Genomic DNA, 72,089 nt, shown 5'->3' on the forward strand with positions numbered 1-72,089 from the left:
ATGCAAGGATTCCGGGGCTCCCGTCCACCCCAGGGTGTTTCAGGGGACCAGTGGGAAACGTACTGTGTTGGGAATGCAGCCCTAGTGTCAGGCGCTGCCCTCCCGGGGTAGAGTATTGGACAGGATGCCATCTGCCTCTGTGTACTCGTGTGTAAAAGGGCATGTCCTCAGGCTGTCCTAAGGGTCAAAAGGAAGGTTGTTTGAAAATTGTAAAACACTGTGCAAATGTAAGGCATTAGTAGTCCAGAGGGCTCTTAAGTCCCAGTCCCAGGGATTAAAGAGATTTTCCAAATTTTGGAACACACTGTACCTTTCTCTGCATAGCCTGCATTTTGTTTTCATAATATTTAATTTTCCTCCTTTATCTATTATTTTTATTTTGATCTTCTTTCCTCCCTTCCTCCTCTGTCTTTCTCTTTCAGTCCTTATCGTCCCTTCTTTTCCCCCTAATAATATAATAGAATTAGAGTATTTTGAGTTCATTCCCTTGTTTAAAAATATCAGTATCCCTTTCCGTTATTTGCTCAACCTTCTGTTATTTGCTCCTCCAGTTCAGTACCTTTTACTGCTGTGGGACCTCGACGATTGCTTGACTCCATGGCCCTAATGCTCCTCGGTCTGGGAGTGGGTTGTGGGAATAGCTGGGGGAATTCTTGTAGGGCGGCCAGGTTGATGCTTACAAAAACAGTGCAGCTGAGGCTCAGAAGCCTAGTTTTCCTTGAAAGAAGGACAGCAATTAACCTTGGCAGTGAAGCAGAACTCACTTGAATTTGTACTTGTAAATCTGCATCTCTCCTTAAACAAATACGAGGGGAAGAATCCAGATTTTCATCAAAAATAAATTAAAAAGAGAGTCCTCACATTATGAAAGAATTCACAGGGAGATTTCTTTAGTGGACAACTCTCGTGCAGTGTTCTGAAGCTCTGTTTTGATTCACGTGAATTCAGCACGGACAGGGCTTTTCCTAGCCGCTCACGGACTGAGGACATGAGACGCCACTGGGATAAACCACAGAGGCAGTTCACATTTTCAGTACGTTTATTAACCAGCGTTAATCCTTATTTCTTAGGGCATTTTGCTGCTTTTTAAGTTTCCTTCTGTTATGGGTGGGCGGGGTGGGGAGTCAAGTCCAGGTGAGCCTGGTTGTTTTCCTTCCGCCCACTGGGGCTTAAGACGCAACTCCTTTCTTGGGCTTCTTGGCTCCATTGTCTTCTCACTTTAGGCAGGGATTTGGGTTTCTGTAACGTGTGGAGTGAGAAAGTAGGTCACTGATGAAATGCTTCCTGCCATGGATAAATGATCTGCTATCTGAATGGCACACAAAGACTGTCTACCAAAGGGGCAGTCCAGACAGAAAACAAGAGGCTGAGCCAGCCAAGGAAGGTTTTCCAGGAACTGTCCAGGATGTCACTTGAGTATGACTGTCCTGGCCAGCCCCTGTGTCTGAACCGGCAACTCTGGACTGGGGGCAGAGTCACACTAATGTCCCAAGGGCACTACTGATGGTGGTGGATGGCCATCACCTTCTTTGGGGCGGAGTTTCCCAGAGGTTACCTGGGGCGGGGAGGGGTGGGGGAGGGGATAGGAACTGTCCAAGCTGGTTTTACAACTTTGTGTTCACCAGCCTTCATCTCTCAGGAGATCATGTCCTCTTCTGATGATCTGGAATGTTGGGCCCCAGGGAGAAGGTGTACAAAGTCCTAGAGACCAAAATTCCCCTTTGAAGATGTTCTCCATCGGTTGCAGTTACCTTTCCCCTCCCTGCCTGAGTTAGCTTCCCATGGCTACTGTAACACAATAATTGCAAACTTGGTAGTTTGAAACAACAGAAATTTATCCTCTCACCTTTCTGGGAGGCTGAAAATCGGAGGTCAGTTTCCCTGGGCTGAAATCCAGGCGTCGGGCAGGGCTGTGTTTCCTCTGGAGGCTTAGGGGGAAATCTGTTACTTACAGCTTCTAGATTCATTGAGCAGCCGCCACATTGCCTTGTTTTCTGTCCGTATCAAATCTCCCTTTGCCTCTTCGTTTAATGAGAACACTTATGATGCATGTAGGGCCCGTTGAGATAATCCAGGATAATTTCTCTACCCCAAGATCCTTAACTTCATCACATCTGCAAAGGCTTTTGCCAAGGAAAGTAACACTGACCGGTTCCACACATGAAGACCTGCTCTCTCTGGGGCCATCCTGCAGCCCACAGCGCTCACATTTCCCGCAGCGTTATGTTTCAGTGTTAGTGTAGCGCTAACCGTTCCTAATTACTGGGTGCATTGGAAAGCTCTTCCATGGACCTCCTGCCAACTAAGGGCTCTCTGTCCTCAAAGCAAACAGGGGTGTGTGTGTGTGTGTGTGTGTGTGTAATAAAATGCGCTGACAAAGAGCATTTTAGCACAGACATTGCTTCCGATTGCCTTCTCAGGGTGATAATAAAAAGCAGAGTGACTGAGCCAGTTTTATTACTGTATTAAAATTCTCTCATGACAACGCATCCCTCTGCTCCTGCACTCAGGGCCAAACATTCCCACATCTGCCACCTTAGGACCCCTGGCTCTGGCCAACGTTGTAGTAAAGAAGTCAATTCCTACTTTAGGAGTCCCAGAGAGGTAGGGCAGACTTGCCCACGGAGTCAAGACCAGCACTCACGCTTCTCACTCACTGTTTGGGGCTGAGTTTTTGCCATGTGTGTCCCTCCTCAAGCCCTACCACTGGCTTCTCACTTATGGAGCTGTGAAGGTTCCAGAGGTTCAGCCTGACTCTCATGCTCCTCTTCTGCCTTTTTTGGGGGACTTTTCCTCTTTCCCAGTCCAAGTGCGGGGGTAGAGGAGGAAGTTCTTTCTCTAACTTTCCTGTTTCCTACAGCAAGTTGAGCTGTCTGGTCCAAGAGCTTTAGGGCTGCTCACCCACAGAGAGTTAGAACAAGGGAAAAGAAACAGCCCCAGAGAGGCAGACAAGATTCTAGGCACCTTGTAACATTCTTACAGCAGAGAGTCGTACCTGTAATTCTGTGCTCCCCCTCTTGAATTGTGTGGGAAGTCCCACTGAGATGTTCTTGGATGCCCTTCTTATGCTGTGCTGTCAGTTTTAGCTACCCAGGTCTGATCAGGCTGGATGCTGCCTAAGCTGCTCAGACTGATGGAGCTATGGACCTTCCCAGTCCTCCTTCCTACTCTTTTTGAGGTTTGGGAGCTTTCTTTTGGCCTCAGGTTTCCTGAGACGGCTCTTGGGAATTGCTTTGCACAATTGCTTTGTGCAGGCTGCCTGTCCCTCTCTTGTGACTTGCACTTCCTTGGACCTTCCTGAAAGCATATGCACAGAGTACAGAGCCAGGTGGAGGTCATTCCTCCTTGCTGTTTGGACTCTAGCCCAAGCCCCAAGGTAGTTGCTGGCAAGCTCAGGTAAAATACTTACAGACTCATTTTACTAGGCTAGAAATAGCCTTCCACAGCCTTGGACAATAGCGGAAGGCCAGGTGACGGTCGTGACCCATTCGGCCTACTTCCATGTACTCTCCTCTCCCACCCCTAGACTGTTCTCAGGCGAGGGGCAGGTCTCAGGAAAGCACACCCTCAGGCTTTCTTTCCTCTAAGATTCATTCTGGGTGAATCCAGAAAGAAAGTAGCCATGTTTATTGCCTACCTGAATGCTCCAAGCCTTTGCTCCCAAGGCCCAATTTATATTTTATTTTATTCATCTTATTTCATTTCACTTTATTTTAAGATTTTATTAACTTATTTGAGAGGGAGAGAGCATGAGCAGGGGGAGCAGCAGGCAGAGGGAGAAGCAGACTCCCTGCTGAGCAAGGAGCCTGATGTGGAACTTGATCCCAGGACCCTGGGAACATGACCTGAGCCCAAGGCAGATGCTTAACCGACTGAGCCTCCCAGGTGCCCCAGTTCATATTTTAAACATGGATTCATCCGTGTGGACATTGCTGTTTGGGATGGGTGGAGAGGAGCATACTCTATATTGCCAGCCACCTCTCTGTCCTGTTTCCAGATGCCTGCCTGTCTTCCTCCCTCCCGTGATGATCTTGTTTGTTCTAATCCAGGTAACTACCATTTTTCTCTCTCCTCTGGAGAAGTTTGACTTTCCTAAATTGAAACTATAAAGCTCTTTTAGATTTCTTCTTTAGCCTTTGGGGGAGACTCTCACCCCTGGAAGTGCTACTTCTGTGGCCATGTTCTCTGCTCTGTTTGGTCTGCCCGTCACTCCCCGCTGGCCAGTCCTTGGGCAGGTTCTCTGTGGGTCAATTGTCAGCATCTTTTCCTACCACTTGAGGCCTGTGGGCCTACCCTCTTGACACAGCTCCCAGGAGTTTCTCCTCACATCCAGTTCCTGTTCTTTCCAGACAGGTGTCTGGTTCCCTGAGCTCCGCATGGGCAGCTGTGGACTGCTTGAGCTCCCCCAGCTCAGGTTCCTGTGGGCGGGGTCCCCCTCTGTTGTTTCCCTTCTGTGTTCTTCTCTCCCAGCTCCCCCTTCCCCATGCCCTCGATGGAGCAGTCTTTTAAAATTGCATCTTTAAAAAAGAAAATACTTCCAAATACAGAGACAATAAAAGACATAATACCCACCGAGGGACTAAGAGATAATTTCCTCACATGCGTTTTTGCACAATTTTGGCAAAGCTGTTTCCCAGACAGATGCACTAAATATTCCCCACCACAGGTGTGTACTTAATGTGGTTGGCGAGTAAATAACACTCAGAATTGTAATTGCTGGGCGTCCTGGGACTAGCCAGGCCATCTACCTGGATTTCCTTCTTGTGAATCTGGGGTGAGGGAGGTGTGGGGCGGGGGCTGCAGGACAGCAAGGGTGGCTTTGCTTTTGCTCAGCAGCATGAAGAAGGCAGCCCACAGCGCTCACATTTCCCGCAGGGTTGGGGGCTTCTGGAAGCAGCACGTGCTCTTCGACCGCATGGTCCTGAATATCAGCTTGTGGTTAATTTCGCCACTGCGCGATCATTCTCCTGCTTCACAGATGAGAAGAACGAGGCCCTGAGTAGTTGAAGATTAGATCCTAAGTACCTCAGTCCCCTCATCTCCGAGATGAAGAGGATGGACTAATGTTTCTCCTCATTCTAAAATGGTCTGATTCTATAAAATCACTCCTTCCAAATTTATACACTATTGCTGATGAGTGCGGCTGCCTCTCTAATTTCTGAGGGATGTGAAGGGTTTTCTAGCAATCTGCAGGCTGAGCTGAATGCCTCTTTGTGCTTTCCATCGCAGTCTAAAAGAAAATCTTTGGAATCGTAGCAGAAAAAAAAAAAAAAACCCATCTGAAAAAGTCTCAGAAAAAGAAAAGTGCCTTCACTGTAGCCTCTGTTCCACAAAAGGAAAAAAGATCTTGACATTTTCCCAGGAGTGAATAAGCAGGTGCAGCAATTGTAAGAGTTAATGGCAAGGTTTCCCGAGAGCTCTGGGATAAGGACAGGATCATGACCGAACTTCTCAATGAGCTTTTTAAAAGATGATGTACAGGCTGGAATCTAGGATGCCATTGTGTTTCTGGGGTGAGGAACAAAAAGGCTGTGGAGCGTGTCTCTCATTGTACCTTTCTCCTTAGTGGAGATGTCCGAGTATCTGGACATCTCTCTCTCTTGCTCTCATTCCGTGTATGTACGTATGCACACACGTGTGTATCCATCAGTCATTCTAGGTATGTATGTGTATATGTATGTATCTGTCCATCTGTCCGTCAGTTCATCCACCCATCCGTCTGCCTGTCTGTCTCATTTTCTCACTTGCTTGCTCTGTCTGCCTCTTCTCATTTTTGTCTCGTCAGGCTGAAATTACTTGTCTTCCCAGTAAGGATGAATAATGAAGCAGTTTTCCCCACCCGTGGTATGTCAATCTTTCTCCTGAGTGGACTGTTCGGATAGTTTCATTGAATTAAAATTCTAAGTCTGCCCTGAAAGTTGAAGCATACATCTATAATGCTTCCTAAGGGTTTTCAGAAATTCTAAGACAGGTGATCACAGCTGCTGATGGTGGGGCCCTCTCCTCTGAAGGGTCCCGGCGGCTGTTTCGTGTGACCATCAAGGAGGCATCCCAAGGCGCCTGTGGGCAGTAGCGGAGTCCACACCTTCCCATTCAAATTCTCCAGGTCTCCTGAGGTGTGGATGGAATTGGGAAGCTACAGAATCCCATGGGACATCTCTTGATGGTTCCTCCTCCTTAAGGAGCTTGAGGTCCTGGAAGGAAGACACGCATTTCCTAAAAATGTAGTCGTGCAACCTACAAAAAGAATTTTCAAAGAGCGAATAATCTGCCTTAGCCCCTTGACCCTGCTCATTTGGAGTGCTGGATTAAGTAACTGTAGCTGACATTTACTGAGAGTACAGGTATGGTTACAAGTCTTGTACATGTATTAACACACTTAATTCTCACAGGAACCCAATGGGGCAGATACTATTAATAGCTCCGTTTTACAGGATGGGGGTTAATGAGGTAACTAATATCTTTTTGATGGTGAGACACACATTTTTTACTTGGGAATTAAATAGACAAGGGAGTCTAAGAAGTGAATTTCTGTCCTACTACATTTTACTTTGAAATTCCCTGCTGACAGGCAACAATAATTTAAAAATAATTTAAAAAATAGGGCAATAAAGATAAATAGGGCAGGGGAAAAAGTAGAGCAATGATTACTAGATTCATGATGAGCCAGGGTTGACATGAGAAGGGAGCTGGTCGTCCCCTCAGGGCCATCCTTGGCCACCAGTCTGTCCTCGAGAACTTCTGTAAGGCCGACAGGGTGCTGAAGCTTTTTGCCACAGGCCTTTTGAGTCCTGCAGTGCTGAGGACGCCCCCTCTTCATCTCCACCACCCTCTCCTTCCAGAGTACAGACTTGTTGGAGAAAAAGAGGATCTGGGTGTCCACCTAAGACCAACTTCTGTTGACATTTACTCTTAAAATTGATTGGCTAAGTAGTGGTGCCTGAGGGGTGGGGTGAGGAGAAGGAAAAGGGACCGACAAGGACCAGTTAGTTCTTTGTGCCTCTGACCATTTGCCTTTGTGTCCCCTGCAGGAAGGGAGGGGGCTGGCTCCAGGTCACCGCTTCCGTGAGGCTGGCGGCTTCTCCATTGCACTCAGTCAATAGCGTAAGCCGCGATTTGACATCCTTCTGGACAGCACCATTAACTGCCAGCGCTTTCAAATGGGCTAAACTTGGCTTCTGTTTCTAAGCCTTTAAACCACAGCAAGGAGAAAGAGGGCCCCTCTAGTACAGGATATTGACAGCTTATCTAAATTTAGAGGCCATGTGGAGTGTGATTTCGCATATGTCCTTTCCTGATGCCAGTTGGCACCGCGAAGCTCAGCCCAAGCCCTGAGCATTTTCAGGCTGCTTCCCTACAACACACACACACACACACACACACCCCACACAAGTGCGCACGCACACACACATGCACACTCACACACACGTGCACGCGCACACGCACCCCCTCCCCGCCCCCGCCCATGTGTTCCAGACAGTGTGCTTCAAGCAGGCGACTAAGCAGACACAGCAAAAGCACTTTACAGATGGGTTTGGGAAAATGGCTCCTTTCAAGATGCCATGAGATCCGGCTGCAGCTCTCTCTCTGGGAATCTGTGAGGAAATGCCACGTACCCAGCACAGTGTTCTGAGGCACAACAGTCCCCGCGCCGGCCAACGCTGTCCTCTGCCAAAACTGTTTAGAAGAGGAGCTGGTGAGCTTTCACTGCCACAGACAGCCTCCTCAAAAATCCTCCTCAAAAATCCTCCTCAAAATCTGAGGAAAACAACCGTGAGACCTAACAGTGAATGGCCACTAGATGGGGCCAAAGGTCTGTGAAAGATTTGCTTCTGTGTGCGTGTGTGCGTGTGTGTGTGTGTGTGTGTGTCCACCTAAATCTGTAATTCTGCCCTTAGCTGAAGAATCCTTGTAGGAGAGAGAGAGACCTTGATCATAAATCCCACATGCAATAACAGGTTCATAATGCATCCCAGTGACTGCATGTTGTATTTTTTTTCTCCCTGAGAAATAAAATTTCTCTTTCAGTGGAGAAGGATGTTTCTTAACATCTAACATGTGCTAATGTTTAAATCTCTTTCCTAAGAAGCCAGCAAACTAAGCCTTTAATGTGCACTGACCAAGACATCTGGGCAACGTCTACAGTGAAATGCGGATTGATAGCTTGAGGGACGGAGGACACCTAAGCCACAATCTTGGCAGCTTGGATAGAGAGGGTTATTTTTCCCCTAAAAAAAAAAAAATGAACATTTGACTTGTCAAAAACATTTTCTCATTGATCCACTGAGACAGAATCTGCAGGTTAGAGAGACAAGTTTACAGAAAACCTCCTTCACTTTGGAAGGGGAGTTAAGGGAAAAGCAGAGACTAATTTTCTTCCATTTAAAAATTATTTACCTATTTGAGAGTGAGTTGAAGTACGAAATATTGGTGGACAGAAATACATTTCTTTGTTGCCCTGAGTTTTATGTTCCCACAGTCTCCCATGTTCCCTGGGTAAAAGGAATCATAGAACATTGGACAACAATTGCCAGGTGAGAACCAACAACAGAATCTACACGGAACCACCTCTATACGTTTACCTACATTCTTGATTTATTCTTAATATCAATTATTTTCTTAGCAGGGCCATGTAACAAAAAGGGCTGGAATTTCCTACTTATGAGGCACCTTTTGGTCCCTTATTGATGAATGCTTTGTATGCTGATTGTTTATTATGTGCAAAAATGTATGGGTAGCTAAAACAAAACAAAACAAAACAAAAAACAAAACAAAATCCCAAACCCCCAAAACCCGCATCCCTAAACTTAACTTGAAGTTGAGTTACAATTCCTTTGAAATCTCTTACTTGTCGTAGATCTCCAGCTAATTCTCCAAATTAATTTTCTGGAACTGCACGAGGAGGGCAGATGACTTGCATGTCTTTTTTGCTCTTTCATGCCCAGCTCCTGGCACCATGTTTGGCACATGGTGAGTTCTCAATCTACGTGTTCAATGAAAGAATGACATGAAGGCCCTGCTGTGGGCTCGGCGTGGAGAGGGCATGTTAGTTTCCGTGTTTGTGGGGGTCACATTCTGAGATCTGCCGATATCAGATCGACACTCCCCGAGGCGGAGATTTATCTAGAGACCTTGCAAGCTTATGATTGGAAAAAGTAAGATAAAAATCAGTGCGTTCTTATTACAAAAATGGGGACTAACCCTGCTGGGTTTCAAAGAAATCAAACTGAGATTCCCAAAGTTGAATGTGGCATAGTTATTTTTAACAGGTTTGTTGTTTTTATTACTGTGTATCGTAAGGAAGAGAATTTAGTCTGACGATATTCCCCCTCCTCCCATTCCTAGTTTAATGGTGTCCTACTAGTTTCTATCGTGCTAAATAGTCATCCCACATTCAGTCCAGGCCCATGTGGCCCTTTGCAAAAGTGATGTTGGTGTATAGTAAGGCACACATTCATATTTATTTATTTTTAAAGATTTATTGTTTATTTGGGGGGAAGGGGCAGAAGATGAGACAGTGTTGAGCACACTCCACGCTGAGTGCAAAGACCTATCTCACACCCTGAGATCACGACCTGCGCTGAAACCAAGAGTTGGACACTTAACCACCTACCACCCAGGTGCCCTGCACGCATTCAACTTTAGACCCTCCAATAAATAATGCAGAAACACTCACTGAGGTGAATGCTTTCACTGACACACTTTTTTTGGGTCAAACTTCATCTCCAGAAATAGAATAATATAGGAAGCAGATGGCTTTGCCTTTATCTTTGATACTTCCAAAGTCTTTTTACCAGCAACGCCTCTCCTCCCCCTCCCCTCCTCCCCCTGCCCTCTCCTCCCCTCTTCCTCTAGGCAGGGAGATAGGTATCAGTCTGTCTGTCTGTCTTTCTTTCTTTTCTTTTTTATTTACATATAATGTATTATTTGTTTCAGGGGTACAAGTCTGTGATTCATCAGTCTTACACAATTCAGAGGATCAATGGGGAAAGGAGAACAAAATGAAGCAAGAGGAAACCAGAGAGGGAGACAAACCATAAGAGGTATCAGTCTTTCTATTCAAGATGAGGTAACATGGCCTGGTCTTCAAATGGGGAACGGTTCTCCTCCTTGGGCTGCATCCCCATTCAGCGATATGGAACCACACGTAGGTCAAGGCTGGGGAATGTACTACTTGGTGCCCAACACTCAGACCACAGAAGTTGGGATGTAACCATAGCAGGACCAGAAATGTCTACCTTCTCCCCAGCTTCCTAAGCCCTTGACCCAACAGGGAGGGAGCCAGAGCTGCCCTGCAGCTCCTTCTCCAGCCAAATTCTTTTCCTTTTCACCTTCATTTGGCTGTCAGACCCATGAAGCAAACTGAATACAGGGCAGTTTGGGTTTTCACCTTTCAACCACTCCTTCTTCTGAGAGTCACTCACTCTGCTCAGAACATAAGGGGTTGGCTACCTAGAACCCTTGCTCAATGTGCTTCCTTGAAGTCTTCCTACCGCTCTGGGTAGTGCACACATATTCCATACAGCGTCTTGTAGGGTGCTCAGGGCACCACAGCTCTGTCTGCAGATATCTTTATGGGGATTCTCATCAAAACACCTCCGAAAAGTTCTTGTTCCTATCTGCCCTCTTTTCATACCCATATCAATACAGGGACCAAGAGTTGTGGAAAGGGTTCTGGGACCATCTTTATGTACATGTTGGGAGTGGTGTGTGTCAATCATCTTGAGAGATATTATTTTTATTTATTCTTAAAATTTTAAAAAAGATTTTATTTATTTGTCAGAGAGAGAGAGGACACAGCAGGGGAAGTGGCAGACAAAGGGAGAAGCAGGCTTCCGGCTGAGCAGGGAGCCTGATGCGGAACTCAATTCCAGGACCCTGGGATCATGACCTCAGCTGAAGGCAGACACTTAACTGGCTGAGCCACTCAGGCACCCCACAGATAGCATATTTTTGGCACCTCAGTTGAGAAGGAGGCAGAGTCACATTCTGCTATCCCATTCCTAGAGGACTGACAGAGATTCTGTAAGAAAACCAAATGTGAACAGATCTCGGTCAACTCTAAACTTCTGTGCACATGTCACTCATTAGCCTCACCACTGTCTGTTAATCTGTTAATGGAGTCTTATTACAACTATGACCAGGAAGTATTAAAAATCCATTCCAGGGCTCCTGGGTGGCTCAGTGGGTTAAGCTGCTGCCTTGGGCTCAGGTCATGATCTCAGGGTCCTGGGATCGAGTCCCGCATCGGGCTCTCTGCTCAGCAGGGAGCCTGCTTCCCTCTCTCTCTCTGCCTGCCTCTCTGTCTACTTGTGATCTCTGTCTGTCAAATAAATAAATAAAAATCTTAAAAAAACAACAACAACCCATTCCAGTCTAAAAATGTCCTTTCTGGAAACAGTGTTTAGATTCTAGTTTATTAGTGAGTGATCATATTTGGTAAAGGAGCAGTTAACCTCCAATCCTATGTCGGAGGTGGTGGACAGTGCTGAATGGGGTGTTACGACAGTGCAGTGAAAACCAACCATGGCTGCGGAGGAGACCTCCCCGGGTCAGGTTGTGTGAAGACAAACAATGGCAAATCAAGTAACTGTGAAGCAATGCGGTTGTTTTCAAAAGCCATGGAGAAATTCGGTCAGCATTTAGTAACTAAAGGGATGAGAGTGACGGAAGGAAGAGGGTATCCAGACAGAGAGCCTGGGCATGCAATGGAAAGACGGGATCACGTGCGGCACACTCACGCACACATGTGCCTGTGTACCTGTGAATGGGGAAAAAGGCATCATCGGGGCATGAATTAGACACTGGATTGGTCTGATAGGAAGTTGACAGAAGGAAGGTCTCAACCAATGTTGAGTTTAGACTTGATAAATAGTGAATGGTGAATCATACTGGATCATACTGGATCATACTGGATCCTTCAGAACATGTTTCTTTTTGGGGCACCTGGGTGGCTCTGTCGGTTCAGTGTTGGGCTCTTGGTTTTGGCTCAGGTCATGATCTCATGGGTCATGAGATGAGCCCCAGGTTGGGCTCCGCACTTAGTGCTTGAGATTCTCTCTCTCCCTCTCTCTCTCCTCCTTCCCCCATGCATATGCACACATATGTTCTCTCTCCGTCCCTCTCTAAATAAATATTTTTAAAAAGTCTCTCTTTTTCAAAAGATTGTACTTTATTTTACTTATTTTTTTTTCTTTTTTCTGAGAGAGAGAGAATGAACACGAAGCGGGGATTGAGGGAAGGAGAACATCTTAAACAGACTCCACACAGAGCACAGAACCGGACATGGGGCTTGATCCCTTGACCCTGAGATCATGATCTGGGCCAAAATCAAGAGTCGGCACTTAACTGGCTGAGCCACCTAGGTGCCCCTAAAGATTTTAGTTTTAAGTAATCTCTATACCTAATGTGGTGCTTGAACTCACGGCCCTGAGATCAAGAGTTGTACATTCTTCCAACTGAGCCATCCAGGTGTCCCTAAAACACGTTTCTCATCACCAAGTGGTACATGCATGCAGCAAAAAAGGAAAACTCGATGAAACGTTCATGTATCAGGACTGATATGTTCCCGCTGCCATCCTGGCAGTAACTACAAATTTGTTCATCTAGTCCATAGCAAGGCGTTATTTTCCCCTGTAATCACTGGCTGTTGCTCTTGGTTCATCCGATTTGGGGTAAGGTGATAGGTCATGAGTATTTAGTTTTGTTGAACTAGATACTGGGAGTTTTCCACTGGAGGTGGGTAGGAAGCAGGCATGGGACAGTGCTGGGTACACGTGGGGCAGTAGATCAGTATAATTCTAAGATGAACATCAACAGGGGACAAACTACCCTTGGCCATGGATCATCCTCACCAAGGAACCTGGTCACTCTCAGCTCCTTGGAGCTCCCGGGAGCCGGCCAGACTTTCCTCCATGGAGCTCACAATTTCTCCTTGTCACTTTCTCCTGTCCCTGGTGGTGACCCCTGTGTGTCTTCTTGGCAGCCCATGGGATATTTTCTTCCAGTCTTGCTCAGTCTTAAACCTTTGCTCTGTCAGTATACAGCAGAAATCTCCCTGCCCTAGATTTAGGGCAGAAAAAAAAGCATTTTTTTTTTCCTTAAAAGTTGAGTATTGGTAACATTTTTCTTATTCAGTTGTATGTGACTCAAGCTAGGCCACCCATTTAGGGTTTTGGTGAGTCTAGTTCAGGGGTTAAACACACTGATGGATAATTTGAAATAATCCCATTTTGTACTTCAAGACAGAAAAACCTTCATAACACCATCCCTTAGAGAAAACCACTCTTTACATTTACTGTATGTTCTTCCATACCATTCTAGGCATGTAATGATATGTAATGATATGGGCAAATGGGACTTGTCATTACGGCTATATTATTTACAGAAATGGAATCTTACTAATGGATTCTTCTGCATCTCATGTTTTTTCCTTAACATATCTTGGACATCTTTCCAGATTGTCAGTTGTAGCTCAACCTCAGAATCTTTAGAGGGAGGAGGAGAATGATAGTCTGGCAAAGCTGCTCAGGCAATTCTCTCCCCTTCCCTGGGTGCTGCTGTGGGACCCCCTCTATGATTAATACCCTCCCGTCTGTGTGGTTCCCAGGAGAACCCTGTGCTTGATGCTAGGGCAGCATGCTCACTGGCACTTTTTTGGATTTTGAAAGTGTTCTCTAGCATCCCTCCCTCCCTCCCTCCCTCCTTCCTTCCCTCCCCCCTTCCCTCCCTCCCTGGTTTCCCTTCTTTCCTTTTCATTCCTTCTCCCTTTCCTTTATTTCTTTCTCTCCTTACCATTAGAAAACCCACTCCAATATAAAAGATATCATTAATGACCAAAAGAACAACAGAACAGTTTTCCTCTGCCTTTCCACCCCTGTGGATAAAAGTATAACTGAATTTTGGTCACCGTGAGGGAGGCAATGCATTGAAAGCACCCACGGAGTAGCACTGGGCTGTGCTGTCTATAGAATGAGACAGAGATGCTGCTGGGCTGGGCGGGGGGGGGGGGGCGGGCGGTTGGGGGGAGCCCCCAAGGAGCAGAGGTCTGGGAAGCAGGCTCTGCAGGGACCTCAGGTCTGCCCTGAGGCTCCTTTGATTCCTTTGAAAATAGCATTCCTCCTCTGCCAGGGCTATGAAGTTTCTCACAAGATATATTTGTGCCTTTGCCCAAGAGCATAAGAGGTGAAAATACAGAGGGAACAGAGCAGCTATGGGACTCCTGTGATTTCATCACTAATCCTGCTGGTGGGGAGAGGAGCCGAGCTTCGCCTGACTTCCCTGTCCTCCTCCAACTCCCCCTGCTTGATTGCTGGTGTTCTTGCCTTCGGTAATCAGCCTTGAATTCCCTGGCTGGAGACTCAGCACTGCCTTCATCCTCACAGAACCTGTATTGAAACCTTCATGGCGGAGGCGCTATTAGAATTTCAGCTTCTCCTTGAAATAAGGGAGATGGTTCAGCAAATACCCCTCTAACTTCAATATTCTGTCTCTGTTTGATCAATAAGGAAAAAATTTTGACAAGTCCGATGTTCAGTTTTTAGGAAGAAAATCACCTTCTGGAGCTGACAGAGGAAAGATTTATGTGTCGGGGCATGTAAGAGACAGACCATGCCTTTCACCCTGAGCTCGTGGAAGGAGGTTTTAGGGTAATGGGTGGGCTCGGCTTCTTTTGCTCTGTGACAGCTTCTTTCTAGGAGGGCCTTTTTCTTAAGCTCAGCTATCAAGGCTAGTCGTGAACAGGACAAACCGTGGCATTGGCAATCACAAAGAAGAAAAAAGACTCCCGAAGAGTGCACGCATGACAGGGCATCCTTTGGTTTTCTTGGGAATAAGGGACACGATTGTATTATAATGTTTCAGAAGGAGTTATTTTGACCCTCACATGGGATTTCCATTCAGAAGAAGATTAACTTCCTTGATTTACACTCCTCTGTCTAGTGTTTTACTTGGTGACTCTTCCTTTCTGTCTTACCACGAGAAATCTGAGGTCCCGGTAGGCTTGGAAAGAGTCTGGGAGTGAGTGGAATTTGAAACCTTTGGTCATCTGCTTATTAAAATCTGCTAATCTCAATTTTCATATTGCTCCTGGGTTTGAGATCAAGATATTGTAGATGCCCAGGAGAATTTCAGCATGGAGGCAGGAAACCCGCCAAAGTTTGGGAGTGTCACCTCCCAGGGGCCATTGGGCCTGGCCTTCCCCTCACCTGGTAGTTCCCTGTGCAGATACATCAGCTTCGATGCCTTGGGTGGACCCTCCTCCGTCCTGCTTTCAAGGTGCGTGGGAGGCAAGATAACAAGCCACGGTCAAATAGGATCTTAATTGTGGGCTCCTAATTAAGTGAGATGTAGATGAGGCATTTTTTCACCACTAGATGACATAGGAGGGAGACCCTGCACACTGCTCAGAAATCTCTACTCTCAAGAGGTTTGGGGGAGGGTCTTGTCTCTAGGGGCAGACGAGTTCCAACTCTGAAGCAGATATATTGAAATGATTGACTGGGAGTGTAGATACCTATTCAGGGTCTGAAAAAAGCAAGCTAGGGCTTACCAACTAAGGAACTAACTGAACCTCGTTAGAAATCAATGCCTTAAGTGGAACTGAGCTGGGAGCCCGAGCCCCAGCCAGTCGGGGCCTAGGACTTGGGCACTTTGGTTTATCAGCTATAAGTCTGGTTTTGTTCAGTGATGATCTGATAGCAGTTCTGCATGCTGATTGGCTAGGGGAGGTTCTCTTCTCCTACGAGAAGATCATCAATCATGCTACTGGCTTTTGTCTTGGCAAAGGTATTTAGTTTTCAGCCAGCTGGTTAGCTGCCTCAGGGCCACCTGCTTGACGGAAAAATAAAGAATCAGTCGCTCTACCTTTACAAGGAGAAGGGAGGAAGTATTGACTTGTATGATAATTTTGGGTGGATGATTAAATTTGGCCTCTTAGGCTCCAGCTGAAAATTCAATTCAGGTGACTGGTTCTTCTTTTCATACATCGTTGAGCAATCCCGTGTCCTGCCATGGCTAATGTTCCTGATGCTGATTGTCCCTTCACTTTAACAAAGCACAGAATCCCAAGCCCACTCTCTATTTCGTGTGCCTCCCGGCTACAGAGACATAATGAGGAAATGCACTCTTTCTGCTTAAGTTAAGAATACTACTCTTATGCAGGGATGCTCAGAGCTCTCTCAAGTAACAAAATTGCTCTGTAGGAGTGAGTCAGAACAGTGATGATTACTCTGATGACAGTTTACAAAATAAACCAGTTTCCTCGGGTGCATTTCGAATTTACAGTGTAATTGGTCCTGCCTCTGGTGCCTTTTGCCTGAAACATCCCAATCTCAGATGCCAAAGTAGTGAACAGGGTCAGAATGGAAGAGCTAGCCAAAAACCAGAGTGTCATTTTTGACGCCCCCATTTTGCACATCAGGTCTGTCAGCAAATCCTGGCATTCTGTCTCCAAAGCGTTTTTCCAAACTTCCCTCTTCTCTCCATCTCCACTAATTGCCACCCAGTGAAAGCCTCCATCATCTCTCACCTGGACCACTGTAATTGCCTAAGTGGTTTCCTGTTTCCATTTTTGCTTCCAAAATCCATTCGCCTCACAGAAGCTAGAGTACTCTTAAAAAAACAAGTAATTGGGTCACAAGGCTCCCTTTGTTCTAAACTTCTACTAGCTCTCATTATTACTAGGCCAAAATGGAGGTCTCCAACTGCGTCTTCAGGACCTCATGAGTTCTGGCCTCTGCCCACCTCCTGACCTTATCTCATATTTCTGTTCTCTCTTACCCTGCTTTGCCATGTCTTGAACACTTCCAGTGACCTTCTCTCTCAGGGCCTTTGCATTTTGTCTTCCCTGTGCCTGGAGTGCTCTTCCCCCCGGCCAACATCTTCACAGGGTGTCATTATTTTATTCCAGTTTCACCTTAAATGTCAACTCCTCAGAGAATCTTGACGATTCAAGAGTGTCGTCCTTCCGTTGCACATTATTTTGTTTTATCTTCAAAATAGCACTAACTCCTACCAGACATTTTTTTTGTTTATGGGTTTATTGCCTGTCTCCTTTACTAGAATGTAAGATTTATTACAATATGACTTTGTCTCTTGTGTTCAAGGCATGCCCAGTGCCTAGAACAGTGTCTTGCTAAGTAGCAGTTGCCCAGAAAATGGTTATCTAACAGATGCATGAGCAAAGCGAAGATGTTCTTAAGTGATACAGGGTGCTTGAGGCGTGGCCCTTCCCAGATTAAGGAGATGAGCTTGGCGACTTTTTGCAGGCTTATTTTTGATTCATATTCTGAGCTTCTAAGTGATCAGATATTTTCTGGGGCCTCATGTCTGTGGCATTGTTGAATGTACTCAAATGATGACAACCTCTTATCTGGAGGAGGGAACAGACCGACCTCATTCTCAGCTGATCCGATCAACTGGAAAGCAAGGTCTGTTAATTTTAGGATCTATTATATGTGACATTTTTGTCTTGCTCAAGGTTAGGGGGCCAACAGGAGAACTGGAAAAGACCACTAACCAACGTTTCTGTATTCACATTTGGAAATTAGTCGGCACTGGGGACAATCTGTATGCTCACCCTGATTTGAGGCACAGGTCTTATTTTTTCAGGAAGGGCTGATGTCCTCAGTGTCTAAAATCTCTTATTCATGCATAAACAAAGGGCAGGCATGATTCAGACAGGATGAATCCGTGAACCTCGCAGACAGGAGAAAAATGTAGAGTCGTGATACTTAAAACATTTCTCAGCCTTAGTTGTCAGCGCTGGTACCCACTTCAGCACATTTCTGAAATGAACTCTGCTAAGGCTAGGTCAGCGACATCATAAAAAAGAATTTTGCAATTAAAAAGGCTTAAAGGGATCACTGGCAAGACAGCTTTTTTTTTTTTTTTTTTAGGGAAAAAAAAAACCCAAGTTACTTAAAGAAGTAAACTCCGTAGAAGTATTTCCTTACATTAGTTTTGCCCATCAGTCAAAGTGAAGGGAATCCAGGCAGAGAAGAGCTGCCATTTGAGAGACTTTATAGTGGCAGTTTTTAGAACTTGGCCTCTGCTTGGGAAGCCATTTTTAGCCTGACGAAGGCAAGTATACGGTGGTTCTTAATGTCTGATAATCTACAGAGAAAGATAATAGGAATAGGAAATGAGATACAGATAAAACAGCTCATTGGAAAAGTTGTACATTATGAACAGCCATAAGCCTCACTATTTTAATTTACCAGATGGATGGTAGCGATTTAACATATTATAATAAAGGAAAACAATCACCTCCTGCAAGCCACGTAATAGTTAACGTACGTCAGCTGCACTTGACCCATCTGGGTCTCAGGAATTAGATCTTACTGGCTGTTGAATAAGTTAGCCAAATTACTCCAAACCAAAGACAACAAAATGAAACAAAAAGGAGCAAGAGTGCCTAGGGTCTGGTGTCCTCTTGATGTTCTAAGGGGAAGCAGCTGTTTTCATGAGCCATCCTAATGATAAGTGACTACAGGAGTTGACTTGAGTTCAGACTCTTGAATGGAAGGCAAGTAGAGTACATAATGAAAGATTATCCCGTGGGAGGAGTTTTAAATCAGAAAATCAACTGTTTGTTTCTGAGAGTTTGCAATTACCAGGACCACGCACATATACACAGAGCAAAAATGACCACATAAGTCTGTGAAGGGATAGAATGGGAGGTTTAGAGAATGTCTGAGCTGGGAGATCTCAGAGAGCAGCCAACTTGGACTTCCACTCTTTGTCAACAAGGAAACTGAGATCTGAAAGGGTTAAATGCTGTGCCAAATGCCACACAGAGATTTAACCAATGACTAACGAATACCTGACTGTGATGACCCATAGAATAGAATATTAGGAATAATATATTAGAATAGAATATTAGGAAAAAAAAGTCTTTTTTTTTTTTTAAGATTTTATTTATTTATTTGACAGGCAGAGATCACAGGCAGGCAGAGAGAGAGGGGGAAGCAGGCTCCCCGCTGAGCAGAGAGCCCAATGTGGGGCTTGATCCCAGGAACCCAAGATCATGACCTGAGCTGAAGGCAGAGGCTTTAACCCACTGAGCCACCTAGGCATCCCCCCAACAAAGAGTCTTATGCTGATTATACTGTATTCTAAAGGTTATTTTTCTCCTATGAGGTGACATATGTAATGAAAGAACTGGGAAGTTGAGTTTGGACCTGGGATCTTCTTCTCTTAGGTGTCCGATCTGGGGTAAATTATTTAGCCAGTCTGGGTTCCTGTCTCTTCATCTTTGGAAAGTATTAAGCATAGGCAGTGGTGAGCTTTAGAGATAAGATATGTACAGGCTAGTGTATAGTAAATACTTGGCAAATGGTAGCTATTGTGATCATTATAATAGAGAAAGTATCTACTGGTTGCAAGAGTGGGTTAGCGGGGTCAGACTGACAGGCTTTGAGTCCTGTCTCCCCCACTTTCTAGTCCTGGAGGCTAATTCATTTTGCAAGCCTTGGATCCTTCACTTTTTTTGAAGTGGGGTGGGGGTACAGGAGGGGCAGAGGGAGAGAGAGAGAGAGAATCCCAAGTAGGCTCCATGCCCAGTGTGTAACCTTATGGGGGGCTTGATCTCAGAACCCAGAGATCATGACCTGAGCCAAAATCAAGAGTTGGAGGCTCAACCAACTGAATCACCGGATCCTTCACTTTTAAAATGGGGAAAACAAAAATACCTATTTCATACAGCTGTTGTGGTGATTTAATGATATAATTCATGCAATGCATTTAATAATGTATTGAATATTGAAAAGCTTGATAAATATTGGCCATTATTATAATTATTTTTAACACTGCCATAGAGGCTATATAGGACAGAAATCGATGGACTTTTTCTATAAAGGGTAAATAAGTCCATATCTGGCTTGGCATGCCATAAGCACTTTGTTGCAGCCACTTACCGATGCCAACCCCTGATACAGTGTAGCTGAGAATTCCTGCTCCGTGGCTTCTGGAAGGAACCCTGTTGGTACAGGTAAAGAGGGCAGGTGACTTTTTTCATGGAGAAAAGAGCTAAGTAAGTCACCTTTGGCACACGTGTTCTACCTTCAGACCCGTTCATGGCAGTATTGACTAATAATAGGGCAAGAGAGTCTCTTTTTTGCCCTCTGACCACAGAATGCTTTTCCCCTCAAGACATGGCAGTCAGGTACTAGTTGGCTCGCAGTCAGATCCACGCTTCGCCCAGGTCCTATCCTTCAATCTCCTGTCATGATGCCGCATACAAGGTAACGGATATGACTTGCAAATCCTGTGTGTTTCTGATCGTGGTGTGATTAGCGCAGCCCTCCTTCATCACAGGCGCGGGGGGTTTTCAATTCTCCTGCTTGTGGACTACTAGGTGGCTCTGCCCTTGCTTTGATTCCTAAGACCCTTTGCGAGAAGAAGGTCTTCAGAGACAAGGTGTTTTTGGCCTTTGACACTGCCTGCTGATCTTTTTCCTGTTGTTCATGAACCTACCAGGCAGAAGGTTGGATGTCCCACTTCTGGAAATGATTAAAGGTGGCACTTTGCTCCAGAGTTGGAGGTGTAATCTTATTAATCTGGGGCCAGAGTACATTTTTGCAGAGAGAGAAAAGAGAAGTTTAAACTTCACCACTTTCACACACAGTACCAAGACAACTTATTTCCTACTCACTGCTCTAGGTTCTGGACTGCAGGAAAGAAGCATCTTTGGCAGCTGCAAAAATTAAGGAGTGAATTCTGATAGATAAACCCTCTGTTGCTTTATTTAAAGCGTGGTGATTGCCAACAGTAGTCTAAATGACGGTGAGCTAATCATTAGGGAGCGGCTCCAAGACTTTATCAACAGAAGTGATACAAGGTTAAGCGTTTCCCACAGAGCACATGTGCTGAGAAAGCTATTTATGGGGAAAAGGATCGGGTCCTTGTGGTCTCAGCAGAAACCGTGACCAATTTTCCCTGGTTGGAGTCTGAGAGGGCAGGTAAAAAGCATCACAACATTTGATAGGTGGGAAATGTTCTCCCTCATATTTCCGACAGTAAATCACCATGCTATTTTAGAACCTTCATAGATGGATATTGATAATTAACTTTCCCAGAATCCTTCTTACTATAGACCTTTAACTCTCTGAGGGAGCATCAGATTTGTCATTTTTAATCAGAGTTCTGGAGAGTTAGTATGATATTACCTTGCCTGTTGTCAATTATGGTAATTTTCATATTGTTTTAATTATGGGACTAGTGTTTCTATAGGCATTAAAGTACATTTATTTTCTTGGACATGATTTTATTTTGTTGTATCTAGACAATAGAGTTGACATTCCTTCAAAATGAACTCATTCTGTATTCCATTTCTTCATGTGCTACTTTCTGATTTCCAAGCTAACATTTAATTATCTATGAAATTAATTTTGTATTAATAGATGATGAATTAATATACAAGCTTTTAAAAGGCATTTACTTTTTAAACAGAAGATTCTGTGAGATATGGTACTTTAACCCAAAGTTAAATCACATATTCGGTGTGGAGTGGTGTTCTGTGTGTGGTGGTGGTGGGGACAGTGGGGTTGGAGAGCAATAGCTCATCATCTCGGAAGCCCTCACCATAGGCTGACTGCCCAGCTATGAATAAAGCCAAGTGTCCTGTGGCAGATAGGTAGGACTGGACAGAGGGGAGGTAGAGGGGAACAGGTAATGTAGGACTTCAAATAAAAGCCTTGTAAGAGGAGTTTCCTTGGTCACTTTGTGTCTCTCCAAAAAATCCTAAGGGTTAAGGGTCCATAGAGATGATTTATTTTGGCTAAAAGGTTGGACTTTATGATCGTAGAGAGAAATTTCTGTGGTACAGTGGATGTGAAAGCTGTGTTTTAGATATATATGGAGAGAATGGGCTGTGAAGTAATGAAGATTTTGGCTGTTGAAGAAAGGATTGAAATACAGCAGTATTTGCAGGCTGTTGCGAGGCCAAGTTATGGACACATAGCATGAGGAGATAAGGTGCTCCTAGCAGTCTTGCTGACATCATGTGGAAGGGCAGGGGCTGGAGGCCACATCTCCTGAGAGCCAGCCTTGGGAGAATTGTCCTTAGAGGCGGAGGGCAAGCACACTGGATGACAGAAGACTGGGGACAGTGGAGGCTTAGTTGAGGATGCTGACAAGGAGGCAGATAGAGGAGTTGTTATGAAAAATCTCTCACCACATATATGCACATGCACACACACATAATGTGATAACACACAATAAGTAATAATGAATGATGGAAAGAAATTTAATAATTCTTGCTTAGACTCTTCTCCTTTGCAAGGAGTTAATCTTGAAATAATTGCTGTGACTAGCTATTGTGGATTTATAGAGAGGGAGAGAAAATTGTTCCCATTTTTTTGTTTCAGTCTCTTCTAAGTTCGAGAGTTTTTAGGACTCTTGGATGCAATTCTTTGCCTATACAATATAGATTATGGTGGAGCTAGGTATATTTCAGGGAGACACAAGATCACTATCCTCCCTCCCTTCCTTTGTTTCTCTTACAAACTGATTTCTTGATGTTGAGTACATTCCAAGGCTAGGATCTATAAAATAGCCTTAACAATTTTACCAGAACTAACTACTGACCATTTCAGTAAGAAATCTACCAACTCCATGTTTGAGTCATGTTTGGGGGCTCTGTGGACAGCAGGTACATTTTATAAATTCTCTTATAATGTTATTTTGGTTTGCCTTGTTAGGAAATGCTAGAGGAAAAAGAGTTAGTACTTTAAAATCACCATTAAAAAAAAAAAGACCCAGAATCCTTTAATTTCACATTTATTGGGATGACAAGCCTTCATTCCTATTCCAACAGCTTATTCCCATCTGCAGTTCAGGGCTGAGAGCTAAAAGCTAAGATGATCCTCTTCTTGGATTTGTAATCTCAGGATAAACTATCGGTCTTAGAAATGAATGAGTAAATTCATGTTTATCCGAAGTTCAAACATCCAGAGAGCTCACATTAGCGGGGTGTATTTCTAAATGGGCTGGCCAGTGATAAACAACTTTCATAATTGTCACCTAAGGTTTGGAATAATCCTGAGGTGCCATCTGGATTATGGAAGGGAGGTTCCTTTTTGTGGGATCTTAGTATTCGATTTCTTCCATTTGATTTCCTAATTTATTGAGAACTGATAAAGTATGGCTTATTAAACCTTAGCCAGAATACTTGATTAGCAGGGGCACTGAATTGCTAGGTGTTTTGTGTGAATGGGAACGAAAGGAAAGACAATCCTGCCATATTCTTTGTCCGGCAGAGGCAGCAGGGATGGTGAGAGAGAAGGTTCCTTCTTTCACAAAAAGCTGCTTGTTGTGAAAATGGGAAAGGGATTGTCTTGCCTGCATGGCCCAACCACCAGAGCTCCACCATGAGAGGAAATAACAGCCACAGAAGGGTCAATTTCTAACCCCAGACTGCCTCCTGTGACACCAGAGGTGAAGGAGCGAGTGAAGCTACTTTCCTGGTCTAAACACCAGGAGAAAGCTGGGCAGGGGCCCGGTGTGGGCAGGAGGCCCTGTCTTAGCCGCCCCGCTGCTTACAAGGGAACACACCTCATTGTTAATCCTACACAGAGCCCTCTTTTCAGTTAGTTGTTATTTTCCTTCCTCACCTCTGGACACCTCAGCACATCACTTGAAACATTATCACCGGAGAACTCGACTTTGACAGAAACCTCTCTGAAATTATTTTTTTTCCTGTTCCGGCTTGCACTTGAATAATTCTCCATCAACAGCACGTCTGATTGAGTTGGCATCACAAACCCTTTTGTATGCTATTTTTTTTCTTCAAGAAATATTAAAGTCTGAATAAAATTGGAATAGCTGCCTGGTAATGATCTCATTATATATAAATACAGAAGTGCTCGCAGGGGAGATAATCACTCCGAGATGCAGGTATGCGGCGAATACCTATTATCTTCCAAGGAGTGGGCCCACATTCAGCCCTCCTCCACAGCCCCCCACACGTCCCTTTCAGCTTAAGGTTCAAGTTGCAGAAAACGAATGGCTGATTGAAGCTGGGAATAGGGCTTTTTCTTCCCCCCTTCATGACATATGTTAGGAGATGAAAGGAACCTGGGCCGTGTGTTTACTCTTCATTTGGGACTTTCACATGTTCTGATTGATCGGAAAGACAAAAAGGCAGAAGGAGAGACATTTGGTGCTGGCTGAACACCATATCCATTCTCAATGTGAAGTTTCCTCGTTTGGTGAGGATAATTGTGATGAGGCAGTTCTGGGTATAGACGCCACTAAAAGATTTTTAAAAATAACTTGCTCGCCACCCAGTTTGAGTTCTTATATAGCAAAAGAACAAACACAGATGGTGGCAGTAGGGGTGGGAACTGGGGTGGGAAAGGCCCTTCTAAAGTGGGACTTTACTAGTTATTAGCCCCAGAATATCTTTTCTGGATGCCAAGGCGTAAGCAGATGAGTTCAGCACATCACAGAGGACCACATACAGGGTTTGATTCTCAATATGAGCTAAGCAACCCTAGAAAAAGTTTACTACCTGTAATTAGCATCCAAAAAAAAAAAAAAATGAAAAGGAAGAAAGAGACTGGGTAGGAGAGAGTGTAGACTACCTTGTTCTGACTGTCCCTGTTAGGTTCAAAAGAGGCATTTATCTAAAGTGGGATCACCACCTGCCATCTTAGGCCAGAAAGAAAGATGGTGTGGAGGAGGAGTTCTTGACTATTTCCAATGGCTGGGGTCATAAGGCTTATTTTTCTCTTCTGATGTCCATATTAGGCATGATCAAAATGCAAAATAACATCATAAGCATAATTCTTTGGCAAAAGGATGGAATGAATGGTGAGAATATTTTGCCCCTCATTAAGTCTCTCATACAATGTAGGTGGTATGCTGTTGAGCAATGATGATAAATTCCTGTTGACTGAGAGAGAGAGTTATGGGCAGAAAATCTAAATAAGGAAGGGTTAGTCAGACTAGTAAGAGGACTGTGTGTCCTGAAGGGTCTCCTGGAATCATGAGGGACTATTCCCTTTGGGGATGGTTAGGACACCTATCCTTGGCCACAAATGACTCCATACCATACACACACTGTTTGATACACTGCTAAGGTTTTCCCCTCATTTATTTATTTATTTACTCTGGGTACAGTTTACTTTAATGGTAGTACATGATAAGGTAGGACTTTCCAAGCCCCTCCCCTTCTTCAGAGGGTCTGGGATGGAAACCGGAGGTCAGGAGATTCTTAGTATATTGGGGGATGAATTGGGGCAAGGACTCCCCAGCAGCTGAGGCCTTCTGTCTTCCTCTTGCTCTCATTGGGGCTGGTTGTCCAGAGGGCTCTTACTCTTTGGAGGCCACATGGACCATAAAGTCTACCACCCAGTCGCTATGGTAAAATTTATTGTCATACCGGGAAATGAGCTTGACAAATTGGTCATTGAGAGCCATGGCAGCCCCAGCATCAAAGCTGGAAGAGTAGGAATTACTGTGAAAGTTGCAGGAAACAAATAACCTGGCCCTCAGTGTGGCCCGGATGTCCTCGTGACGTCCCTCTGAAGTCTGCTTCACCACCTTCTTGATGTCATCATATTTGGCAGCTTTCTCCAGGGAGGAGGTCAGATCAATGACTGTCATGTTGGAGGGGTGGGGACATGGAAGGCCATGCCAGTGGGTTTCCCATTTAGCTCAGGGATGACCTATCCTATAGCCTTGGCAGCACCAGTTGAAGCAGAGATGCTATTGGGGCATCCCCTGGGCCATCACCCCACAGCTTCTCAGAGGGGCCATCCACAGTTTTCTGGGTGGTAGTGATGGCATAGACTGTAATCATGAGTCCCTCCATGATGCCAAAGTTGTCATGGATGACCTTGGCCAGAGGGACCAAACAATTGGTGGAGCAGGAGGCATTGCTGACAATTTTAGGGTGCTGTCATGCCTCTCATGTTTCACACCCATCACAAACATGGAAGTATCAGCAAAAGGGCCCTACCCTTCAAGTGAGTCTCAGCCTTCTCCATGGTGGTGAAGACCCAGTGGACTCCATAACATACTCAGTACCAGCATCACCCCATTTGATGTTGGTGGGATCTCACTCCTAGAAGATGGAAATGAGCTTTCCATTGACGAAAAGTTTCCCGTTTTCAGCCTTGACTGTGCCGTGAAATTTGTGTGGGTGGAATCATACTGGAACATGTAGACCATATAGTTGAGGTCAATGAAGGAGTCGTTGATGGCAACAATATCCACTTCGCTAGAGTTAAGAGTAGCGCAGTCTGCCAGTATGGCTGAATCTGTTCATGCTGACCTTCACCATCAGGTCTTGGTGACACTGCCGGACTGCACCAGAAGACGTGGCTGTCTGTTGAACTGGGAGGAGCAGAGGGCCCTTAGTTCATTATGTGTTGGTATATGTAATACCTTGGCCCCAAGGAAATAATCTTTTTCTCCTCTTAAAGTGCCACAAGAACTGTTGGGATCTGGGAAAATGGTCCCTCCACTTGGGCTCTGACTTCCTTGGATGATGGCAATTGAATATGAATTAGATTGAATATGAATTGGTTTGTGGAGATTGAGTGCTGGATCCCCACCTTCTTGTAATTTTCCTAATATTTTGCTTGTGGAAGAGTCTGAGAGAAATACCAGGTCAGTAATTATATGTCCCCCCAATATCCAGTTACATTTCAGGATTCCTCCATTTTTATGATAATGGTAAATCATCATCATCATCATCATCATCTACTACTCTTCGAATGTTTAGCATGAACCAGGCACTGCGCTACACGCCTCCTGTACTTTATCTCATTTGACCCTCACAACTCTGGGGGTCGATACTATTATGGCATTTTACAGATGATGTCATAGATAGTGGTTTGATGACCAGTGTGAGAAAGATGGTTTATGGCTGCAAATATTTGGAGGCTGTAGAGGCAGGAGAGGAAATGGTTTACATAGAAGAGAGGTCGCTGAAGGCTCTCTTAATTTCTTCAATCCCTGTGCATTTATTTAAGTCATTTTAATGGTGATTTCAGTATTAGGCCTCCATTGTTTTGGATACCACAGAAATATAAGGTCCAATATCTGCTTTCAGGCACCTCTAATCTAGTATGTGGGTAAGAAAAGAACATGAAAATACCCTGTAGAATAAATTTGGGCTAGGCCTCTTATCTACCACTTGGTCTTCCTGGGCCTAAGCTTCTTTTAAAAAACTAAATTATTGGCCTAGTTCAGAAGTCTGCACACTTTTTAAATAGAGGGCCAGATAGTAAATATTTCAGGCTTTTGGGCCATACTCTTTCTTTCCCAACTACTCAGCTCTGCTATTGTAGCATGAAAACAGCCATAGACAATGTGTAACAAGTGAGCATGTTGTGTTCAAATGAAATTTTATTTACCAACACTTGGAAATCAAAATCAGGTGGGCTGGGTTTTGCCTATTGCTGACCCCTGGACTAGTTGAATAGTATACAGACCATCTTTGGCAAGAAAGTGCTATAGTTTCCTTCACATTCCACACTGATTTCAGCCTTGGAATATAGAGACATTTCTTTGGCTTTTCCCTTCTTGAGGAGGAGTGTATAAAAAATGGCAATAGAAGTGGTCCTGGAGAGGCACCAGGAGGGATCCCCAGCAATGTTCTGATTGAAATCGCAATGGGAGGAAGCCATTAAAAAAGGTGGGGAGAAAGGTCCCATTAATCAGAGATGGGTACTGCTGTTTTAGTTGGAGATCTAACTATTAGCTCAGCAGGAAGACAAAGAAGACAAGATGAGGAAGGCTGGAAACATGGCTTTCCCAGAGGCAGAATGCTAAAAAATTATCTTTAGAACAAAATTTTTATGTAATTCTTTATATGAGTTTTAGAATCCAAGGCATAGTCAGTAATGAAATTTTGTTTGTTTCGAGAAACACAATCTAACCTAGCAATCTAACAATCTAACACAATCTAATAATTACAGCAGTCTAACACATTCTAAATATATATTTGATTTCTGTTGATGAAATATATATCCATACATCCATTTGAAAACTCTCCCATTTATTTTTCCATACCATTGAACAACTGGATTTTCTAAGACATTAAAACCAATGTATAATCATAGGAGACTTCCTGTTGCAAGTAACAGAAATACCTTGTTCAAATTGACTTAAAAAAGGGAAAATATTGGGGATGCCTGAGTGGCCCAGTCGATTTAGCATCTGCCTTCAGCTCAGGTCATGATCCCAGGGTCCTGGGATCGAGTCCCACATCAGGCTCCTTGTTCTGCAGGGAGCCTGCTTCTTCCTCTACTTCTGCCTGCAGCTGCCCTGCTTGTGTTCTCTCTCTCTCTCTCTCTGACAAATAAATGAATAAATAAAATCTTTAAAAAAAGAAAAAGAGAAAATATTGGCTTGGAATACAGCACAGTCAGGGGAATCTGGGCTTCCTCCGGGAGCAGGGAGCAGGGTCTAATCCAGAATATCAAAAGAGGTCATTAGTTTCTTTCTTTCATTTCTGCCTTCTGTGTTTCAGCTCATTTTAAGGCTGACTCTTTCCTGGGTAGTAGGATGCTAACCCAAGATTACCTTAGGCTACCAAATACAGAAAAGGAGCGAGACTTCTTTATTTTTTTAAAAGTCGTAGCATAGTTTCCTCCTGTCTCCTTGGCCCTGATTGGATTATGTGCCCATTGCTAAACAGATTTCTGTGGCCTCAGCCAGTTGGGGCTCACAACATGGCTAGGATGGTGGAGGGGAGGTTCCTCAAAGGAGAGAAGAGCTGTATTGTATTTATCAAAAAGAAGTGGTTGTTGGATAACAAACAGCCGATGTCCAGTGCAGTGACACTTTATAGTTTTTAAAACATTTTATGGACACGGTTTCATTTGATTTTGTAACAGTTTATGGGAATATGTTTGTCGGCTATTATTATTTCCATTTTCAGATGAGAACACTGGGACTCAAATCACATGACTTGCTCAAATTCACATAGTTGGTGAAAAAGATTATATTAACTTTTCTAGGCTAGTGATATGATGTCTGACCCTTATACAATAGAACTCCTGTTTTGGACTAGATGCCTATTTATGACATCTAAAATTGAATGAGCAGTGAGCGCCTGGGTGGCTCAGTCAGTTGAGTGTTGGACTCTTGGTTTTGGCTCTGGTCATGGTCTCATGGGTTGTATGATCAGGCCCCTCCCTGGGCTCCATGCTCAGCAGGGAGTCTTCTTGAAGGTTCTTTCCCTCTGCCTTTCCTTCCACTCTCTCTCTTTCTCTCTAAAATAAGCAAATAATCCTTAAAAAAAATTAATTAGCATTTTGGGCAGTCATAGCACAATGGCTTATACTGATTTTATAAGCAAAGTAGGAGCCTCACTGATTCTTCACATGGTTGTTAGTAAAATGTAATGTAGCTATAATGGCTTTTAAAACTTAAGCACAAGGCTACATTTATTCCTGTGATATCTTGTATTACATTTTTGCAGAAAATGTCCAGTCTGGCAAGAGCTTTTGAGTCATGCGGAACCCAAAATATTAACCATATCTTCTAGCTTTGTATCATCTTCAAGTTTAACAACATGTCCTTCTATTTAGTCTTTAAGTAATTGCTAAGGAGGTGGAACAATAAGATAAATGTGATATTGATTAATTCCTGATTTTAATCTGGAATGAGATTGCTAGTGTAATGTCACATGACTACCTTTGGTTTTGTTCGATATTTTTATGAGTGATACGGATGGAGTCTAGACTGATCTATTTAAAATGTGAATCACTTCACAGATGGAATGTGTCTTTTCATTTGACCTCTTGTCTTATATTTGTAATATGGGCAAAGTTTTGATTGAGAACATCACCTTCTGAAATGAAAAGCTAAATGACTGGCCTGGAGTCAGTGGTAACTATGATTCAGTAACCCTCCCATATTATTGATCCTGGATTGAGTCAGAAAAATTGGGGCCATTCGGTTAATGTTGAATTCCTGCAATAAGATCAAATAATAAGATGATCATTATGATGATCAAGCATCCCAAGATGTAAAAATCTGGTAACAAATAAGGTAGACAATACCTATTCCCCCCGATTTAATTTTCTTTTTCAGATTAGAAAATTGAAATTCTAGAACTCCAGTGTAAACGGTCAGGATTTGGTAGGAACCGTTATCTTGTACTATAGCTTCTCAGGCCAGGGGTGGGGGGAAGTAGTGGCCGGTGTCTCACAGAATCATCTGGTAGGAGGAAGGGCAGTGAGGTTTTTACATAAACATGTTCCCATCATTTGGCTTTGATTTGGGTTTTACTCAAGAAACTTTAAAGGAGGATGAGTCATTTTAATGAATATTAAGATCAATTGAAACAAGATTAAGAAACATCACTGGACAGTTTATCATCTCTAAAAAGACTCCTTCAGGATTGGTTTCAGCCCTGGAGCAGAGAGACATGGGGTTAGCTAGGCTCTGGGAAGACATGGGGAGGGGCTTTTTCCCTGAGGATCCTGCTGCAAAAGCCTGTGGAGCCACTTTCAGTCCCAGGTGGCCCTCTTCTCCCCATGATGATGGACCGATGACCAAGCACAGCTCTTTCTCTGACTCTGCCTTACTTCTCTGCTCTCCACCCCTCCCCACCCCTAGGTCGTGTCGAAAGTGGGACAGTTTCCGCCATTACTGAGGTATTTCAAACGAATGAATAGATTTCAAAGAAACTGAATGAAAGGTATTCTTTTTTTCCCTCTCCCACTAAGGGATTAGCCATACTTCTGGACAAAATACTGTTTACATTTCAAAGGAGAAATAGTTAGAGAACGAACTACCTTCACCTTTTCCTAACTGCACTCACAAAACAAGAAAACAGTGGCTTGCTCTGCTCTTACTCGGTGCTCTGACCTGCCCCTCCTCTCCCAGTGTTCCCCCGGCAGCCCCCCCTTCTTCCACGTACTCTTTCCTTAGCTACAAGAACAGGTTATCAAGGTGATAATAAGTGAGAAAATGTTCCAGCCTTGTTTTAAGCCCCAGCCACATTGCACTGCTTAAAAGAGGTTAAATGCTTGTATGAACCTGTGTTTTCCATCCCCCTGGCCATGCAGCCCTAAGCCAGGCTGATCCGGCCTTGTCTTGCCCCCTCTCCACAAGAGACTCGGTGGTGCAGAATGATTGAGGTGGCCTCAGCCTCCCCAGCAGCTGCTGACTTACACTTGGAAATTCAATCCTCTCAAGGTAATTCCTCAGCTTACAAAAAACCTCTAGCAATGAATTCTGAATTCAATGCCTCCCACTTTGGGCAGGCTAATGGCAGGCTCACTGACTTCCTCAGAGACACTAGGCTTGGGATGTGTGGGGAGCAGCATTTTGTAGGAAGTAACTTTACAAGTGGGACTTTTGTGGTCTCATTAGGACATTTTTAGCCATTTCTAGAACATCACTCTCAATCTTCTTTCTCTTCTGAAGTCTTCTAGATCGTTGACGACTTGGGGCCTGGCTAGGCCACTCCTAGGCTGCAAGTGGCCTGATGTCATACATCAGAGAGAGCAAAACCATGCTTCTGTCTTCTCTTGGGTGGAAGAGCTCTCATTGCTTAAGGGGCATTTTAGGACCAAGGTTGGAGACCAAACTAATTGGGAAAAATGAGGTACAGTTACCATTTTTTTTTTAAAAAGATTTTATGTATTTATTTGACAGAGAGAAATCACAAGTAGATGGAGAGGCAGGCAGAGAGAGAGAGGGAAGCAGGCTCCCCGCCGAGCAGAGAGCCCGATGCGGGACTCGATCCCAGGACCCTGAGATCATGACCTGAGCCAAAGGCAGCGGCTTAACCCACTGAGCCACCCAGGCGCCCCTACAGTTACCATTTTATAGGGTAACTTTGTCACCTCCTACGAGTTGGTGGAGATGTGTATCATTGGCAAAAGTAGATGTGGTTCCAGGCTTGGAGAAGTTTCTCTCAGAGCAGGGAGGTCATCTAGAGATTATGAAATAAACATTTGCCTTTAAGATCCTTTGGGTCATTCTTCTCTAGCAAGAAGAATTTCCTCTTCCTTCCCTTCCTCCCCTCCAAAGCTGCTCCTGTCTCCAACAGCAGGAAGTCTCTGATTGTGGTTGCCGAAAGTTGCTGTGACAGTCCTCTGCCTCCTCACAGGGACAGCTTTGTCGTGGGTGGATGTGAATGTCCCTGTTGTCTCCTATAGCTTCAGTGCTGAGTTTTGGGATGTGTTTTGGCAAGTGCAAAATCCAATAGTCATTGAACCCTTGATAATCTTTTATGCCCTGTAGAAGTATGTTTTTATTCATCCGTTTCTTCAGGAGGTAAAAAATAAAGCTGTTCCATTCTAGGCATAAATTAGCATTTATAACAATGCAGTGCAAAAAATGTAATTTAAATAGAACTGATTAGAATTTTGATAGGGCACCTAGGAACCTCTAAACAAATGCTGATCAGGTAATGAGTGGAACAAGTCATTTATTTTAGTGGTTCAGCTATCTGTTCAATGATTGGGTCACAGGTTCCCAAACATATTGGGTGACTATTCATTAATTATTCACTTCTCGCTCGGTAATTGTCCAATTTAACTACAAACTGTGAGCTTATAGGCAAAGCCACAGAACACAGCAGAGGGAAAAAGTAACAACCTAGATAAAAGTAAATTTTCTTTTTGTAGTAACACTTACTAAGTCAAGGACTCAGGGACAGGGGAATTGTTGTTAAGACTTTGGCCTTGGTCTTGTCTTCCTGGAACGGACTTAATTGCTCACCATTTGTTGGGCAGGGACATTTAAGCTCTAGAGTGCCGAGCTTTGCTGATGAGGCTGTACCAGTTGGCAATCAGCCCATCTTCATAGGTATTGCCTCATCTCTGGGTCAGTGTGCAACGTGTTGAAAGTGGGACAGGTAAACTTTGGAACACTATCCTTTGAATCCCATGTCCCATCAGGTGTGTCATTCTGGAAAATGTCCGGAGCCAATCCGAAGTTTTGTTTGCAAGGCTTTCCTCCTTGATATTTCACAGGTTTTTCTTTAAGAAGATGAAAATGTTTCCCTCTTATTTCCTAAGGTAGTTCAACTTCCACACGGGAAGTTCTTGATAAGGCTACTCCCCTCGCATAGATTAAACGGGGTGTTCTGTTTTATTCACTGATGCTCTTAATTGGCAATTAAAATTAGTTTATCAGCCATGTTATCTTGATATAATCTTGATATTAGTTGGATGTCATTTTCTAGAATGCAGATTAGAAATTAAATCTCAAGAAAGGTAACAAGTTAAACATGTTTCTCCCCTCACTCAGGATGAAACATTGTTTTAAAGGAAGAATCAACATCAACTGGTAGTAGTTTTAAAGTGGCTATCCTTGTCTTGGGTGTTTCCCTTGGGCAGGACTTCTAGGGACGAGGTTCTACAAAGTGCATCCTGCCTTTTTTTTTTTTTTTTTAAAGATTTATTTATTTATTTGCCAGAGAGAGAGAGAGAGAGAGCATTAGAGCAAGAGAGAGAATGCACAAGCCGGGGGAGAGGCAGGCAGAGAAAGAAGCAGACTCCAAGCTTAGTGGGGAGCTGGATGTGGGGCTTGATCCCAGGACCCTGGGATCATGACCTGAGCCAAAGACAGATGCTTAACGACTGAGCCACCCAGGCGCCCCCATGCTTCCAGCTGTCAATGAGCACCCATACCTGAGGCAGGTCATGGGAAAGGGCTACCACAGTCCCGCAGTCCGATGGGTTGAGACTTGGCTTAGCAACCTGTGAATGACCCTCGTCTTTATTGCTGCTGCTGCCTCCGAAGGGAATATCTTCTTTAGCTAATAGCTGGGTGCAAAGCAAGCATCTAAGGCAGCACCTGCTGGAGGCATTTACACTACTGAATTAATAAAGCCGGGGGCTGTGGAAGGCCCACATGCAGGCGGTGGAGTGACAAGCACGTATAGAGAATTTCCTTCATGGTGGGAAACAACAGCAGATATCCCCAGGAGAGCGTCTTTGTTCCCCAAATTTACCATGTCAACATGGAAGGGAAAAAAGGGAAGTTTGTGACTGCCGGAGGAACTTGCCGCGCTAGGTTTGCAAAACCCCACCATCACTTGAATCAACCTATTTCTTCTAACAAGCATCAGTCCATTTCACAGCTGAGTAAATGAAGGCAAAGAGAGGTGAGGAAAATTACCATGCATGCTCACAAAATAATTCTGAGGCCCAGAAAAGTAAGCAGCTTTAAGTTGCACACATCTGTGCCTATCCCTATGCCTCTTTCTAAAGGCGAGCCAAAAGGAATTAGATAGACGATTAGAGGTTGAGGATATTGTTTTCCACAGCGATGATTTTAGTTCTAATGAATGATGCTACTTAGAAATGTGCTAAGAATGTTCACTACCTTGAAACAAGCAAATGGTGAATGGATAAAATATTGTGTTTGGAGTAATTTATTTTCCCTGGCTATGTTAACTCTTGAGGGATTAACTAGATTACTTCCCTAATGTGGACGTGACTCTCTTCATACTAAAACAATTAATTGGGCTATTGTTCTGCGGTGAGCCTTTACTCTCTTATTTTCTTTTTTTTTCTCCTTCCTATGTCACCTCTGTTTCTGCACATGCCTGGTTCTCTCTGTGAGGGCAATTTCAACAGCATAATGTCCATGCGAAGATTGTCAGCTCTCAAAAAATCATAGCAAGGAATGATAGCCGCACATTGATTTTTCGGCAGAGCTCCACAGATCTTTGGATTTTTATGTTGTGCTTACTTTACAATCACAGAATTCCCTGTTATAATGCCTCTGGTATTTTGGGGGGCATATTAGAGCTCATTGTCTCTCTCAGCAGCCTTGGCTGTCTCCTGGGAGGCCTCCACAGCTTACCTTATCATAATATTGAAAAGCAATTTCTCTGGACTGCTGTGAACCAACGCCAGAAATCCAAAATGCTGCCACAGTCATTAAGTGATTTCCAATTAGTTAATTGGTTTCACAGGCTGCTTCTTTCTAAACTGCACCTTAAATGAAAAGCAGAACCATCCATTTTTGAAAGAAGAGAAATCCTGGGCCTTTGGGTTTTATAATCCTCAAGCAGCACATGCTTTGGAAGAAATGTGACTAAAAATGTCAGTCCCCCAGAACAGAAATATTATTATTATAATACAGAAAAGAATGGGACCTCTTGGGGCACCTGGGCGGCTCAGTTGTTAAGTGTCTGCCTTTGTCTCAGGTCATGATCCCAGGGTCTTGGGACTGAGGCCCATATCAGGCTCCCTCTCTCTCACCCCCTGCTTGAATTCCCTCTCTATCTCTTTCTCACTCTCTCTATCAAATAAATAGGGAAAATCTTAAAAAAAAAAAAAAGTTAAAAAAGAATGGGACCTCTCTCCTGGCTTTCCCAAATGGTCTGGGTTTGTTTTGCCCACTATAATGTTGAATGAAAGGAAGTTAAGTAGATGATCACAGAGCAGCAAAGTCTTGGGCACTCTGGGGCCATATCCGCTTGGCTGCTCTGGGCCATCCTCTTAAACCTCACTGAGCAGAAGGGGGAAGTCCCTGACATGGGTTAAGAAGCTGCTTTTTGGAAAGGGAATTGCGTGTGTTATGTATCTGGATTGGCAGAAAGAATAGGATGAGGGAAGGTGAGAAGTTGGTCTAGAACATCGCTAGTCAACATGCGTGTTTTTTTTTTTTTTAAAGATTTTATCCATTTATTTGACAGAGAGAGAGACCACGAGTAGGCAGAGAGAGAGGGGAGGAAGCAGGCTCCCTGCAGAGCAGAGAGCCCGATGCGGGGCTCGATCCCAGGACCCTGAGACCACGACCTGAGCCGAAGGCAGAGGCTTTAACCCACTGAGCCACCCAGGCGCCCCAACATGCGTGTTGTTAATGGTGGGGGCTATACACATGTGTTTTGAGCAATAACTGATTTATACAATAGGATAAATATTTACCCAATAAGGTAAATAGGGTAATAATTACCCAATAGGGTAAATCAGTCATCTATTCTCTCTGAGAGAGAAACTTGGCTTTAATAGTAGATAGAATGCATAAAAAATGAATGCAAATTTTCCTCTCTATTAGACAGAGATGCAATCATCAAATAAGAAGCCGCAGAGTGTAGCGGTTAAATGCATGGGCTCTGGAGACAAACCATCTGGGTGAAAATCCTGACAGTCGCTTTCCAGTTGTGTGACTTTGGGCAAGTTTCTTGACCTCTCTGTGCTTCCGTCTCCTGGGAAATGGGGGAGAGGAATAATATTATCTCAAAGTGTTGTTATGAAGAGTAAATAGGAGGCTAACATTCACAAGTCCCTTGGAACCAGGTCTGATAGATAGTTTGTTTGATAAACCACATTTTAGTTTTAAAAAGATTCCTTGTTTTAAAAAGATTCACCTTTTGGGCTCTCTGTTGAAAAATCCCGCTCATCTTATGGTTAATTATTTATGAGAAACGATACTCCAGGGAGGGCAACTGACAAGAAGCCATCCACCCAGTCAGTTGGTCAGTCCATCTGTCAGTCAGCTATGTTCCCTGCCATCAGCTCTTTAAGACAATTTCTTTCCCCCAAACTCACTAGCATGATCTTTTTGTTAAAGAGCCACATTTCTTTTGGAGAAGTCGAGAAGCAGATTAAATTGGGAGCGTAGAGGAGATGGAGATTGGAATATTGGGTCAGGAAGAGGCAAAGAAATTCTGTGTGTGTGTGTGAGAGAGAGAGAGGGAGAGAGACAGAGAGTCAGAGACAGAGTGAGACCCAGAGAGAGACAGGTACAGATACACAGACAGAGACAAGTTGGAGCAACAGAAAATCTCTGGTGTGAGTGGAGACTATGCGTGGGAAAGTCAGCACATTGCTGAGAAAGAAATCAGAGACAAGAGCAAAATAAGGGAGACAAAGGAGGTTCCTGAGGACAGAAAACCCTGCCTGGCTCTGGTGCCTTCCTGTCTGCTTGAGAAGCAGTTGGTTCATCACTGCAACAGCCTGGAGCCCTTTAGTAATGACTTTATGGATTAAAATTTTAAACCAAATTAGATGTGTTTACAAAACGGCACCCACGCTGAATTGATAACAAGCTGCCAAAGTTGGGCTCACAATTATCCCGGAGCTCTGGATTGTGCTGTTCTTGTAGATGGTCTTGGTGTTTGTGGACATGGCTAAAACTGCAGCCACACTTTCCCCCGTGTCCTTCCCCACCTGTGTAAGGTTAATACTTTTAAGTGATATGCTGGTGGGCATTAACAATGCACTTATAGGCACATATTTCCTGGTCTTTGAGAGTAACTCAGTTAGAAATTTGTCTGCTTTTTTTGGGGTGGGGTTAAGACTTTTATGTTTAAGTTTCATTATGCAGCATATCCATTTCAATTGAAACCATGGTTTGAGAGATACTAAGTATGAAACCTCCTAATTATACAGGATTTTTGAGGTAGTGTGCATTGAAAGTGAAATATTGTCAGGGATTCTGCGTTCTCCTGCCCCCTTCCCCACCAAGTCCTCTGTTTCCTATCACCTACCTAGTCATTTCAGAGAGGGAGAATCTTATATTCCAGTTTTATGGAATGGAATGCAGTATTTTCTACGAATATTTCTTAGAACAGGAGCTGCTCTTTCAAGTTGTTAATCAGAGTAGAGGAAAGAAAGCATCCCAGGGAGTGTTGCTTGGTCCTGTTTAAAGAGAGCAATGTGTTTTACTCATAATGAAGTATATTGATAGATTTATTTCTATAGTACATGAGGATAGTTAGGACTCAATAAATGTTAAATCAATAACCCAAATAACCTGTTTTTTCCCTCAAGGAACTTATGATCTACTGAAACAAGATGAATAGAGTGTATCTTTGCTTTTAATACTTTTTTGTCTTCTATTTATGGCAAATAAAATTCGAAGAGTTCCCATCCAGGGAACCTGAAGAGATTTGGGCTATTATACACTTACATTAATTTATAAACCAACGAGAAAATTTGGTTGGAGTTTATTACTTGAACAGTAATAATGCTCGTGAAATGGCTCTTTTATAAAGAAGAAGTAAGTGCTCATGCTCCAGGAGAGATCACGTGATAGGCCACAAAACAAGTCTCAATAAATTTAAGAAAACTGAAATTACACCAAGCATCTTTTCTTTTTTGAAGATTTTGTTTTTAAGTAATCTCTACACCCACTGTGGGGCTCAAACTCAGGACCCTGGAATCAAGAGTTGCATGCTCCACCAATTGACTGAACAGCCAAGAGTCCCTCAAGTATCTTTTTTCTGAATACAGTGGCATGAAACTAGAAATCAGTTACAAGAAAAAAGCTGGAAGGAACACAAACATGTGGAGGCTAGCTAACATGTTACTGGACAAACAATGGATCAATGAAAAAAATCAAAGAGGAAATAAAAAAATATCTGGAGATAAGTGGAAATGGAAACACTATATTTCAAAATCTTTGGGACACAGAAAAAGCAGTTCTAAGAGGGAAGTTCATGGTAATAGGAGCCTATTTCAAAAAAGAAGAAAAACCATGAGTAAACAGTCCAAATTATACCTAAAAGAACAAATAAGACCCAAAATTAGTAGAAGGAAGGAAATAATAATTATGAGGCAGAAATAAATGAAATAAAGACAAAAAAAAGAGCAATGAGAATAAGAGCTGGTTCTTTGAAAAGATCAACAAAATTGATAAACATTTAACCAGTCTCATCAGGAAGAAGGAAGATTTAAATAAATAAAATCAGAAATGAAAGAGGAGAAGCTACAAGTGACACCACAGAAATACAAACAATTATGAGATTACTACAAAAAATTGTATGTCAAATAATCCTAAAATTTGTATGGACCTACGGAAGACTGCAAATAGACAAAGCTGTCTTGAGACAGAAGAAAGAAGCTGGCGGCATCACAATCCCAGATCCCAAGATACACTACAAAGCTGTAGTAATCAGACAGTATGCTACGGGCACAGAAATAGACACATAGATCAGTAGAGCAGGAGAGAGAGTCCGGAAGTCCACCCACATATAAATGGCCAATTAAACTAGACAGAGGAGGCAAACTATCCAACGGGAAAAAGACAGTCTCTTCAACGAATGGTTTTGGGAAAACCGGACAGCCACATGCAACCAAATGAAAGTGGACTACTTTCTTTCTTTCTTTTCTTTTTTTTTTTTTTTTTTTTTAAGATTTAATTTATTATTTGACAGAGGGAGAGAACGCAAGCAGGGGGAGTGGCAGAGAGAGAGTGAGGAAGCAACAGGCTTTCTGCCAAGCAGGGAACTGGATGCAGGGCTCCATCCCAGGACCCTGGGATCATGACCTGTGCCGAAGGCAGATGTTTAACTGACTGAGCCTCCCATGCACCTCTGGACCATTTTTTTATACCACACACAAAAGTGAACTCAAAATGGATTAAAGACCTAACCAGAGACATGATGCCATAAAACTCCTAAAGAATACAGTACAGTCGTTCCTCAAAAAAACAAAAATAGAAGTACCATATGATCCAGTAATTCCACTTCTGGGTATTTACTATAGGAAAATGAAAACACTCATAGAAAAGACATATGTACCTTATGCTTACTGCAGCATTATTTACAGTAGTGACCAGACGGAGGCAGCCTAAATGTCCATCCATGGGTGAATGGAGGAAGACGCGGCAGCCTGCACACACGACAGAACGTTACTCAGTCATAAAAAAGAAGGAGACCTTGCCATGTGTGACAACGTGGAGGGTCCAAAGGGTACTATGCTGCATGAAATAAGTCAGAGAAAGACAAATACTGTGTGATTTCACTTATATGTGGAATCTAAAAAACAAAACAAATGACAAACAAATAAACAGCAACAACCAGAGAAACCTAGAGAACAAACTAGGGGTCACCAGAGGTGAGGAGAATGGAGGATGGCTGAAATAGGTGAAGGGATTAAGAGGCACAAACTTCCAGTTCTAACATACAGAAGTTGCAGGGGTAAAAAGTTCAGCGTAGGGCATATATAGTCCATAACATTGTTGTTCCTTTGTGTGGTGACACATGGTAACTACGCTTCTGGTGGGCGTTTTGTGAGGTTGAATTGCTGTGTTGGACGCTTGAAACTAATAAGATGTGATATGTCAGTGATACTGAAATAAAAATTTAATAAAACAAAATTATGGAAACAAGACCAAAAAAGAAAAAAAAAAGAGTTAACTGCTGAAAACAACATGGGAACTCAAGCAAGCTGGCTGCCGCTGACGGTCAGAAGGGGCATGCCCCATGTCTCTGGCAGGGCAAGGAGGGGCAGCGCGTGCACTGCGGCAGGACTTTGCCATCTGTTAATCATAGGATTTAAAACCACAATTCAATTACATGGGATTCCGTGCTACTATTCCCCTTGCTGAGTGGCTTTTCCATCTCAGAAGGCAGCAGGATCCCACCATATAGTCGATGCGTGTCTAAAAGCCCGATTAAATGTGTTGTGGTGCACGTGGAATATTTTAGTCTCTGGATATTATTTATATCGAGAGAAGAGCATCTTGGGGGACTGGAGATGCATTAAATCCTCACACTTAACAGATGATCTTTCATTCCCAGACAGGCTGCACGTTGCTGTTTGGGCTCCAGTGGCCCTGGATAAGCTCTTGGCTTCTTCCTGACCTGCAGTAAACCTGCTCTCCTGGCTGGAGACACATTAGAAATAATCAAAATGCACTTGTTTGAATTGATACTGGGCATTAAGTGGCCTCTGGGCTTTATGTCAGGGTCTCTGTGATAGGCGCGGTATCCTCTGGTTGCTCTGGGGTTTGGGTGACAGGAAATTTGAAGCTAAAGGGGCTAGAAGTTTAACCCTGGGGTGTGTTTCGTCTTGAGAATGTTACTTGGCTCTCCAGCCTTTAGGAAGCTCCTGAGACAGCAGGAGGGAAGATGATCTCCATTAGCGTTCTTCCTCACTGGTCTGCTTTTCACCTTGTTTTTTCCACCTGGAATGCTCTTCCTTCAACCTCCAGATGCCCAGAGGTGACTCATTCTTCGAGAGCCAGTCACGATGTCACATTGATTTTCCTTCACTAATTTTTTATGCCCTTCCCTGCTTTCCCCAGCCCCCACCAAGACCCAAGAAGCACAGTATCATAGAAAAAGTTTGGATTTTGGACTAGGTAAGTCTAAATTTATATGCTAGATCTTATAGTTTCTAGGTGTGTTTACCTGGTAAGGCTTCTCCTTTAGCCTTACTTTCCCTTAACTGTAAAATGGGGATAGTATCACTTACCTTTGGGTTTCTAGGAGGACCAAATGATGTTAGTGAGTATAGGGTCAATACGTAACAGTTACTAGTTCCTTCATCCTTCGTCGTTCATTCAGATAACTGTAATTTTTTAATGTTTTGGAGGTCATGGTTCATTTGAGCATTCACTGAGAGTTATGATCTCTCCTCCCAGAAAAAAAAATACATGCAAAAAAATTTCCTACCTTTCAGGAACTTGAGGGATCCTTAAAGTCCAAACAAGAACCCTTTAGGGGTGGTTGATACCTAGGTCAAACCCCTCCCCTTAAAGCCAGCTTTTAAAGATCTATGCAGAACACCTGCAAAGGGACTTGGCACCTAGGAGGGCTTGAGCAAATCCTGGTTAGTTTCTCTTCTCTCCTAAATTGCAATCAGAACATACCCGATGCCTGGAGGAAATCTATCTATAATTTTTCCTTATATTTAGTTTTGAGAAGCTGTCATGTACAAGTAGCAGAAATACCTCTGAGCAGAGACTCGAGTCCTTGACTGACATGTCTTCCAGCTGGCCTACCATACCTAGTTGGAACAAATTTGGCCTTTTCAGAAAACCTTCCCTTTCTTGTTGGACTCTACCCTGCCATCCTGTGTGTGCTGCTCCCCAGCCAGGCGACGTGTTTTTGCTGACATCTCTGTCTTCGCTCTGTGTATGGAATTTACAGCAATTATCCTTTGGTTGGTCCCCGTGTCTGTATTTTGGCCGGCCGCCCTCCCTTCCATGTGACAAGTGCTTTGCAGACAGAGCAGTCCCAGCTCTGCCAAAGACGAATGTCACCCCTCATCAGATGCTGTCTGGGTCCAGGGGTTACTTACACCGCCCCCTCCCCTCCTCGAGGCTGCTGGTACAGATTTCCCTTGCACGAGGTTTAAAAGCACAGAAGATTTGCACGTCTGGCTGTGATCCAGTTCATCGCAACAACGTTAGCCGTGAACCTGGGTAATTCAGGCACCTCGGAATGTTTTTTATAGCCTGCGCTACCTGGATTGGTTTGCCTGGCTGTGTACAGCAAGTAAATGAACTGGATAATCGCCATATTTCTATTCCACTCCGTGCTGTGTAGCCTGCGCCTCTGGAAACAAAAGTTTTCTCTACCACAAAGTCACTTCTCAAGAACAATTATACCCCCTGGGGGTGAATATCTTTGTCAATGTGTGCCAAAGTATGACTAATCAAATTGGCTTGAAAAGCACCTTTTCCCCATTTCACTTTCACTTGATATTTTACCTGAAGAGTAACAAGGACAACAGAAAACTTGACAAACGAACCAATGTCAAAGCAAAATCTTCCCTCGCCGCCCCCTCCCCCCAAAAAACAAAAGCCTCTCATCAATGTGCCCCATGCTGACATTACAGGTCGGTCTCTATTTCCTTATTCTATGGCTGCATCGTGAGCGTCTGTATCCGAGGCGGTAAGGGAGCTGTGGACTATTATTTCTCCAACGATAATGTGCATTCAGATATCTCTGGAGAGCTTGCAGAAAAGCAGATTCTGATCCAGTGGGGGTGGGGCCCAAGATTCTGCCTGTCTCCCGGGCTCTCGACAGGCCAGGGCCGTGGCGTGGAAGCCCACCTCAGAGAAGCGAGGCCACAGCCTCCGTGAGGCATCTGCACACAACACATGCCAACCTAGGGTCGCCCCCAGACCCTCTGTCTGGGCTGCTCTTCAAGCCGAGTCTATTCTATTTTCTTCCAGCAAGTGCAAGTATGAAGGATCTGGTCTTGAGAGAAGAACAGACAAATTTTCATGAAACCAAGGCGGCATCCACCCAAAAAGATTACCAACAAGAAACCTCCTCACTGCAAGTCCTCACTGGCTTCTCACAAGCAATTTAAAGTTCTAAGTAGAAAATTGTTCATCACTTGAAATTTAGAACAGCCGAGGAAAGTGCCGGGAATGTAAATTTTCAGAGTCTCGAGTACTTGAGGCAGCAAGGAACAAATTTCTGGAGTTGGGTTCAAGACAAGGAAAACTGTAGTCATATCCAACTCATTCTTTTTTCACTTCTATGAAATTCCATCCTTTCTTTCTTTTCTTTTTCCTTTCTTTCTTCTTTTTCTTTTTTGTTTTTGTTTTATATCTCTTAGAAAATCACCTGAACTCTTTTCTGGAGTGATTTGGGTATATATTAACATATTAGTTGTGTAAACATTTATTATTTCAACACTGACTTTCTATTATGTATGAAAGAGTTGTGGTATTGACTCTACTTCTAAGTTAATAAAGCAGACCATTAAGCTCCGTGCGTTTTCATTTTCACATCTGAATTATGAAGGGCTGGACAGATGATCCCAAGTTCTCTGTTGTTGTGTCATTTTAAGCACTAGGGAGTTGGAAGCAGTAAACATTCTGCCTGTTTGTGGCTTTTTACTACCCAACACAAAGGCTTTTCTTAGCTCTTTCTCATTCATGACAGCGTAAAGAAGGCACGCATCATTCCGTGTACGTGTTTCATGGTCATAGGGCAACGTGTGAGGAAAAGAATGATTCCCTGTGGAAATGTTGCCTTTCTTTCTTATTTTTATTTTCATTTTTAAGTGAAAGAGTATTCCTAGTAAGGAAAAATCCTACATAGAATTCCTAAATGTAAAAGTGAGAAATGTGAGGGGGTTCTGAAGCCCATCTGTGGGGCTTCCCTCTGCCTCCTGATAACCTAGGCCTTAAACTAAGTTCTCCACAGCCCCAATTCCAAATCATTCTGTGCTGTTTCTGCGTAAATAATGCCAGTGCCGGGAAATCCAACTTAGGGAAAAAAACGTTTAAGGATGCATAAGCCCAAGTAGGTCTTGGTAAAGAGAAGTGAGGAGGTATAGAGGGGCTGTTTCCTTCTGAAGATGGTGAGGGAGAGAGGAATGGTCTGGCAACTGTGTGTAAAGCTGACCAGATTAGGTCTTAACACCTCATGATTCTTCTGTGCAAGGGATGGATGTGAGTTTTGTAATGGAGAGGCTGACCTCTGAGCTTGTCTTGAAACAAGAATGCAGGGCAGGCAGAAAGAGTGAGAGTGAGAGAGAGAGAGGGAGAGGGGAAGGGAAAGAGAAATGTAGGTAGCCTTTACTCTCTGGGTCTGGTGGGCAGGAAATGGAGCAGAGCTGCTGGGAGGCTATGATGGATGGCATGGAGGGGCCTTTCCTGTCCTTGTAGTGCATCCATTCACGTTCAGTTGGTTTGGAAGTCCCATCTGCAAACCACAGAGGCTGAGTTAAGACTCTAAATCAAATACTTCTGACTTCACTGCCTTTGGTGTCTGTGAAATGCTGGAGCACTGAGTGAAAAGAGGAATCCTAGGTTTCCTTTAGGTCAGTAGAGCATAAGCCCTACTCTGGCCTTTGGACAAATGACTTGTTACTTCATCTACATAGATATGAAGTACCCCCCCCCATAAAATGACTTGTTACTTCATCTACATAGATATGAAGTAACCCCCCCCATATTTTATATACATTTATAGTGTATTCTTTTTCTTTCTTACAGGTTGAGTAAAAGTGAAGTGTTCCTTTTCTGTTGTGAAGGCTGCTGTCTAGTTGAGTTGCTTCTCTGGCGAGAACAGTCAGTGTCATTAATTTTTCCCCCGTACCGTGTGGGCTGTGGAACATGAAACTGACTTGATTGATCACACTGCCACTTCAGAGGCAGGTGGGTGAGTGGGTTGGTGAAACACTTCAGAGACTTAATGCATTTGTGTAGTTACCAGTGGCTTTGCCCTTCGGTAGATGAATTACGTTTCGGATCAGATTGTGTGTGAGGGGCTCGGGTAAAAATCAGGAGGCGGAGAGAGAGGTGGGGGAACCTCGAGGGAGAAAATGACTCTGCCTCGGCCACACGACAGCCATAACTGTGAGCCCGGTTATGGGTGCTCACCATAAAGTCGGGCATGGCCAGGTTGGTGGGTGTCTGGGGCGGGAACCGGGATGGAGAAGAGATAAAAAAATCATGCCCTATAAGGAAGAGATCAAAGACCAAGAAGCTTATTTAATGAAAAGGGAGAAACTTGGCTTTTGTGTGTATCCTGTTTGTTGTCTTCCGTTCTTGAAAGGCTGTTGAAGAGGAGTTTGGGGTTATTTTGTGTGGCCTCCAAGGAAGAATTGGGAGTTTATTTTGGCTCCATTTGAGGGTGGGGTGTTTTACCGGAATGGGGTGGATTCTTATGGTACTGAGTTTCTCCTCATGTTATCATTTGAGCCAGTGCTTTAAGGGAAAAGCTTGGTCTGGGATGTATTGAGCCTGGATGACCTCTAGAAACCTGTGGAAGGCTGTCAGACAATGATTCTATCACATTTCATAAATTTCCTTCCCATCTTCAGTAACATCTCATGAACAATTTCTGGCCTGGCTGAAATGAAATATGCTGCCCTGGAGTGGAATCCACTTTTCTGTGGAAGTGGAACCCTACAGAATTGCTCCCCCCACCTTTTCCTCTTTAAGAAATAAGAAGATTAAAAACCTTAGTTTCTGTGTAGTTGTGGTATAAGAGAAAGGACACAGAGCTTGAAACCAAGAGTAAGATCTTAGCTCAAACATTTTTTTGCTTTGTGATCTTGGGCAAAGCCTTAGTTTTTAAATTAACATAATAGAGGTAATGAGGTATTACAAGCTTGAAGTGAAATTATATTTGTGCAGTATCTGAGACATGACCTGGTACATTGTAGTCACTCAGTAAATAGAAATTATTTCTTTTATTCTCCTAGACAATTAAAAATGGTACAGTCAGACTGTTCAAAAAGAAAATGACAGGTCAATACCCCCGATGAATGTAATTGCAAAAATTCTCAAAATACTAGCAAACTGGATCAATAGCACATTAAAGGATCATACACTATGAGCAAATGGGAATCACCCATGGGATGCAAGGATGGTTCAACAAATGCAGATCAATAAATGTGATTCATCCACATTAGTAGAATGAAAGATATAAGGCATATGATCATCCCTCTAAGATGACAGGCCTTGAGGCTGCTTAGCATTTGCCCTTCACTTAGGATGAACACAGGTCATGGATCCATGACTCATGGGAGGGAGGGATGAATCCAGGCAGTATGGAGGGATGAAGTGGCAGAGTACTGGATGCCAGTGTATGGGTCGTTCAAACTAGAACAGGGGTCTTTTGTGGTCCTGTCTGCTTCACAGCACTGTGTGTGCATGTGGGTGTGTGCGTGCGCGTACACAAGTGTGCACGCGCATACACACATGCGTATATTTTCCTTCGCTTCTCTTAGGCTCGAGCTCTCTGTTGCATCATTTCCACTAGCCCGCCGTTTCTCAAACTCCAATGTGCAGCGGAATCTCCAGGAGATCTTGCTAAAGATCTTGCTAAAACGCAGATACAACGTGATTCAACGTATCCATGAAGGGGCCTGGGCTTCTGCATTTCTGACAAGCATCCGGGGTTGCTGAGGCTGCTGGTGTAGGGACTATACTCGGAGCAGGAAGGTTTCAGTCCACACGAATGCTGCCTGCGGAAAGCCTCTGGAGCCAGTTCTACTTTGCTGATAACTTTGGAGTGCTGCCTGCCTCTCTGTTTCTGCCAGGATTCATGGAGAATGTTTCCTAATCACATGTTGCTAAGGCTTGTTGTTTGTGAGTACTATGTATCTCTTTTTCTCCAACGATGAGGTCCACGTGCACTCTACAAGGTCCATATTTGGGCATCCTTTTCTCAGAGTGGTGCTCACACCGCTGGTGGTGAAACCCCAAGTACAAACCTGTTTTAGAAAAGAAATTCATCTTGTTAGAGGGAGCCGAGCTGCTTACAAGGCAGATAACGTTCTGCAGCTTGCTGAATTGATGGAGAGCGGCACCGGGATTCAGACTCACCTATTTTTCATTCTTTGAATGAAGTCTATCTTCTGAATTACAGGAGCCATGTGAAGCAGGGAAAGAGAGCAATGGTTCTGGAAACAAAAACAGAGTTCTTATCTTTTAATACAGAAGAGAATGCCTCGGGATATTATTATTTGTGATTTATGGGGTGCATAGCAATATGACCAGTGTCTTACCACTGCAGACAGAGGACTCTGACCTTCTGCCTTTGATGAACTCTTGTAGCTTCCCAGGGGCAATTTCCCACTATAGAATAGTTGCTGCATCACAAAATTCTGGCTTAAAAAATCATACTGAATGAGCTGCTAGGAAACCTGGTTTCTATTTCCAGTCCTACCACGCACTTATTCTGACTTTGTCCAGATTTTTTCTATTTTCTGACCTGCTAGTGAATCAGGTTGCTCACACTGGCTATCCATATTTGCTTGTGAAATATATTGAGTTATTTATTAGATAAATTAGACTCAAATATTTGTGAAGATTCACTTTTTCTCCTGAAGATATTATCAGCTTTCACCAATCAGATCAAACCATGGAAATGAATAAAACTAACTAAAGAGAACAGAGAGAACCAGAGCATCCTTTGTAAGGAAGGACTAGAACAAATTTCTTTCCTTTCTCCTTCCCTCCCTCCCTCCCTTCGGGTTTTTTTTTTAAAACCTTATTTTGAAATAATTTAAGATTTAAAGAAAAGTTACAAGAATAGCACAAAGGCTTCCTGTATAAATTCTACCCAGATTGCCCAAATGTTAACATTTTGCCACATTTGCTTTCTCTTTCTTTCTTTTTATGTGTGTGTATATATCTCTATCTATGTGTTTTCTGACCTACTTAAGTAGAAGCAGAAGACAAGATAGATACCTCTTGGGCTCCTATTTCAGTGAGTAGTCAAATGATATTTGCTCATATATCCAGAGTACAGTCTCACAATTAAGAGATTAGATAGACAGTACTACTAAATCTATAGACTTCATTCAAATTTTGCCAATTTATAGCAAGACAACAAAAATAAGCTTCTTTGGTCCAGATCCAGAGCAGGCGCAGACCCTGCATATGGCTGTCCTGTGTCTTGTCTCCTTCACTGGGAACATCAGCTGCACCTGTTCAGCTTCCATAGGGAAGGTAAACTCTTGACCTTAAAGGTTTCAGGGAAGTTGAATAGACAAGTGTTACTATATTTTAACAAACCATTATGGAAGGCATCTAGGAGGCCTCAAGGTTGAATTTGAGGAATATCAAAGATTTTTTTTTAATTATAAAAATAAGGGGCGCCTGGGTGGCTCAGTGGGTTGAAGACTCTGCCTTCAGCTCGGGTCATGATCCTAGGGTCCTGGGATCTAGCCCCACATGGGACTCTCTGCTCAGCGGGGAGCCTGCTTCCTCCTCTCTCTCTGCCTGCCTCTCTGCCTACTTGTGATCTCTGTCTGTCAAATCAATAAATAAAATCTTTAAAAAACTATAAAAATAAGACACACATTATAATAATTGAAATGATGAGAAGCAGATCAAGTCAAAACAAAAGTCCTCTCTCTAATCTCACTCAAGAGTTAGCACAGTTAAAGTTTTTTGTGCACTGTTTGGGTCTTTTTCTACGCTCATGAACTATATACAGGTATAACGTGTGTGTTAAAACAATAATGGGATTATAGTATACATATTGTTCTATAACTTTCTTTTTAAAAAATTAGTGTGTCATTGGCACCGTTCCCTGTCATTCTGCGCAGGTCCGTGAGGTCGACTTTGGGCATCCTTGCTGGGGAAGCCCGAAGCAGAGCTTGAAGTCTTCCATCTTGCTTTTGCTGGTAGCTTTGATTTGCTGATAAGCTGAGCCATAGCCTTGTGCCCTGGAAAAGTCACTCCTCGTTCATAGCTAGTTATTTGAGTATATAAGGAGAGTTTGGGGAACACACTCTTTTTTGGATTCTTGGCCCTTTCTGCCCTTCTCTTTCACAGCGCCTTCAGATCCTTCTCTTAATTTATGGACCTTTCTTGAAAACCACATTACAGTGGCTGTAGCCGGGGAAGGCTTGATTACAACTTGGATAACATAGCCTTAATGTCCACCCACTGCAACGGTTGAAATGAAGTATGAAAAAATACTGAAAATAACACTTTTGGTTCATGAAAATCTGTCTTTTCTGCACTGCAGCTAGAGTCTATGATGATACAACGTGGTACACACACACACACACGCACATACACCAATATGCACACATGCACACACACGTTTTGTAAAGTTTCTGTGATCACGTATCTGAGCACCATCCCCATGGGTGTTAATTTCTAACTGTTTAGATACTCTTTTATCTGCATCCCAGATTAGTAGTGCAGCTGTTCTCCGGTCTTAGACACATTTGCTTGATTTTGAAGTGACATTAGGGGGTTTCTTGCAACTGTTTTGCTGAGATCTTTAAGAAAATTGGCCTTAAGGATTGGCTTGGGCTGGTTTTCTTATGGTTCTTGAGTGGATTTCCTCTGGACCTCTCTGACCTTTAACTTTATTCATTCTTTGCTTACCCTGACCCCATGGTGCCTTTACACCCAAAAGGGCAACTAGACAGTGATGATCCAAAGTTATTTATGAGCCTGATGGTTGTATTAGTGGTTTTTCCATCTTGCCTCTCTCCCTGCAGCCTTTAGGCGAAAGCACATTGAAACAGGGGCTGTTTTCCTCTAACTGCCTTCTTGCACTTGTTGGGCAAAATCAAAGGAGTGATTGAGTCCTCGACACCCTTATGGTGCCGCAGAGTAATAACATTTATCACACTTCTTGTTTAAGCCCTTTAGAGAATGACATTTCGTAGTGTAATTTTGCTTCACAGATTTTTCCCTTGTGAGTTTTAACTTTCAGGGTAGAATTCTGTCTTATGGCTTCACCTTCTTCCTATTTTGTGTATCTGTGAGAAGTTGCACAAACAGGGCTCGTCTCAGCAGAGCAAATGGAATCAGGTCATGCTCCCAAGCGCCCTTCACCTCGAGATTCCTGATTGTTTCTTCCTTATTTGCTGTGCGCAGGCCCCAATTGCCTCACCTCTAGCTGCCCTTTCCACTTTATGAAACAAGCAACTAATAGCAACGCAACTCTAAAAATTCCCGGATGACCTGCATTGCGCTCTTTTTATTATCCCTTAAGAAATGTCTCCGTAATTGAAATCGAGAGCAACAGAGTTTTGTGATCTTGTCATTTAGCATTTTACTTATGTTTGCCTTATTTATCCTGCGCCTTTAAACCCCAGAGCGGTCGAAGTCTGCCCGAGGGACCCGCAGGACTGAAACCAAGAATGTCGTCATTAATTCCAAGGCCAAAAGTTAAACAGAGGTCTCCGTGCCCACGCTTGTTTGGGAGTCAGGAGGAGGAAAAGGAAAAGGAGGGGAAGAACGCTGGGACACTGTAGTGGGTAGCAGCAGGGAGAGGCCAAGATTTGTTCTGCATGCTACATTTTATTTATTTAGAGGGACATGGGCATCTGTGGGTGCCCCCCCCCACGGTAATTTATCAGTGAATACGTCCTGATTTAGTAGTGCACAGAGGACCCCCACTGCTAATTCCCATTTATTTCATATATTTCTTTTACCTTAACTCATAAAGCTTCAGTGTTGCTACTTTCTTTATCATCCATCCGTATTTCATGGCGAGGCCAGCCCTTTTTGATCTATGGCGGAAGCCCTCCTCGCCCCACCTCTTCGTCCTCTCTTCACAGATTGCATGCGTCACTATTGACATTTCAGTCATTTGATTTATCCCAACAGGTTCCCTGATGCCAACCAGATCATAATTCCCTTTCTGGCAGCATCACTTCAAGACCTTCCTGGTTATTTCCCTTGGCTCCTAGTATTTGTGGATCCGCACCTACGAGATTTACTGATGATTTGTCTCCTCTTTCAGGTTTCTGTTTGCTTAGATCCAAACCACAGGTGGTAACTTAGGAGGCCTGAGGATATCTGGAATTGTGTGAAATGTGAGCTTTGTTCTGCCTGGTAGGGAGTGCTGGAATGTTCTATCACCAGCATTGTCACAGAAGGGCCATTTCTGGAACTGGCTAAAACAGAAGGATCTGTTACCCATAAGCATTTTGTTAGCCTTTGGTAAATCGAATACCATCTACCTAATTTTCCCGAGAGTTTCCAGTTAGGGGGAGTTGGACTACCAGCTTTCCAAGTGGGTTATCTTTTAAAAAGAGGTACACATCTAGGGTCGCCTAGGTGGTTCAGAGGGTTAAGCCTCTGCCTTTGGTTCTGGCAATGATCTCAGGGTCCTGCATTGGGGCTTCTGCTCTGCAGGGAGGCTGCTTCTCCCTCTCTCTCTGCCTGCCTGCTTGTGATCTCTCACTCTCTGTCAAATAAATAAATTAAAAGATCTTAAAAAAATAAAACCCCCCAAATAAAAAGTGGTACAACTCTCTAAGAAGCCCATATTAATTTTGGTTGGAGGGGAGTAGAATACTCCTTTCCTTGTGCCATTTAAAAAAAATCATAGTTGTGTGCTCTGAGACACACACACACACACGTACATGTGCACACACACACACTCGCTAAAGAAATAGGAGAGAGAAAAAAATTTCTCCTTTTGTGAATTCTCATGATGTGGCTTTAAAATACTGAATGCTGCATTATCACGAGACCTTCAGTTGTCCTGATTTGCATTAGTGAAATCTATTTCTCATGTCAGGCAAGAGAAAGCTGCATGCATTTTTCTTCCTGATCTTTCCAGCTTTCTTTACACAGTTTCTATGATTCGATGGGGAGGGAAGCTTTGTGGCTTGTGTATGATGCATTAGAAATTAAGAAAAGTAGCTTTGTCCTTAAATTGAGTATAATCTAAAATTTACCCATTATTTAACTATAATGCCATGAAATATACTCATAATTCTCCATCCCATTGCTTTACTCTGTCAAGCATGTGGGCCTGGGGCTTTCCGGGCTGTTCTAGTTATGGTTCATGAACTTGATCCTGGCTGATCATGTGATGGTAGATAAAAGACTTTCTGACTGTGGTAGGAATGACTACCAAAATTCCTCTCTCCCTCATCTTGTCATTGCTAAGGATGCACTGGCAATATGGCACTGTGGTGTCTGTTTTCCCACTGTTCCCTCATCTGTGAAATAAAGAAGTTCAATAAGTCTCCCAGTCCCCAAATCAAATTTAAAAACGGGCTTCTATTGCAGCTGGAGGGATGTGGGTAGCTATGAGGAAGAATTTCCTGACTCTTAGGATGTCAAATTGCTTGAATGTTTATATAATCACATTTTCAACAGACTTTAAAAAATATTTTAATCTCTTTCAGATACCTGAAGGCAGAGGAAGAAACCTTTTGGCTTTGGGTCCATAATTCAATTCTGTAGTAGGGAAGACTGGAATAGGTAATACCAGCTTGTAATTTCTGATAATGATGTATGGATTTCTGCTCAATGTCAATGTTCCATGGATTAAAAAAATGTTCCTGGAATCCTGTGAAACGAGTGCAAGCTTATAGATAGGATGACTGAGTAAAATAATAGTAAAGCAGTGACCAAAAAATGTGAAGAGATAAAAGCATGGGGGGAAAAAATCCTAATAAAGGATATATGTTTAACAACAGAGGTAAATAATAAGAAATCAACTTAATTTACCTTAAAAAATCCATTTGAAAAAAACCAACTTACAAAAAAAGAGAAGTAGAATTAAGACTTCATTTTTGAATAAGGGACACTAATAGGGTCAGATTTGAGGACATGAAGGGAAAAATAGCATTAGTACTTTTCTTTTTTCAAAACATCAGTAGTAGATGAAGTCACTAGGAAGTGTGATCTGTATGTCCAAAAGCTCTATATTACTTATCTGACACAAGGATTATCAATAATACTTATATGTCTGTTGGAATTACCAAGTAGAGTACAGTAGAAGAAACAACATTTATCCCTAATATCCAACATTCAGAATCATTTTTATAGATTCACCCAACCCTTACCAGTTGGATGTATGGAGAATTGTAGAGAATTAAATACATACACCCTGCAATTAAGAATATTACTGTAGATGTTGACTGAAAATGCTTTAGCTGATGGCTTTTTAACAAGAATGGAAGACAAGATAAATAAGAATGAAATAGACTCCTTGTTGAGCTATGGCTTCTCAAAATGGCTTCTCACAGGTTTTGTTTTGTTTTGTTTTTAAGCGGAGAGTGAAGGACTGATTTACCTTTATATAAGGGGCATAATTTATCTGCACTGATTAAAATGAGCAGGTATGCAGTGACAACTCTTTGTATTCCAGGTAAATTCTTCTTTTGTGCTTTTCAGACAAGAATTTCTGACATGATGTGGGAAAAGCTGAAGGAGTCAGTCTTTGGGGTGTATTTTTATCCAGGAGGTAGCTTGAGATGGATTAATGGCAAATCACAATAAATTATTTATCAGATAATAAGTGTGATAATTGTTCTTATTTATCATCAGGATAACTCACCTTGTTCTCTTGTCGTGCTTTCAATCAAACCCTCCCCAAAGATTTGCTGGTTAAAATATACAGCCAAAAGGTCATTCCAACAATTTTTACTCATAATGGCACACTGATTATCTCCTAATTGGAAAATATAAACTAGGGGCTCTGTAAGTAATAGGAGCGACCCTTGTGTTTCTAACACAATGAGGAGAGACACTCTGTACCTCATTCATCCTACCGTGGGGAACAGTACCATTTTTGGTACTTTTGATGGTCTCCTGAATTAATTGGAAATAGCTTTTTTTGTTTTCCATGGAGAAGGAAATAAACCCATATGCCCAAATTTGCTGAAAAAGTAGAGATGTAAAATACCACTCACTATCTACTGTCCCGCTGGCAGCTAATCCATTGAAGCTTAATTGTAATTATCCACCAGGTCTGGGGCCGGAGAGGAATACTGATTACCGCTACGTGCGTTTCCATGGGCAAGACTATGTATTGAGCCTGTTGCAAAGTCTCAAGTAAATTTATTTCTACCGGCAGCTGTAATGGATCATTGGTCATGGACTATTTCTGGACTTGGTGCAATGGGTGAAAATAATGCCAACTTATTTGTGCAGAATTCTTTAAAACTTTACCATTCTCTTAAAAGGAGATCGATACACACTTGAGTACTCCACACTCTTGAGTCGGAGGCATCTGTGGTCCAAATGGTCCGGGTTATTTTCCTGTGGTTTACTTCTTTACCCAGAAATCCGTGCTCAGCTAGACGCTGGCAAGGTTTTCCTGAACTTCCTCAATGAGAACAGTGGCTACCTTGAACAAAGTAGTCCTCACGCTTCTCTGTCTCTCCCCTCCCTCCCTCTCTTCCTTCCTTCCCTCTCTTCCTTTCTTCCCCTTCTCCTTTTTGGGTAAGACCCCAAAGTCATAGCTCAGGTAGGACCCTTTCCCAATGCTCGATTTCCTGCTCACGTGCCCACTGTCCCACAGCTCATAGCCTCTTTTGCGCAGGCTGCTCCTATGTGGCTCTGTGAACCTTGCCCGGCCCATGTATTTCTTCCTTCCAGGTCAATCTGCTTCTCCTGTATGATCTGGAGAATTTTCACACATCTGGGTTGGATCACCATCTTTCCCAAGTTACTTAGTGTCTTCCCACAGCTCCTTTCTATAGGGCTTCTCCTGATGTTCTAGCACATGCCCCTCTAGACCCACTGTTCTTGTCTTGGTTTCAAGTCCTTTTACCATGTTTCACAGCTTGCACAATTCTTTTTAGGCCGTTTGTATTGTGTCTCATATTTCCAATCTTGCCCTCATCCTTGGACACTATTCAATTCTCTCTTTCTAGTGTCACACATTGGGAGAGCTGGATTCACCTCCACCCCCTCAGCTCAGTTAGCAGAAGGGATTGAACCTTCTGTTTTACTCCACAGTGGAGCTTAGGTAGTATCTGTGTCAACTGAGAGCAGAAGCCATTTTCTGACTCTCAATAACCTACCTGGTCAGGGGACCTACTTCCTAAAAAGGACTTGATCGTTATCTCCGAGGTTTTTATCAGTTCATTACGACGTTGGCTTGCTGCACCTGGGAAATAGAAGTTTTCAGTGACCTGGGTGGTAGTAATGTATTCTCCAAGGGTGCCATACAGATTTTAACTGAGTGCTCTTTTGGTTCTGGTAGTGGTTGAGATTTAGTGACTCTCACCCTGTGAACAAAGCAAGCAGATCTTCCTGTGATCAAATGCTTTGAACCTCCAAATTAGGACACATGGATTTACAAAAAAAAAAAAAAAGAATTCTTGAAAACTTGAAAAATCTAGACTGTTGTGTTAGTTGTCTATTGCTGTGTCACAAAACACCCTCAAACTGAAGTGGCTTAAAACAACAGACATTTATTATCTCACATGGTTTTTGTGGGTCAGGAATTTGGGGGCAGTTTAGCTGGTACAGGATCTGTCATGAGTCTGTAGTCAGGATGCTGGCTGAGACTGCAGATACCCGAAAGCTTGACCTCGTGCTTCCAAGATGACTCCCTGAGGTGGCTGCGGGCGAGCCTCTGTGCTTTGCCACATAGGTCTCTTCATAGGATGGCTAACTGTTCTCACAATATGGTAGCTGGCTTCCCCACAGCAAGTGATCCGAAATAGCAAGGTAGAAGCTGTAATGTCTTTTACAACCTAGCCTTGGAAGTCACACTCTTTTTTCCCCACAACATCCTTTCCTATTATTTCTACAATATTCCAAATGTCAGCTCTGTTCATTGCGGAAGGAAACCACTTAAGGGCAAGAATACAGGGAGACACAGATCACTGGGAACCGTCTTGGAGGCTGTCTACCACCAAAGTGTAGACTCGTTTATTATGCTACACCTACTCTCACTATCTTTCCAACCATGCTTTAATGTGGTGGGGAGGACTGTGCCTCGCTCAGCTCAGCTGAAAGAGGCACGGGGTACACTATGCCCTTCAAGCTCTCAAATTAGAAAACAAAAGACACCAAGCAGCATCATGGTTAAAACAAATTAGAAGTTTAATTTATTCTTTGGTTTGTCTTCTCCCAAACTTGATGTTTCCTATGTGTATTTCCCTGAGTACCAGTCCTGTGAAATGTTCTACTAAAAATTATTTTGTAGTCAAACTCAGAGATTCACAATCTTCATGGCCTGATTGACGACACTCAGATTTCTTGCAACAGAAATACTTGTTTCACTTTGTTCAGCCCAGAATTTCTCAAGTTTATTTGTTCACAGATTTTTTTTTTTTTTTCATTTTGTCACACCTAAAAACAACCTCCAAGCCCGGTTTTCTTTAAATTATACGTTTTTAAACACTGATCTAGATAGTTAGAGGTCCTATAACCAATATTATTCCGGAACAGATTTAAGGTGGTCGTGATATGAAAGTAGCACATTGAACCCACCTGGAATCGTATGATCGAGGATGTCTACTAGACTGAAGTCCCTGAAGGGCAATCTTGCATCCACAAAACCTAACTCAAGACCGGAAACTGTTTGCTGGGGAACCCTCAATCAACCATCCTTTGTACTATGTCTAGGAGCATGCACTTTGATGTTTCTTTACCCCCATATGAGATCTCTATTGAAAACTGGTCTGCAAAGACTTTCAAAGAGTGTTAACCTTCTTCCTCCGGGTGGAGGAAATTTTCTCCACCTACATATAAACTCCAAGAAGCATTGCACTGCTGAGATTAAGCATCTCTTGGCTGGTGTATTTTATGGCTGAATTGTTTGTCTTGGTATGTAAGCCTCTGGGGCATAACCATTTCTTCTTATGAGTCTGGTATAGCACTCAGCACACTGTCAGCACTCAACCCAAAATAAATCATCATAATAATAGTCATAAACATAAATCAAGGGAGCACAATTCAACTTATTTATAGCCTTACAGGAGAAGCACAATAGAAAAAGTGCAGTTATTTTCCATCATATTATCCTATATCATTTCCAAGCAAAATGTCATATTGTCCACTAGTGTGTAACCAGGTAATGAAGGATTCTGGCATAACCTGCAAATTCTGTGGGGCCAGAGTTAAATGATGTGAGGCTAGAAGCTCATGTTTCCTAAGTTTCTATAATTAAAATCTGAATTTCTAGGGCTTATTAAGGTAATATTTAACATATAATTATGTTGACATTTTAAAAAGGAAAAGTGTTTAAGACAAATTATGTAGTAATATTTAATCACAAAAGTCTACTTGTTCTGCTCATTTCTTCAAAGGTCTTTTCTTTGATTTCCAAGGTGAAAGCTTAAGCTTAATGAAGATTTTAATCTAATGTTTAATAAAATGGATAATAGTGGATTCGTTAGTGGGTTATCCCTCCCTACATAATATATAGGGTGCTTTTACCACATTGAAACTCAGGCCACCCTTACAGTTGATCTCGTCATTCCACATGACTGAATAGCGAACTATAGTAGTCAGATTTTCCATTTTTTTTTTTTTTTGTAACATGAGGAACTTGGAAAACACATCTATGCATAATACACACACCCACACTCTTCCCTCTCCATAAATGTGAAAATATCGGTCCTCAATATATCCATCATCAAGCAAGCTACTCCAACATTTTGATAGACTTTTTTCCAGGCTTTTCTTAAAGCACATACTTTAAAAAGCACAAAGAACATATGACTGTATTTTCCTTGTGTGTTTTTTACTAAAACATTTTAGCTAGAGCTGAAGTTCTTGTCAACTACCATTTAAATCTTGTCCTCCCTTTTGAGTGCTGCCTTTTTATGATATTCATAATCATGAATTTACTTTATATTCTTCCAGATAATTTTCTTTGCACTAACATATATTTATATGTATTTCTATGAAGTATTGTCTTATCATATCTACAGTATTGTTTTATCACATTAAAACATTTTAAAATTATATTTTAAATATAATTAAATATTTTAATGCAAATTACTTATAAATAAAACTACCTAAGGTTATGTGCACACACACACACTCATACTCTAATTCATTCATTTTATCCACTTTATAATATTTCATCTCTTGAATATATAACATTTTGTTTAATAGTTCCATCATTTCTATTGCAATAGACATCTCTATGTATGTTCAGAGTGGTTTAAAATTTATTATTATTATTATTTTTTATTAACATATAATGTATTATTTGTTTTTGGGGTACAGGTCTGTGAGTCATCAGTCTTACACAATTCACAGAACTCACTATAGCACATACCCTGCTGTGCTCCTGACCTTAGGGGAAAAGCTCTCAGTTTTTCCCCATTGAGAATGATATTGCGGTGGGTTTTTCATAGATGGCTTTGATGATATTGAGGTATGTATCCTATCTCCCTACACTTTGAAGAGTTTTGATCAAGAAAGGATGCTGTACTTTGCCAAATGCTTTTTCAGCATCTGTTGAGAGTATCATATAGTTCTTGTTCTTTCTTTTATTAATGTATTGTATCACATTGATTCATTTATGGATGTTGAACCAACCTTGCAGCCCAGGAATAAATCCCACTTGGTCATGGTGAATAATCCTTTTCATGTACGTTGGATCATATTGGCTAGTATTTTGGTGAGAATTTTTGCATTCATATTCATCAGGGATATTGGTCTGTAATTATCCTTTATAATGGGGTCTTTGTCTGGTTTGGGAATCAAGGTAATGCTGGCTTCCTAAAATGAGTTTGGAAGTTTTCCTTCCATTTCTATTTTTTGGGACAGTTTCAGGAAAATAGGTATTAATTCCTCTTCAAATGTTTGGTAGAATTCCCCTGGAATGCCATCTGGCCCTGGGCTCTAGTTTGTTGGGAGATTTTTGATGACTGCTTCAATTTCCTTAGTGATTATGGGTCTGTTCAGGATTTCTATTTCTTCCTGGTTCAGTTTTGGTACTTTATACATCTCTAGGAATGCATCTATCTCTTCCAGTTTGTCTAATTTGCTGACGCATAGTTGCTCGTAATATGTTCTTATCTTTGTATTTCTTTGGTATTGGTTGTGATGTCTCCTCTTTAATTTATGATTTTATTAATTTGGGTCCTTTCTCCTTTCTTTTTGATAATTCTGGGCAGGGTTTTATCAATCTTATTAATTCTTTCAAAGAACCAGCTCCTAGTTTTGTTGATCTGTTCTACTGTTCTTTTGGTTTCTATTTCATTGATTTCTGCTCTGATTTTTATTATTTCTCTTCTCCTGCTGGGTTTAGGCTTTCATTGCTGTTCTTTCTCTAGATTCTTTAAGTGTAGGATTAGGTTGGGTATTTGAGAACTTTCTTGTTTCTTAAGAAAGGCTTGTATTGCTATATATTCCCTCTTAGGACTGCCTTTTCAGCATCCCAAAGATTCTGAACAGCTGTGTTCAGAATGTGTCATTTCCATTTGTTTCCATGAATTTTTTAAATTTGTTTTTAATTTCCTATTTGACCCATTGATTCTTTAGTAGAATGCTTTTAAGCATTATTTGAGTTTTTTTCTGGTTTCCTCTTGTGGTTGAATTCTAGTTTCAAGGCATTGTGGTCTGAAAATATGTAGGGAATGATCCCAATCTTTTGGTACCAGTTGAGACCTAACTTGTGACCCAGGATGTGATCTATTCTGGAGAATGTTCCATGTGCACTAAAGAAGAATGTGTATTCTGTTGCTTTGGGGTGGAATGTTCTGAATATATCTGTGATGTCCAACTGGTCTAGTGTGTCATTTAAAGCCTTTATTTCCTTGTTGATCTTTTGCTTAGATGATCTATTTCAGTGAAGGTGTTAAAGTCCCCTACTATTATTGTATTATTGTTGATGTCTGTCTTTGATTTTGTTATTAATTGGTTTATATAGTTGGCTGCTTCCATCTTAGGGGTATAGATATTTAAAATTGTTAGATCTTCTTGTTGGACGAATCCTTTAAGTATGATATAGTGTCCTTCCTCATCTCTTATTACAGTTTTTGCCTTAAAATCTAATTTGTCTGATATATGGACTGCCACCCCAGGTTTCTTTTGATGTTCATTAGCATGGTAAATTGTTTTCCACCCCCTCATTCTCTATTGGGAGGTGTCTTTTGGTCTAAAATGAGTTTCTTGGAGACAGCATATTGATGGATCTTGTTTTTTTTAATCCATTCTGATACACTGTGTCTTTTGATTGGGGGCATTTAGCCTATTTACTTTCAGGGTAACTATTAAAATATATGAATTTAGTGTCATTGTATTGCCTGTAAAGTGACTGTTACTCTATATTGTCTTCATTCCTTTCTGGTCTGTTACTTTTAGCTCCCTCTTTGCTTGGAGGACCCCTTTCAGTATTTCCTGTAGGGCTGGTTTGGTGTTTACAAATTCTTTTAGTTTTTGTTTTTCCTGAAAGCTTTTTATTTCTGCTTCTATTTTCAATGACAGCCTACCTGGGTATAGTGTTCTTGGCTGCATATTTTTCTCATTTAGTGCTCTGAATATATCATGCCAGTCCTTTCTGACCTGCCAGGTGTCTGTGGTTAGGTCTGTTGCAGTCTAATATTTCTACCGTTGTATGTTACAGACTCTTGTCCCGAGCTGCTTTCAGGATCTTCTCTTTGTCTCTGAAACTTGTAAGTTTCACTATTAGATGATAGGGTGTCAACCTATTTTTATTGCTTTTGAGGGGGATTCTCTGTGTCTTCTGGATTTTGATGCCTGTTTCCTTCCCCAGGTTATGGAAGTCTCTGCTATAATTTGCTCCAATACCTTCTGCTCTTCTGGGATCCCAATTATTTTAATATTGTTTCATCTTATAGAATCACTTATCTCTTGACTTCTCCCCTCATGATCCAGTAGTTATTTATCTCTCTTTTTCTCAGCTTCTTTACTGTCCATCATTTGGTCTTCTATATCACTAATTCTCTCTTCTGCCTCATTTATCCAGGCAGTAAGAGCCTCCATTTTTGATTGCATATCATTAATAGCTTTTTTGATTTCAACTTGGTTAGATTTTAGTTCTTTTATTTATCTAGAAAGGGATTCTATAGTATCTTCTATGCTTTTTCAAGCCCAGCTAGTATCTTTACATCTGTCATTCTGAACTCTAGTTCTGACATCTTTCTAATGTCCGTATTGATTAGGTCCTTAGCAGTTGGTACTGTCTCTTGTTTTTTTTTTTTTTTTTTGAGGTGAGTTTTTCTGCCTTGTCATTTTGTCCAGGGTAGAATAGATAAATTAGAGAACAAAATGCTAAAAGGGTAACAATGACCCCAGAAAAATATATGCTAACCAAATCAAAAGAGACCCGAAACTGGGAGGAGAAGAAAGGAAAAAAAAATGATGAGTCTCGTGAATAGAACAGAGCCACACACTTGATTTTGGATGTATTTTGGTCTGTTAAAAGAAACTGCCTCCCAATATTTTGAAGAAAGAGAAATTATATATACACAAAAGTAAGGGTAAACATGATGAAGGGATGGAATATGACTGTAAAGATGAAAATTAAAGATGATTTTAAAAGAGGAATTGATAAGAATTTGGTTGAAAAAAGGAAGAAAAAAAAAGTAGAAAATGTGATCAGGCTCGAGACCATAAGAAAGTCATACATTAGATTTAGGGTATATACAAAAGAAACTGTATCCCTAAATTTTAAGGAAAGAAAAATTTGTATGTATACAAAAAATAAGGTTAAGGGGTGCCTGGGTGGCTCAGTGGGTTAAGCCTCTGCCTTCAGCTCAGGTCATGATCTCAGGGTTGTGGGATAGAGCCCTGCATTGGGCTCTCTGCTCAGCGGAGAGTCTGCTCCCCTCCCCCATCTCTGCCTGCCTCTGCCTACTTGTGATCTCTGTGTGTCAAATAAATAAATAAAATCTTTAAAAAACAAACAAACAAAAAGGTTAAATACAGTGGAGGGATAGAATATGACTATAAAAATGAAAATTAAAAAAGATTTAAAAAGATGTATTGATGCCATAAGATGTTAGTTAAAACAGGGAAGGGGAAAAATTTAAAAAAAAATAGAAAAAACCAAAAGTAATGAAAATTAAAAAAATTTAACTTTGAAAGACTAAAGTATCATGGGAAAAAAGCCATGAATTCTATGTGTTGCTTTCCCCTAGTTCTGGAGTTCCACAGTTCTCATTGATTGGTGAACTTGGTCTTGGCTGGATGTTCATGCTGATCTTTTTTTTTAATTAAAAAAATTTTTTTAAACATTCTTTTTTAAAGATTTTATTTATCCACTTGACACAGAGAGAGAGAGAGAGATCACAAACAGGCAGAGAGGCAGGCAGAGAGAGAGAGAAGGAAATGCAGGCTTCCCACTGAGCACAGAGCCCAACATGAGGCTCTATCCCAGGACCCTGAGATCATGACCTGAGCTGAAAGCAGATGCCTTACCTACTGAGCCACCAAGGCGTCACTCTTGATCTTTTGAGGGAGGAGCCTGTTGCAGTGATTCCCAAATATCTGCCTGAGGCAGAATTACACCGCCCTGGCTGGGGGCCAGGCTAAGTAATCTGTTCATGTTCCCTCTCAGTAGCTTTTTCCCCTGAATGTTTTCTGTACAGCTTTGGAGGACAGGAATGAAAATGGCAGCCTCCCTATCTCTGGCCTAGTAGGAGCTGAGAGCTCAGAGTTCCCAATTCCTAGTGCACCCTCAGAGAAAAGCAGTCAGTCCCACCTGTCTCCCTGGTCTCAGGCCACACTCTGAGCTCACAGGGCCCATGACTGAGCATTTATATCTCTGGTGCACAGCACCATTTAGAGTCGCCAAACCCTGAAGAGTCCTGCTGTGGGCTCTCATGCCGCTCCTCCTAGAGGAGGAAGGAGGGGCGTCTCCCCGGATTTGCCACTTGTGGGGTCTTTCTTCAGAAAGTAGTAGTCCAACTGTGCCTCGGATCATGGTTTACGGTCACCCTGAGCTGAAAGCGCAACTCCTCAGCTCCGTCTCTGTAGCTTTCTGTAGCCTTTCTCAGCTCCGTCTCTGTAGCTTTCTGTAGCCTTTCCTGCTTTGATACCTGGGGGCTCTGCTGCACTCAGGTATGCCTGGTTTTTCTGTGACCCTGTGGGTCCTGAGACCACACTGTCCCCGCATGGGCTCCACCCCCGCTGAGCCTCTGGAGTGATGTCCCTCATTGGAGCCGACTTCTAAAAGTTCTGATTTTGTGCTCTACTGCTCTACTGCTTGGTAGGAGCTGGCCCCTCCCCCCGTGGTCTATCTTCTCATTGCTTCAGATTCACTTCTCTGCCTGTCCTGCCTTCCAGAAAATGTTTGATTTTCTGTTCACAGAATTGCTGGTATTCTTCTCTTCAGTCTTCTGTTGAGTTTGTAGGTGTTCAGAATGGTTTGTTAACTATGTAGCTGAACTCCTGGGACCAGATGAAATTTAGGTCTTCTACTCCTCTGCCATCTTATTCCTCCACACCTCGGTTTTAAAATTTTATTTTTATTTATTTAAAAAATGATACCTAGAAGTATAAAAGCTGGTTCAGTGGTATGTACGGTTTTAGTTTTAACAGGTGGTACAAAGTGAATGTCCTAACTTACACAGTCAATGCTAGTGAATCCGCCTCTCTCTATAAAACCTTGCCAATGCATTGTATTTTCAAATGTCCTAACTGATTGGTGCAAAATATCACTAGTGATTTGACTTGCAGTTCCCTGGCTATTAGTGAAAGTGATGCCATTGTCATATGTTTCTTGTTCATTTGCATTTCCTTTTCAATAAGTTGCTTATTTATATTCTTTGTTTATTTTTCTACTAGATTGTCTTTTTCTTATTAATTTGTAGAAGTTCTTCCTGTATTCTGGATACAAACATTCTGTCTTTCGTATTTGTCTTAAATATCTTTCACAGTCTGGTTTTTGTTTTTGATTTTTATTTAAGTATCTTTTGTTAAAAGTAGTTTAAAATTTTCAGGTAATCAAATTTATGTTTTCTTTTCTTTTTTATTTTTTTAGTTTTAGAAAGACATGTTTAATATTTTCCCCCCTTTCGTTGCAATGAGTTTGCAGTAATTCTGGTTTTTAGTTTGGTTAGATGTGAAAATCAATGTATAATTGAAACTCAGTTAATCAGTAACTAGACTTAATGGACTTAATGGAAAAATCACAGAAAATATCTAATACATGTTCCCCATTTGAAAAAAAACAAAGGTGCCATTTTCTTTTTATATCAATGATTTTATGCTTGAGCTTATTATATGTAGCAGTTGGATTCCCCTCCTTTGATTTCCACCATCATCTAACCAGACATTTGGCAATATCCATTAAATGGCTTTCTCATTCTGTCACTAAAATTTTAACAGCAGTTGTTAAATGAAACAAGAGAAAGCTGTGTTCACCAAGATGTACTCCAATTGCAAGGGAAAATGGTTTCAGAATTAGAATCAACATGGTTATATCACATGAGTAAAATTTCTCTCCAACTTTCCTGCTTTGTGTACACCTGGTACCCTCTGTTTTTATAGTAGATTTTTAATATCCAAACACCTTCTAGCACGTTTATCCTTATCAGGTTTATTGGCATTTGTTCAGTGTAAGATATCAAATAGTGAGACAATTAGAAGTTTGAGAAGACCTATAGTGACAGCTGCCCAGGTTTTCAGCAATGGAGATGGAATACAGAATCTTAGTGAGATGGACAGACTCCTTTTGCCACTCCACTGTACCAAGGGGCCAGCCTTCACAAGGGGCTACATGTGCTAATGTTAAGAGCATTTGGTGGATCTTGTTGCTATTTTGATAGTTTGGGGCTTGTTGTAGATATCATTGGGTAGACAGGGTAGCATTAAAAGCATCTTTTTCAAGGAAAATTTAATGTATGGTTAGTAGTATATTGGATGTTCCTAATTAATGCAGATCTTTCATATGTCTCATATTGTTTATTCCTCACAATAAACCTGAAAGGTATTATTTTTTAAAATCTCATCTTTATTGAGCTATGTTTCAACCAGCATATAATTCACTTATTTAAAGTATTCATTTAAGCAGCTTTTAGCATATTAAAGGAGCATGAAACTTCAACACGATCAATTTTAGAATGTTTTCATCATCCCTCCAAGAATCTCCACACCCTGTGGCAGTCACTTCACCATCCCTCCACCCTCAGCTCTAGACTACCATTCATCTACTTTCTGCCACTATATATTTGCCTTTTCTGGACATTTCATACAAATGGAACCATTCAGTATGTTGTCTTTTGTGACTGGCTTCTTTCATTTAGTATATTTTCAGGGTTCATCCCTGAAAGGCTTCATCCATATCATAGGATGTATTGGTATTCTATTATTTATTAATGCCAAATAATATTCCATTGTATGGATATACCACATTTTGTTTAGCCACTCAGCAGTTGATTAATTGAATGGAGCACTGTCTCCACTCTGATAGGTATTATTACCCTCATTTGATAAATGAAGAAACAGTGTCAAAACACTTAAACCATTTATCCAGTCACATAGCCAGTTGGTGTCAGAACTGTAAAGTAAATTCAATGTACATTTCATAATTTAAGAATATCTCCTTTCCTATCTCCCTTTCTTCTTGCTTCTTGTAAGATTAATATTTGTGTTTAGAAATATTTCTATTAACTTGATTCCTTTGATGCTGTCATTTTCTTTGATTCCCAGGTAGGACCAAGTTCTTGGGTACCATAAGTGTAATGGGATTTATATACATCAAAAGCTCAACACAGACATTCTCCAAGCACATATACTTCAGAATCCCACTCATTATCGTCATGCTAACCTGTTAACTTTCGACAGTTTGGTAGTTGATGAGAGTGAACAAATTCCTGGCTGATATGTTAGTTATGATTTGAAAGCAGGGAGGAGTAAAATGTCTTGAAATTTTTCCTAGTTCCAAATTTAACAGATTTAGAGAGCTCTGCTTCCTTGCTCAATATGTTAAATGTGGGAGAATATTTCAAATGTAAAAACAAACTTGATGCTAATGGTGAACAATGAAGTTTGTGATTCCATATCTTGTTTTAAGGTTACTTCATATGCGGCATTTAGCATAGTATAGTAGAATTGTTGAAATTGAAATTGGGTAATGCAATTAAAGTCTCTCACATATGGAAGAAAACACCAATTAATTTAAAAGACTCCTTGGGACTTATCATCAGGCTGTGCCAAATAAATTATTAATGATCAAACAAATTGGCCAAAATGTTCTATATTCAGCAATACTAGTTGAAACTAATGATTTCTGCTTTCTGGTTATAGGGCAGGTAGGAAAACCTAGATCCATACATTTTTTATATTTGGGAGGGATATTACGTATCAGCTAATTTTCAATCTCTTTTTCTTTACACTTGAGGAAACTGAATCCTCAACAGTGTAAGGTCTTTTTTAAAGTCACAAAGTGAAGGTCAGTCTTCTTATGCTTCACCTGACTAACAACTATCCTTAAGGTTCAACAAATGCCTCTGGCAGGAGACATCCCCAGCATCTTTCCTCAAATTTCCTTGGATTTTCCAAAATTTCCAAGGGTATTAGAATGATTTGTTGTGTGAACTTGGTTAAATGAGAGTCTGACTATGTCCTGCTCATCTATGTATTCCCAGTGTCCAGCACTAACCTGGGAACACAATGGATGCTCTACGAATACTCATTGAATGAATAAAGCTTTTGTTTCTGTGACACTCTATCTAGTGTTCTTTCATGCTTTTTTGTCTCATGGTCCAGGCTATAGTTTTTCTATGTTTTTAGCAATGGGACAGTCTCATTCCCACTAAATCTGACAGAAATAAGACAGATAATAGAAGAGCTGTCTTGGTTGTGGTAGGGGTTGAGGACCAAGGGGAAGGACATCTCAGAGGAGTGCCAAGGATCTGGGGATCACAGCTGAGCTCTCCCATTCCAGACCCTTAAAGAGAACTAGAATTAAGATCCTAACTAGGTATGCAATGAAAAAAAAAAAAATCCTAACTAGGAATAGTCATTGCATAGTCATTAGTCCATCTCCTATTTGAAAAAAGTAATGTTCTGTAAGCTTATACAAGACTCTAAATCTCTCAGGAAGCTGTATGTTCATTTAGTTCTCTTACCAATCATGTAACGAGTACCTATGATACACTAGGCTCTGTTTTAATAACTAGAGATATAAAACAGTGAGCGAAATGGACCAAAATATTTTCCCTCATGGGGCTTCTATTCTGATAGGGGAAGATAGACAATTTAAAAAAGGTAAGTTATGTAGTAAGTTTGAGGGTGATAAGGTTATAGAGAAAAGTGTGAGAGGAGTACGTGTGTGTATGTATGTATGTGAGGGTGCGTGTGTGTGTGTGTGTGTGTGTGTTGAGGAATCACAATTTAAAAAGGGGTATTAATAGAAGGTCTAAATGAAAAAGTGACATTTGCATATAGACTTGAAGGAAGCGAGGGCATGAGCCATAAGCTATCTGGGACAATAAGTGCAAAGCCCTAAGTGAAAACATGCTTGGCGTATGAGAAGAAGGATTCTCTCTTCAGACTCCTTTGCATGAGAGTCCTTGGATTACAGAGAGTCATAGAGGAATTTTGATCAAGGAAATGATTTGGTAGGATTTCAGATCCTATCAATAGGCAGTAGGTAGAAAAAAAAATAGGCATTAGGTAGGAAGGCACTTTCATTACGGATGATCTAAGAATGACTTACCTTATATCATGGAATTCACTTTTGTTTGGCCAATTATGCTGACTAAAATATATGCTGATTTGAGATGTAAATGAATTGTCTTCCCATTTCCCTCCCTATTCCTGCACAGAAGGAAGAATTAAGACTCTCCCTTCTAAGGAGGTCTTTAAAATAGGCTAGAGTCTCATCTGGGGTAGTTTAGGTGAGGCCTTGCCCGAAGGCAGATCAATCTCTCAAGTCTCATTACGGCCCAAAGAGTCTTTACAACAGACTGAACCTCTCCAGGTGATCTCAAATTCTCTCTATTAACCAGGAGAAAATCCTTTGGTACTGTCATCTGTTCAATTTTCCCTGCATCGGATTCAGAGAAAATACTGGGGCGTCACAGCCCTTAGGGGGTGTGGGAGCACTGTTCTCCATCGTTTAGACCAGGAGCAGCATCATTAGGGTGATGCTGAAGGAAACGAGTCCTGAGAGGTTGCTGTGTGAGTCCTGTGACCATATTTGCTACAGACCCTATTTTCCAAAATGCCTCACTAGTTTCTTTCAAGGGAGGTTGTTATCTGCTACTCTAAACAACTTGCTTTGTAGCCAACTCACTTGTGGAGAGGACAAGTTACGAGGCTTCTGAACCAGGCCGGTGATGGGAGTAACAGAATGGCGACTAAGGGCCTTTAAGTGCTGTTCGAATTACAGTTTTGTTTGGGGCCCCATGGAGTATAGTGTTTATGTTTTATTTAATGAGTGCCTGACGCTGGAAAATGGATGCCATACAGCTTCTTAGTGGGAGGCTGGGGAAGGTGAGTCAGAACACCAGCGCAGAGGGGAGCTTGAAGAGGAGGAGATATACCCTGTCCTGTCATTACTGAGTTCATGCTCCTCAGTTGTTACCACCTGTTAAATACCCCTCGAGGTGGCTCCCCTGAGACCCAGCCTTCGGTAAATGCCTGTTACTTCTGGGAGTTGCTGGTAGCAGTGCTCGTGGGGGACAGGGTGAGGAACTAGATGGGGGAGGAGACTTGTTAGGTGTCAGAAAAAAAGACCCCATGCTTATACAAATATGCATACTTAGGCAAGAGACAAATCTTTTCCATTTATTAAGATGCTCCAGGTGAGTTCCTTATTAATGGAACTGAATGATCAATTATTTTTAAAACAGAGGCTCCCCCCCCACCCCAACTAAGGTCTTCTGTAAAATTGGATTTTTCTAATACCGCTTGCCTGAAAACAGGAACCAACTGTAAGACACCTTGTGAGACTTCACTAGAGCTGCCCTGGGGATGTGAGAAGTACCCAGCTTTAGATACCACAGAGACCGGGTTTGAATCTTGCATCCACCATTTGCAAGCTCTGTGATGGTGGATAAATCACTTCACTTCAGAGGCTTCAACTGATTCATGTGAACCGATGTAGGTGATGACTCTTCTCACACTGCATTGTTGTCATGTCAAGTCTCTGGCACATGATAGAGGTTCAATAAATGTCATTTTGTTCTGTTCTTTCTCCATTAACATACCAATTTATGCTGAAAAGAAAACATCAACTTGGTTTATCAGAGAAATTGCCAGTTATGGTAACGATACCATTCCCTCCTCAATTTGCTTTTTAGTGCTTTTCTGGGACTATGATGACTTATCCTCAACTCTGAAATCCCCTGTGATAATTTTCTGACTCTGGTCCCTGCAGTGGCCTCAAGAACTTCCCCTGCTTGGGTCCTGCTCATCTCTCAGGCCCTTAGAAGTGATGCCACATTAGAGCTCATCACATTCACCAATATGTCAGTCTGTTGTATTGGATTTTGGGTTTCTTCTGAGTACCAAAATTCAATATTTGATTACTGAGTCAATTTTCTCATGTTTGGGGAAAAGCTTCAGGTAACTAATCGATTTTATAGAAGCTGGCAAATAGTAGGGAAAAAAACTTTCCCAAAGTTTATGTGTTCACTACATTTATTTTCCCATAGACCAAATAAGAATGCCATAAAACTGAGGCATTGGTGTTGACCATCCCAAAGGAACTCCAACAATGGTGGGCACTGTAATAAAACACAGGAAACAGGCCCAGATGTTACAAAACAACATAGTATTTGCCATTTTGATACCCTCTGAGTTTTGGTGACATGGTGCTGCTTGGTCTTCTCCTACAGAGGAGATATACCATTTACTGTTATGACCCCCTGGACCATTTCCTTCTATAAAGGATGAGTTGTTTGTAGATAGTTATTCATTTAAGGTATTGAAGCTTTTGTGTCTTAAAATATTCTTGTTCTCTTGTAGAAAATCTAAGAGGAGGTAGTTGGTTTGAGCATTTGCCACGTAGTGGTATTATTGATTTCCCTAGGAATCACCTTGGCCATTAATATTGGGTTTGTGACTCTCTGTGGAATAGATTAGTATGCTAAACATTTGAGAATACACTGTGTTTGTATTTCTTCATCAGAGCAAATGGCAGCATAATGATTTCATTTTGTTTCAGGAGCTATGATGATCTAATAGGTGGAGTCTCTGCTGCACTTGCCTTCATATTTTCTAGAGTGGTTTCTTCATTTGTCAGTGTAACCAGATTGCTTTATATCTTAGTATCTGTCAAAAGGAGTGCAGAGAAGGATCAGTCCCTCCTTGCTGTAATAATCCTGTAACTTCGTCTTGTGACCAATGTCTGATTCCTGTACTACTCATCTTGAACCGGTATCCCCAAATTAGTATTTTTCTTCTGAAGAGTTTTCTCGGATGCAACTAACTCTAGTGGCATCATGACCACTGCTGTTGGATAGCTCAAACCATTTCTAGGACTTTCCTTTGGAAACTGTTTTGCCTCTACAGAGGCAAAACATTAGTCACCTGAACAGTAGTTGTCTGATATCTGGAACTTTAAAATCTAACACCAGTATTGATCTCTTTGAAAAATTTGAATGGATAAGCTGTGTTTTGTTGTTGTTGTTGTTGTTTTGTTTGTTTGTTTTGTTTTTGTTTTTAAGTCAGCCTCCTTACTTTATGGTCACAGCTGACAAGCATAGAAAAGAATGATTATAATAACAACCTAAGAATAGTCATAACCAACAGCTTGTGCCAGAAAGGAGAGTCCAAAGGTTTCAGCTTTTCTTTGATCAACAGCATTGTGTCCTTTTCTAGTTATTTTTTTAAAAAGATTTTATTTTTATTTATTTGACAGAGAGAGAGAGAGAGAGATCACAGGTAGGCAGAGAGGCAGGCAGAGAGAGAGGGGGAAGCAGGATCCCTGCTGAGCAGAGAGCCCGATGTGGGGCTGAATCCCAGGACCCTGAGATCATGACCTGAGCCAAGGCAGAGGCTTAACCCATTAAGCCACCCAGGTGCCCCTCTTTTCTAGTTATTATTTCATTCATTAGTACTTGTTTCTTTTCCTCCTTGATTTTTTTTTTTTTTAAATCTTTTTCTGCTAAGGATTTCTCCCATGATCCCCGAACTGGTAGTCCCATTTGTTTAAGGGAAGCTTTTATATGCTTAGTTTCAGGCAGATTCTTTGATGGTTTAAATCTCTACTTGTTGTCTCCTTTCTAGGCAAGACCGTTGTTACTTCTGGCTCCTGAAGTCAAAGTAGCCCAGCCACTGTTACCCGTTAATGGAAACTGTTAACTACTTTCCTTCCCCATGATACTTACTGAGTTGGTCACAACTCTCCGGTAGTATTGTATTTGAAATCTGAACTCGTAGTAAGAAAACTCAATGCATAATGGTTAAGATTTTGTAGCAGCCTTTTAAATGTTGTATTACGATGTGTTTGTGCGTGTATTGGCTGTATTCTCTTTTGTTGATTCTTGTCCCTCCCACCTTTTTTTTTTTTTAACCAATCGAGTTTCTACTAATTACTGAGGCTCAATAAAAGCCTCCTAAGCCTCCTTTTCAGAAGGGGAATATTTTTGTAGAGCAGCATTTAGGAGTTCGGTTGCATGCAGAATTTGCAAGAAAAAGGAAACTCAAAGTCAGGAAGACTGATAAGTGACCCAGTCAACCCGAGTCCCTGGGCACCACACTTACTTTTTGCTTCAATAAAGTCTGCTTCAAAGCAATCTCAATCCTTCATCAAAGAGATTTCCAGAGCACTCCCAATGGGTTAAATAAATCTTACTGTTCTCACTCTTTTTTTTCCCCTTCCAAGTTGCCTTTCAAAAAAAATCAGTTCTTGTGTCTCCATTTCTTTAAATCTTTTATCCTCGGGCTGCTACCACTGGCTGTATGGATTACATATCAGCAGTTAAGAATATTCCACAAAGTCCTGGCTTGTTCTCACCCTGCAGTGCTTACAGTCACCGATTGTGATGAAAGGAATTTGAAAGGCACAGCCAGGCAATCCTTAACCGGCTCAGCACATTCCCTCTCTGCAGCTTATCACGCCGTGGATGTTCTTTTGACCAGCCATCAGTCATGTTTGAAACTTTCCCGTGATTCCTGAGATATGAATCCCTTTGATAGAAGTTAACAATACAGCGCGTGCAGCACGGGCTAAGGAAAATACTTTGGACTTCAAGTGAAAGAAATGCTTTGTTCCTGCTCAGATTTTTATACTTTCTTATTGTCTCCTTTCTTCTGGGCAGCCTCCGTGGCCCCCTGCCAGGGAAGTCAAGTTTGAGCACCCGTGGTTGCTACAGCGGCTACCATAACCAGGGAAGAAAGGC

General features: G+C 42.1%; 1 pseudogene; it reads right to left on the reverse strand.

Moving 5' to 3' along the window:
- Nucleotides 1–25,314: 25,314 nt before the first annotated feature.
- On the reverse strand, nucleotides 25,315–34,866 carry LOC122890250 (annotated as a pseudogene).
- Nucleotides 34,867–72,089: the final 37,223 nt, after the last annotated feature.

The sequence above is a fragment of the Neovison vison genome, chromosome 11 (genome assembly GCF_020171115.1).
Source record: "Neovison vison isolate M4711 chromosome 11, ASM_NN_V1, whole genome shotgun sequence".
Taxonomy (NCBI): domain Eukaryota; kingdom Metazoa; phylum Chordata; class Mammalia; order Carnivora; family Mustelidae; genus Neogale; species Neogale vison.